Source organism: Lissotriton helveticus, chromosome 2_1 (assembly GCF_964261635.1).
Source record: "Lissotriton helveticus chromosome 2_1, aLisHel1.1, whole genome shotgun sequence".
NCBI classification, from domain to species: domain Eukaryota; kingdom Metazoa; phylum Chordata; class Amphibia; order Caudata; family Salamandridae; genus Lissotriton; species Lissotriton helveticus.
Window position 1 is genome coordinate 73,485,582 of NC_136059.1, and position 72,089 is coordinate 73,557,670.

Genomic DNA, 72,089 nt, shown 5'->3' on the forward strand with positions numbered 1-72,089 from the left:
CTTCAAATAGCCGCATACATGCTTGTAGTGTAAGTTAAAGATCAACTATTTAAGATCTTGAAATGGTTAATTAACAACTATCACCAGTGCTCTTGATGGTAAATTATGACCCTTGATCTGAGGTATATATCTCAGCCTTTATGGACTCTCGCTTTCAATAGATCCAAGAAACTTTGCCCTATTTGAACTTTACCTAGTTGAGTATGGAAATATGGAAATAAAAGCATGACTTTAGCCAATCAGAGGAGAGGAAAAAATCTATACATGGGAGAAGACCCTATTTTTCTGTTGGTTGGATCCTTCCTCAGGTACCTTTATACAGTTTGTCTGTATTATTTTTTACACCTATGCAATCAATGGATCAGGCTGAGGGTTGACCATATGGGCTTTTGAAATCTATTCCAATTGAATAAAACCCTTTACAGATTTAGAGTTGCATGCTGTCTCAAAAGTGGAGCTAGGGATCCTAGAAACGGGGAGTTGGTATATAGCGACCTGGCCCAGATTTGGAAGTTTGGGTGCAAGGTTGATTACAGTTTCTTTTTCCTGGTGTCAGGGGCTGCAATGATCAGAGGTCTTACACAAAATAGACCTTAAGAATTTAAACACACCTTGTAAAACATCGACCCTTTATTGACATGCCGTAATATCGCAGAGCAAAACTTTCTGCATTTTTGGCAAGTGCTGAGCTTAAATATTAAGAGGGCAGCTTTAATATAAAGACAATATGTTAGCCAGTTCAGCATTGCATTAAGAATGACATTTAGTGAAAGCTTTATGATCGCCTTTTGACAAAGGCTTTTAGGAAATTTCATTTTGCAGTGAAATTTATCGATGTGAGTGGTCGACCTCGAAGCTGGGGAACCGGGTCTCGGCAGGGACCCTCAACATCCTGTGATTCTAGACAAATTCCCTAATCGCCCCGTGCCTACCAAAACCAGCATTTGCAATGCACTAGGCCCCGCATTTGCGAGAGTTTAAGCTATTGGCATTGTAAATGACAATGCCTTTTATTTATCTGTTTTGATAATTAACACATAAATAAAAGGCATTGTCATTTACAATGCCAATAACTCAAACTCTTTCAAATGCGAGACCTATTTCATTTCAAAGAAGCGGACGCCATTGTCCTGGGCTGCTTGGAATGTGAAAGTGCGCCTGGCACGCTGAATGTTGCAGGAAAGCTGGTCATGCCTGCAGTAGGAGAAACTCGTTAAAGAAAATAGGGCCATATGCATGAACACATTTTCCCATAGGCACAGAAAGGGCAAACCCCTACGATGCATCTGGGGCATAGTGCTTACAGACAAATAAGACATACCGTGTAACAACAGAAGTAAAAGGGCCAGTCCTCATGAGAGGGTACAAATAACGACTAGGTGGTACTAAGGCGGGACTAACAAGTCTGTTAACAAATCAGAAGCCAGCATTTACAAAGGACAATGACACAGGCTAATGAAATATATGGGCGGAGAGTGGGCTGAGCTTCAAGTCCATACTCTAATACAGCATGCCTCACAGAGCAGAACATGCGCTGCCCAAGCTCGACCTAAAAATGAATGTGTCTGTCTTTAACGCAACTGGTGCTCATGTTAAGCGCTCTGATACCTTTGATTCAACCTGCAGCCGCAGCTTCTCCGCTACAGTAGAGGAGCGTCGCCACCCTAAAAACGTCAGGAAAGGAAAAATAAAATGATAGTAAACTTTCTTTTTAAATTTCCTGCTGAGTCTTTGAGAGGGAGGGAGCCAGGCGGATGAGAGGAGGAGTGATAGTGCACTGCCTTCAGTGCGCATGACAGTTTGGCCAGCCGTCTCAGGCCTGCCAAGCCATCATGCTCACTGAAGCTCTCTCCAACCCTAGCTGCCTTTCTGGGTTGAAGAGAGCAGGCACAGACTCCCAGTCTGTCTGGGAGCACAAATCAAGGGCGCTCAGGCCAATCCTGAAGCTGCAGTTGCATGCATGTGAGAGAGCGCAAACTGACCTAGATGTATGAGTGCATCACACTTATCTGTAGTAAGCACAAATCATGAGGAGAAATGCCATGAGTGCTAATAGTATCTGCAATTATATTCTAAACGTATAGCTAATATAGAGATTTAAGTAGAAGTGGAACTAATACAGAAATGTGTGACATTATATAATTTTAGTAGATGTGATTATTTCTGAATCCATGTCGTATAGCTGCTAAAATATAAGATGGTAGGTGGTTAAACGCAGAATGTGGTAGGCCTCAGGGCCAGAGCTGGAGGGAAAGGGAAGATGTTTCTTTTCACGACACAGATTGTATTAATGTTTTGGTCATTGCATTAAAATAGGCCATGATTTATAGAGATGTTTACTAAATAATAGAATAAGAATATTAACATGCTTTAATTAATGAAGAAGTTGAATGCTATAGTCATAATGAGAAATATTGTAGGCCTGAAATGTTTTAGCATTGATTTACACGTACATGTCTGGGCTGAGAAATGTTGCAAGCTTTTTCTTTTTAGAAGTCTATGAGAGTTGGGTTCTTGGCTGCAGATATCTGTCTGCAAGAGGAAAGGGGGATCCAATTATAAATGAATGAATAGAGGTCTGTTCAGTAGACGGCCCAGACATGGAGGAGGGTTCCGGAATGTTTAAGGGGTATCAGCGGGCCGGAGAAGAGTCTGAGAAGCAAGGTCAACTCTAACGTATGAGGCCCAATACAAAGCATCATGGAAAAAGCCAGAAGCTACACCACGTGAGGGGCGTCTCGAAAGGGGCGTCTCAAATGTTGTTGACTGTTTTGTATTAGGGACAGCACCCCTGGGTGGAGTTAGAGCAGATACTTGAGGACCCTTTAGAGAGCGGATGGGTAGGCAGAGAGGGGTCATGACTGGAGAACTATAGGTTTTCACCAAGAGACTTAGAGTGGGTGACTTCCCTTGGGGGTCATTCACTGCTGACACCTTTGTTAGGTTGGGATTTGGTTAAGTAGAGATACCATCTAGAGCAGGGTAGGGACAGCCTAACCTTTGCGTTTTCCTCCAACTTAAATGAAGGAGAGATATGCGTCGATGCTAATAGCTTTATTATTCTTAGAACTTGTGTTAGTGATTTCCGTTGCTCGTCTGAGGGCTTTCCGAGAGCACATGTATGTAATTGGACCTGTGTATCTCGTTAATCTCATTCTGAGATGCTTGTATTTGCAGCTTATCATATCTTTACAATAAACTTTTGAAAGCTAGAAGTTGTCTGTGATCTTTGGGAGCAGAGTCCTTTATTGGGTGAACTAACTTGGAAATAGGTGCACTTTCTTTCCTCACAGACAGGCAACAAAGGTTCAGTCGACCAGATCGAGGTTTGGATCAATAGATATAAGGTATCGATCAAAATCTCGCCCTTTCAGTTGGTAGCTATAGAGGATGGTTGCCTTCTTGAGGACGGTGACCTAGGCCAGGTTAGCTTACCCCAAGGCCCCTAGAGATCGATGATCGGAAGAACAGCCCGCTGAAGAAGATCCGGATGACGTGAGACAGAAAAAGCAGCAGTATCGGTCGAGAGTGAGTATAAAGGGTTATGCGTGTTAGATTGCGGTGTTTTGTATTGTATCTATGTTGTAATGTCTGGCGGAGTTGAATGTCTGTAGAGTGACTGTGGAACAGGTTGTGAGCGCGCGCAACCGGTGGAAATCTTAAGTTCAAGGAGAGCTTAAGTGGTTCGGGTGTATCGGACACCCAGAGTAATTGTCAACTAGTGTGAAGGGGGTCATGAGGTACCATTGATCACCCGAGAGACCGAGATAGGGGGAACGTAAGAGTGAGTGCGTGAGTAACGGACGCTGGTCGGAAGTTACTGTGTGTGTAAGCAACCTATCAGAGAGACGATAGACATCTCGTCAGTTGTGTTGACAATTACAGATAGACTGTGGACGTACAGTCGAGAGAAGTGACCGCTTGGTCGGAAGTAGTCATTTTTCGGTGTATGAATGGGACGCATGCATAACCGGGAGACGAGTTGAGAAAGGAGGGGTGCTGCTGCGAAGCGGAGAAAAGTGACGTCAGGTGGTGTCGCGACGTGATTGGCCGACCGGATAGGCCAAGCTAGCAAAGCCGCGACAGGATTGGTGGATTGTCATCAGGAAGTAAACAGAATAGCGAGGCTGGATTTTGTGCGCATAATTATGAAGTGTTTTAAATGGCTGAAAGCAGTGTTTAAAAAAGAGAAGCGGGGATCGTATGAAGGGGAAGAAGCCCCGCCGGAGGGTACGCCAGCTCGTTATATGGCAGTGAATGTTGGGCTGCATACGATCCTTTGGATATCAGAGTGGAGTAAGATTACTGAAGGAAATGAGGAACTGACGTTCCCGAAGTACGGGACGTTCAGATTAGAGGTGTTACATCGATTAAAATCAGTCATGACCTCAATGAGACCCTTGCCTAGACCAACCCAGTTTGAAGCTCTTGATGCATGGATTAGGGCAGCGCATGAAAAGAATATGAACAGACGACAGGAAAGGGTGAAACGATCGGTAAGGGCAGTACAGGATGCCAGGTGGGATGCGGATGCTAAAAGATGGAGAGTGCATAACATGGAAGTAAATAAACTGTACCCAGTGTTAGAGGCGCCAGTAAATAAAAGCCCCCTAGAAGAAGATGAGGAGAGCGAAACAGAGGATAGCCTGATAAACAGATTATTGACAGACAGGCCACCCCCGTATAATAGAGCAGGGGGGGAGGTCGAGAATACTGAAGGAGAAAAGGGGGGCAATGCAGGAGAGCACAGACCGCTTCCCAGTTCAGAGTGGGATCCTGAGCCAAAGAAAGAGCTGTCCCAGCCTAGTCAGGTGCAACAGGTAGTCGGGAGGTTTGTGGTACAAAGAGCGCCGGAAACGGAAAGCGCCACATCCTACCCATTACCAGATGCACTACAGGTACCTGTTACCATAGGTCCTATAATATCGATATATGACCAAGAGAGAGCAAGAGGGGAAGAACGGGTACGGAAAGACAGAGAAAGAGCAGAGATGGCAAGGAGGAACGATACGATTAATTCCCCAAGTCAGATGCCGATACCCAGAGAGTGGAGTACCCCGATGCATACAGAAGGGGACCCAGGAGGAGATCCTGGGGGTCCTAGATGGCCAATGGATCTGAGGGGATCTGGACGAAAATCCTTTCAAGAGCTAAATGAGTACATGAAGCAGTGGGATGAGGCAGTGAAGGCTCAAAAGTGCATCATAGCTGCGGAAGCTGAAAGAGAAAGTCAGGACAGCAGAGCACGGACTCACTGCGGGGCTGGGGAGAGTAGCCCGGAGTGGGACTGTAGAGGGAGTAGGGGAGTCACCCATTGGGCCCGGAGTGGAGGTAGAACAGACCTGGAAAACGGGGGCCCCGGGAGTGGAGGGGTGGCGCGCCCAATACTCAGTGAAGGGGAGAGGAGAGCGCAAGAGTACAGGAACAGCTTTAAGTGTCCACACTGTGTACCTGGCACCAGAGAACTGAATGGGAGTTGTGAGAGGTCGCACCATAGTCCCTGTGATGACGGAAATGAGCGCAGCCCAGGGAATATGGGGAACCAGGAAGGATCGTATCAGATACTGAGCGATACTAGGCAAAGAGAGAGTAGAGAGCAGAGGGAGAATAACAGAGAGGTGTGCGGGGAGAGGAGAGAAGAAGAAGAGAGTGGGCAGAGCAAGAGTGGGGGTAACAGGCCCGTGTTCCATCACCTTCCTAGATCGGATGGCCGAGCATGGGACCTGGAGAGATGGGAGCGAGGGAGACCACCCATTAACTCTCCCGAGCCCAAACGTAGAGCTCGAAGTTGGGATGGTAGGGAGACCAGTGAGCCCCCTTCGAAAGACATATTGCGAGTTGAGATAAAAGCCAAGAGACTCGATGTCTCCAGTTTAAGGTCAGACCTGGATGACATGGTAGATGGTACCCTGCCTTTAGAAAGAATGGAAATGTATGAACAGGATGAAATACTGTATATGGCAAAAGACATTACTCGAAAAGCGAGAGCAGTCCATGAGAAGTTAGTCGAACTAGCAGGCAAATATATGGTGGACTTGTCAAGAACCAAAGCATTACAGGGTAACCACAGGCTACATTATACAGATCGAGACCTAGATGAGAGGAGAACGATTGGGCTGAAAACGCACATAAGGGAACTGATTGCTGGAATAAGGACATGGAGGGCACTGGATAAGTGGGAAGAGAGGTGGTCCAAGAAAGGGACCGGCAGGAGAAGCATGATTGGTATGACACCAGGACAGCAGGGAATAGAAGCTTACCCTTTGCGGGAAGTGGCAAATGGGAACTATGTACATGTCCCTTGGAGTAGGGGAGATTTAGCTGCTTTTACCACCTCTTTCCCCAAATTACGTGAAAACCCAGTGGAGTGGTACAAGCAAGTGGAGAGATTTGTAAAAATCTCAAAGGTCCTTTGGATAGATCTGAACACGCTGTTTGACATTGTAGTACCAGGCGATCTGTGGACAGCATGCAAGGTTAGCGCTGAATGGCCCACAACGGAGCCAGAGAGAGATGCCAAGACTAATGGGCCGTCCGAGATTGTGATGGCAAAATTCGAGAGAGTGATGAATTGGCTGAAAGAGAAAGTGCCAATGCAAGACATAGATTGGGTCAGAATAGACCGAACAAGACAGGAACCCAAAGAGACAGTCCACGAGTATTACGAGAGATTGCTGAAGGCGTTTAAACAGTATAGCGGTTTGGATGTAATGGATCCAAAAGACATAGGGCAATTTGTGTCCAAGTTCGTCCTGGGACTGAGACCGGATATTAGTTTAATGATTCAGCAACACTCGATTTGTTGGCAAACTAAACCTCTAGACGAAATACTGAGATATGCCAGGTACTGCTGTGATGAGATAGACTCTAAGGCTAAGAAACTAAAAGAAAAGTTGATGGTGGTACAGATGCAGGCAGCAGGAAAGGGGGGACAACAGCAACAGCAGCAAGGGACAGGTACAGGAGGAAAGAAGCAGTACAGCCAGAACAAGGGCAATGAGGAGAGTTCCACCTTTAGACCCAGAATAGATATAGCTGCCTTGAAGAAAACGACAAGGTGCCACCAGTGTAACGAGGTGGGGCATTGGAAACGCGAGTGCCCCTACAATGTAGAGATAGGAGAACAAGAGATAGAGGAGGAAGAGGTCCAGAGCGCGCCTACAAGAGGGGTAACGCCATACCAAGGAAAGGTGCTCAAAGGGGGGGGGGCTCCTCCCCGAGCCCAGTTCCCGCAACCTCCTCGAGTAGGGAGTATGGGTAAGACCTATAGACAAATGCCCCTGTTTGTGGAAGGGGAAGAGTGCTATTATGTGGACCCATTAACCGGACAGAGAGTGGAAAGAGAAGACTGCACCCTCGGGGCAGCCTTGGAGGTAGACCAAAGGGGACCCTATGTGGAAGCAGAAGTAGCAGGGTGCCCTACGACATTTCTGGTGGACACAGGAGCCACTAGATCCACGATAAGATCAGCTGCAGTTCCAGACCTGCCCATGTCTGGAGAGACCATACAGGTGGTAGGGGTCGCAAACAGGAGAATAACCAGCCAATTGACAGAACCGGTACAGGTGAAAATAGGGAAGTACAGCGATGAGCACCAGTTTGTGGTTTGCGATTCAAGTCCTGTGTGTCTGCTAGGAAGAGACCTGTTGTGTAAATTGAATTGTACTATATATTGTACACCTCAGGGAGTGGAGGTATTGACCAATGATGATGATGCAGATTTCAAAGTTGCAAACTCAAGAATATGCGTGGAGCTGTACCCTACTTTGACAGTAGATGAGCTCCCCTGGGACTTGAGAGAGACAGTGGCACCAGAAGTATGGGATTTCACTGGGGAAGAGATTGGATTGGTCAAAGGGGTGGACCCAGTGAAAATTGTAGTGAAACCGCATGCTGAGTTCCCAAGAACACCCCAATATAAATTGACTCCAGAAACGATTGCAGGCATAAAACCCGTGATCGAGTCCATGATTAAACAGGGAATACTGAAAGAAATCGTGGGTAGTCCATGCAACTCCCCGATTATGGGTCTGCAGAAACCAAATGGGAAATTTCGGATAGTGCAGGACCTTCGAAAGATTAATAACATAGTCGTTTCGTGTTGTCCAGTGGTACCGAATCCATCCGTGATACTGTTTCAGATTCCATTCCAAGCTGAGTGGTTCACTGTGATCGATCTTTGTCAGGCCTTCTTTTCGATCCCTCTGGACGAAGAAAGCCATTTTCTTTTCGCATTTAAGCTGGAAAATCGCGTCCTAACATGGTGTCGTATCCCTCAGGGGTATACAGAGAGTCCATCGATCTTTAACCAGCTTTTGAAGAAAAATCTTGAAAGTCTAGTGCTGCCCCAGAAGTCAGTTCTGGTCCAGTACATAGACGACCTCCTTGTGGCGTCAGAAACAGAAGAAGCTTGCAGGGAAGACTCCATTGCTTTGTTAAATCACCTAGCTGCCAATGGGCACAAGGTGTCCCCGGGAAAATTGCAGTACTGCCTGACAGAAGTGCAGTATTTGGGACACAGAATAGAGAAAGGCAAACGAAAGGTGTCACCAGACAGGATAGAGGCGATCATGAAAATGAATGCGCCTAAGACACAGAGAGAGGTCAGGATGTTCCTAGGGATGGTGGGTTATTGCCGACAGTGGATCGTGAACTTTTCACTGAAAGCAAAGCCCTTGCAAAAACTGACGCACAAAGAGGTGAGTGATCCGGTACCATGGGACAAAGACTGTTTGATGGCGTTCCTACAGCTGCGAGAGGACCTGTGTCGTGCTCCGGCATTGGGAATGCCTGATTACAATAAACAATTTTTTCTTTACTGTTGTGAGAGAGAAGGTTGCGCGTTGTCTGTGTTGGTCCAAATCCATGGGAATGCCCGTAGACCAGTTGCTTATTTCTCGGCTACTTTAGACCCAGTAGCCGCAGCGTTGCCCGGATGTCTCAAATCCGTTGCTGCAACGGGTGTCAGCATTGAGAGATGTGAAAATATCGTCATGGGGCACCCGTTAGAGGTATGCGTGCCACATTCTGTTGAACTGTTGATGACCAGGACCAAAACACAGCATCTGACCAACAGCAGGCTCACGCGCTATGAGCAAGTTATTCTTGCTGCAGAGAATGTGACCCTCAAGAGATGCTCTGTTTTGAACCCTGCTACCTTGATGCCACTTCCTAATGATATCGAGGATGATGATGAATATACAGACCATGACTGTCTTGATGTGACTGAACTATGCACCAAACCCAGACCCGACATCGTAGATGAGCCACTGACTGACCCAGATGAAATTTTCTTTGTCGATGGCTCATGTGTAAGAGACGAAGTTGGGCAGTTGAGAGCAGCTTATGCTGTTTGTACAATTACTGGAGTTGTGGAAGCTGGGTGCCTGGAAGGAGTACACTCCGCTCAGGTAGCCGAGATTATTGCCCTGACACGTGCTTGCTTAGCAAGCAATCAAATTCGAGTCACCATATACACCGACAGCCAGTATGGGTATGGGGTAGTTCATGATTACGGGCAGTTATGGTCTCAAAGAGGTTTCATGACCTCTTCAGGCTCTCCCATTCGCAATGGAGAGTTTGTGCGCCTGTTGTTAGAGGCTTTGCAATGCCCAGCAAGTATCGCAGTTGTAAAGTGCACCGCACATACCAGAAATGAGGACTTTGTTTCGAAAGGCAATAGATATGCTGATGAAGTTGCGCGGTATTGCGCGGAACAAGGTCACTCTTTCACAGAGGTGGAAGTGGGTGGAATAAATGTAAGAACTGAATTAGCCATGATACTGGAAACTGTTGATACTTGGGATGAACTGTCAACCATGCAAGAAAATGCTCCTGATTCTGAAAAAGAAACATGGGAGAAGGCAGGATGTGTAATGGGTGAGACCCATTTTTGGGTCTCAGCAGACGGCAGAGCAGTGTTGCCCAATGAGATGGTGAGTCCAATGGCTAGACTCATACATGGTCCCGTACACTTAGGGAGAGATGCTATGCTGAGAGTGTTTAGACAAACTTGGTACAATCCTAAGTTTAGAATAGCAGCAGAAGCAGTGTGCCAGCGTTGTGTGACCTGCCAGCAGCTGAACGTAGGGAAAAGAACACCAGTTGCACTAAGTCACATAGGAAGGTCTGGAGGTCCATTCAATCGAATGCAGATAGATTTCATTGAAATGCCAAGGTGCAACCGCCTCCGCTATGTCCTGGTGATTGTTTGTGTGTTCTCCAGATGGGTTGAGGCATACCCTACACGTAGGTGCGACACCCTCACAGTGGCCAAGTTACTGCTCAGGGAAATCATTCCTCGCTTCGGGGTGCCGGCCTTTTTGGAATCAGATAGGGGAACACATTTTAACAGCGAGCTTGTGAAGATGGTCTGTGTAGCGTTAAATATCGACCAAAAGTTGCATTGCAGTTACCGACCAGAAGCCTCAGGAATTGTGGAGCAGATCAATGGCACGATCAAGTCCAGAATAGCCAAAGTTTGTTCCTCAACGACCCTGAGTTGGCCTGATGCCCTGCCATTGGTTCTCATGAGCCTTCGTAGTACCCCAGACAGAAGAACGGGGTTATCACCACATGAGGTGTTAATGGGGAGAGCAATGAGGCTGCCATCTGTCCCAGCTACTGCACTGTTAAATATCACAGATGATATGATCCTGGACTATTGTAAGGGGCTGTCTGACGCCATTCGTTCTGTGTCCCTTCAGGTGCAGGCTGCCGAGGTTCCAGCGTGCCAGGGCCCGTGCCATGACCTGTATCCTGGGGACTGGGTCCTGGTGAAAAAACATGTGAGAAGAAGCTGCTTGGATATTCGTTGGCGTGGGCCCTTCCAGATCATCCTGATCACGAACACAGCTGTGAAGGTGGAAGGCCTGCCCAATTGGATCCACGCGTCACATACGCGAAGGGTTCCAGCACCTCTGGAAGAAACAGCTCCTCTCTCGGATAGACGTCCAGCAGAGGACCGAGAAGCCATAGAGGGGGCTAGCCAAGCTGTAGAGGTGCCAGCGGAAGCAGGGAATGAGTCTGACCAAGCTGAGGACGGTCAGTACAACAGCGAAACAGAAGACGCTACAGAAGGAGAAAGCAGCTGGGAGTACGAGTCTGACCCTGACAGGTCTGAAAGAGAGCGAGAACAGACAAGAAGAAGAAGGAGTAGAAGGGCACGTGGAGAAGCTAATTGGCCGCAAAGAAGGAGCTCTAGCCTGAGGTCAACTCCAGAGTTAACCCTTCCTCCGATATCAGAAGACTCAGACCCAGAAGAAGGTGCTCAGGGCGCCGAAGCACCCGACCGAAGAAGGTCAAGAAGAGTGCGTGTGCCTAACAGAAGATACTCCACACCTGAGTGGACATATCTGGCGACAAATGTCTGTGAAACCGGAGACAGGGAGGATCCGAGCGGTGGTGGTGTCCAGTTCTGAGCCCATTATCACCGTGGAAATACGATTGTTGGTACCCGGTGTCGAACAAGAAGGGTCACTAACATTCATGCTCCCCAGACCTCCCCGCCTCAGCAAGTTAAAACACATGTTCCTTTCAGAATTGCAATTCCCCGACTTTGGTACAACGATAACAGCACATGAAGAGCACAATCTTCGTTTGGAAATACTGAACTATGCTATTGAAGCTGCAACCACAAATCTGATAGTAGACTGTTAAAGAACTTTGTAAATAGAGCAAGCAGAAAAAGAAGATTACCTAGCGCCCAGGAAGCAGAGAATTATAGGGAACTTCCCTTGAGTTGATGGAGAAGGGCTAGGGTTGTCTTTATTGAACTGTTAAAGGACTTTTGCGAAGAAGGTTGTCAGCCTCCAGTTGTGTGGATTCTAAAGACAAAAGGATTGAAAAGAGACTGTAAAGGAACGAGAGGAAAAGAACTTTTTTCTAAGATAAGAGAGAGCTATATTGTCTGACGAAATGGAGGCCGGCACACCGAACCGCAGAGCAAAATGTATAATAGGTACACTAATAGTAGGAGTGATAATATTAATAGCTTTAGTGGTAACAATTTCTTATGTAAAGGGACATGAGGAAGAGGCAAAGGTAACTGATGTGAATTCTGCAGAAACGCTTACACCCACTGTTGCTGGTGAAAAAGGGGAAAACACTCAAGAGAAAGCGTTATTGGCTGCAGAAGCCCGCAGGTTACACGTAGACGAGTCCCAAGGAGACTTTAGGTCTAATGCTTATGCTAAACTTTTATATGAATACGTGGATGCCATGGAGGTTAAGGATTGTTATGTCTGCATGCAGTTGCCTGCGTCTGTAGATGAAGGAATCCGATATCATCACCTCCCGCTGACATATGGCATTACATGTAGCTTATTGCTTAGTATATTTTATGAAAGAGATAGTTTTGAATACTATTTCTCCAATTATGATTCAGTGCTGCCAGAAGTCCCAAATTATAAGCAGATGAACAAATGGGATTACTGGAAGAGTGAAGACAGATTGGCCAAGTTCTTCATTCCTTGGATTACCTTAGATACTTCACATGCCCGTAGAAATAACCTGACATGCAAGGTGTCAGAAGTCGAGAAGAAGTTCATAGGGCAGGTGGATGATCGTTACAGGAGACAAAAGATTTTGAAAAAATCAGGACAATGGAAAACAGATTGGACCGAGGAAGAGAAGGCACACAAGAGAAAGGGTAGTAGTGGTCCAATAGCTTTAGATAAAACGCAGAGAGGAAAGCTATGTCTTCACCGAGCCAAAACGTATTATGAAAATGTATACGTGGGTGAAGTTGACTGTGAACATGCTTTTAATTTAGAGTACTACACTAAGGATTTCCTGAAGGGAATGCAAGTGATTCCAAATGTGTATTTTGTATGTGGAAGAAATGCTTACGTGAGACTACCTGACAACTGGTATGGATCATGTTACCTAGCAATTGTATTCCCCAAAATATATCATGCACAAGACTTAGTGATCATTGAGGGCAAGACATCTTCGAGGGGAAGGAGAGATATAGGCGATGCAGAAATGGTTGGAGATGTCTTTGGAGCTATGTTCCCTCTTTTGGGAGTAATCCTTAATGATGTTAAAATTAGACGACTGGCAACAGTTGTCGACAGGTTGTCTGCCAGCACTGCTCAGTCCTTAATGCTGGTAGAAGGAGAGATGCAATCGATAAGGGCTATGGTTCTTCAGAACCGTCTTGCATTAGATGTCCTACTAGCAAAAGAGGGCGGAGTCTGTAAGGCTTTGAAGGTCCAGGAATGCTGCACTTACATTCCAGACAATTCGAAACCCCTTGAGAAGGTTATTAGGAACATAACTAGTATTCACAAGGAGATCGAAGACTTGAGTAGAGAAAATGTCTGGGAAAAGGTGGGCCACGGAATGAGTGCAGTTGGTGGGTGGTTTTCCACCTTAGGCAAAAGCTTTGTTTGGTACATTCTAAAACCTATCATCATAATATTGATCTGTGGGATAATATTGTGGGGATTGGTGAGAGTATTCAAATGGTACAGAGCAAGAAGGTCAGAAAGGGCCCAAAGAGAACAGCTGCAGAGATTGGCTGCCATACAAGATAATCAGTACAGGAGCCTGAGGGCTCTGGAAGCGCAGAGAATGCCAGCAATAACTGCAGTCTAAATGTTAGTGATGACCCCGAGAGGTCATCAAAGGGGGGAACTGAGAGAGCGCAAACTGACCTAGATGTATGAGTGCATCACACTTATCTGTAGTAAGCACAAATCATGAGGAGAAATGCCATGAGTGCTAATAGTATCTGCAATTATATTCTAAACGTATAGCTAATATAGAGATTTAAGTAGAAGTGGAACTAATACAGAAATGTGTGACATTATATAATTTTAGTAGATGTGATTATTTCTGAATCCATGTCGTATAGCTGCTAAAATATAAGATGGTAGGTGGTTAAACGCAGAATGTGGTAGGCCTCAGGGCCAGAGCTGGAGGGAAAGGGAAGATGTTTCTTTTCACGACACAGATTGTATTAATGTTTTGGTCATTGCATTAAAATAGGCCATGATTTATAGAGATGTTTACTAAATAATAGAATAAGAATATTAACATGCTTTAATTAATGAAGAAGTTGAATGCTATAGTCATAATGAGAAATATTGTAGGCCTGAAATGTTTTAGCATTGATTTACACGTACATGTCTGGGCTGAGAAATGTTGCAAGCTTTTTCTTTTTAGAAGTCTATGAGAGTTGGGTTCTTGGCTGCAGATATCTGTCTGCAAGAGGAAAGGGGGATCCAATTATAAATGAATGAATAGAGGTCTGTTCAGTAGACGGCCCAGACATGGAGGAGGGTTCCGGAATGTTTAAGGGGTATCAGCGGGCCGGAGAAGAGTCTGAGAAGCAAGGTCAACTCTAACGTATGAGGCCCAATACAAAGCATCATGGAAAAAGCCAGAAGCTACACCACGTGAGGGGCGTCTCGAAAGGGGCGTCTCAAATGTTGTTGACTGTTTTGTATTAGGGACAGCACCCCTGGGTGGAGTTAGAGCAGATACTTGAGGACCCTTTAGAGAGCGGATGGGTAGGCAGAGAGGGGTCATGACTGGAGAACTATAGGTTTTCACCAAGAGACTTAGAGTGGGTGACTTCCCTTGGGGGTCATTCACTGCTGACACCTTTGTTAGGTTGGGATTTGGTTAAGTAGAGATACCATCTAGAGCAGGGTAGGGACAGCCTAACCTTTGCGTTTTCCTCCAACTTAAATGAAGGAGAGATATGCGTCGATGCTAATAGCTTTATTATTCTTAGAACTTGTGTTAGTGATTTCCGTTGCTCGTCTGAGGGCTTTCCGAGAGCACATGTATGTAATTGGACCTGTGTATCTCGTTAATCTCATTCTGAGATGCTTGTATTTGCAGCTTATCATATCTTTACAATAAACTTTTGAAAGCTAGAAGTTGTCTGTGATCTTTGGGAGCAGAGTCCTTTATTGGGTGAACTAACTTGGAAATAGGTGCACTTTCTTTCCTCACAGACAGGCAACAAAGGTTCAGTCGACCAGATCGAGGTTTGGATCAATAGATATAAGGTATCGATCAAAATCTCGCCCTTTCACATGAGAGCAGCTTCGGGATTGGCCGCAGGGCAGTATAGGAGCCTGTGCCTAAGACGAGAGGAGCAGAAGAGTGCGACGCAGCCGGCTGTAGGTAAGTTTTTTATTTTATTCTTCTTCTTTTTTTACTTTGCCTACGCCCGACCTCTATGCCCCCGCCCACTAAGCCACTCATCCACACTACTGGCCGCTACTGCCAATCTGAATCTGTTGGGGTTTATGGAGCCGATGCATGGAACAGGTTGTGAGGCGTGGCTGCTTTAGGGAAGCAACTCAGCAGACCACATTCATAAAACCAGGATTTGTGGAATATTTGTGCTTGAAATCCTACTTAGGACTCTAGAAAATGTATCTTTCTTGATATTTTCTATGGTTTTAAATACAGGAATAGGGATGTAAAAAATTGGTATCCTCAACATTGTCATTTTTTTGGGTGTTTATATCTGTTCCCAGCGGCTGCTCACAAAATGCACCAGATTTAGTGGTAAATAATGCTGCAATGACTATGTAAATTAGGTGTTCCACCAAGAGTAAGAGGTGCAGATTTTAAACCAGGGAGGGGTTGAGGGATATGCCACCAAGAGTAACAGGTGTAGATTTTATGCTGGGGGTATGCCACCAAGGGTGAGAGGTGCATATTTTATGCTGGGAGGGTGGGTGTGCCACCAAGGGTAAGAGATGCAGATTTTATGCTGGGTGTATGCCACCAAGAGTAAGAGGTGCAGATTTTATATCAGGGAGGTGTTGCGGGGTATGCCACCAAGAGTAACAGGTGCATATTTTCTGCTGGGGTATGCCACCAAGGATGAGAGGTGCATATTTTATGCTGGGGGTATGCCGTCAAGGGTGAGAAGTGCAGATTTTATGCTGGGTTATGCCACCAAGGATGAGAGGTGCATATTTTATGCTGGGGGTATGCCGTCAAGGGTGAGAAGTGCAGATTTGATGCTGGGTTATGCCACCAAGAGTAAGAGGTGCAGATGTTATGCTGGGGATATGCCGTCAAGGGTGAGAAGTGCAGATTTTATGCTGGGGGTATGCCGTCAAGGGTGAGAAGTGCAGATTTTATGCTGGGTTATGCCACCAAGGATGAGAGGTGCATATTTTATGCTGGGGGTATGCCGTCAAGGGTGAGAAGTGCAGATTTTATGCTGGGTTATGCCACCAAGAGTAAGAGGTGCAGATGTTATGCTGGGGGTATGCCGTCAAGGGTGAGAAGTGCAGATTTTATGCTGGGGGTATGCCGTCAAGGGTGTGAGGTGCAGATTTTATGCTGGGGGTATGCCGTCAAGGGTGAGAAGTGCAGATTTTATGCTGGGGTATGCCACCAAGAGTAAGAGGTGCAGATGCTATGCTGGGGGGTATGCCGTCAAGGGTGATAAGTGCAGATTTTATGCTGGGGGGTATGCCGTCAAGGGTGAGAGGTGCAGATTTTATGCTGGGGGGTATGCCGTCAAGGGTGAGAAGTGCAGATGTTATGCTGGGGTATGCCACCAAGGGTGAGAGGTGCAGATTTTATGCTGGGGGGTATGCCACCAATAGTTAGGGGCAGATTTTATGCTGGGGGCTATGCCACCAATGTCTCAAAAAAAAAAAGAGAGTTTCCCAAGGACCAGAAAGGACTGGGTCAATAGGTAATATCAAAGAAAAGATTCCTTTCTGGGTAATTATTTCACAAGGTGACCATGAGGCCTATCCGTAGCAGTTAGCTGTATTTGGCATTTGCAATTGACAAATTCAAGAAGTCAAAATTTAAGTCTCCACACTAGGTTATTTATACTTTTTACTCAAAGTTTATTTTATAAAAATTCATATTTAGGCATTCATTTTAAATACACATTGTAATTTAACACTGTGGTCCTCTGGTACAAGTATATGTCTAATGACTAACAATTCCGTGTTACGGTTATCTAACACAGAGTCACCACTTTATAGTATGCATTCAATATTTAAAATACAATAATACAACGAATTAATAAAAGAACATTTTTTCACAGTTTAAAATGGTCCAAAGAGTCTCTTTGGACCATTTTAAACTGTGAAAAAATGTTCTTTTATTAAAAAGTATAAATAACCTAGTGTGGAGACTTAAATTTTGACTTCTTGAATTTGTCAATTGCAAATGCCAAATACAGCTAACTGCTACGGATAGGCCTCATGGTCACCTTGTGAAATAACTATGCCACCAATGGTCACAGGTGCAGATTTCAGCACATTACTCAATCACAAAGAAATGCACTGTGCTACATCAGTCGTGGCCAACCGCAAGTCTCGTCTCGTAATGGATACAAGGGGACAAAACAGGGCAAAAACAGTTTGCGTTCCATTTTCACTTTGCACCCAACTCAGAATGGGGTAATAATTATGCACATTATCTATTAATACACAATATTCGTCATATATAATAAGAAACACGATATACGTATATACATTAGAAAAGACATAGAATGAGTGACAGACCTTTCCTCCAGTTCTGCACAGAGCTGCACCGGGGACCTTGGAAGGAGGAAGCTCAGAAGACAATGATACCCAATGGAGCCTCAGAGACTCCCTTTGAAAGGCAAAGACTTCTGCTTTAAATGACTGGCTATTAAAATGGCAAAATACAAAGACAGACGAGGCTCCATGGCTGCAATAATTGCGGTGTTTAAAAGGGATTAGAATTGATAGATTTTTCGAAGGAATCCCTGGAAATAAACAGCCCTCGGTTGAAAGGCACCTTCTGGGCTCAGGCGGTCACACCTTGCCTTGTAATTCCTGCCTGGAAACAGGTCTGCTTGAAAATGCTGTTTGGCGCAAATTAATCCCTTCCTCACACAAGATGAGCCAGGATTGAATGGCGGGAAAGGACCAGGCAATTTTCTGCTTTTTTCCCCAAGCCCCCACATCCCCCGCCTCTTAGCAAAAGATACAATTGACCTCATTATACAGGAAGTGCTGAGACTTCTGGAGCCGGTGACTGCCTCTGGCTTCCTTAGAGGGAGTGCCTTGGGCTGTCCATGGCATGTGCCTGAAGGCCCCTTGAGGCTTCGCGCCTGTCCGTTCTTGAGCGGGGTCAGCGTCAAGGTGGAGGCGTCCAGACCACCAGTTCAGCCTGGGCCTCTTGTCGGTGACCCCCTTCTGCCTCCATGAACAAGCTCTGATCTCAGGGTGGGAGTTGTTTGACAAAGCCCAAGGGTGGCAAGGATTATAGGATCAATGGCCTGATTAAACTCTGGTCGCTCATAGCAAACCATCTTATTCCCAGTTCATAAGGAATGTCCAAGCGGTCACCGAAGCCGCAGCTGGTGTGATGTTCTGACACACACAGCGGAAGATGTAACATCATTTCTCCTTCACCCACCTTTTTTGCACCATCCACTGTGAAAACCCCACTCTGTTCAGGGCGCTTTTTTTTTTTACAGAGTTTTATATAGCGCAAACTTAGCCCGAAAAAGGTATCGGCTATCAAAGCGCTTTACATAGCACCAGTTGCGTTACATGAGGACACATTCATTTTTGTTAGGCACGGGGAGATTAAGTGATTTGCCCAGAATCACAGGATGTTCAGCATCATTGCCGAGACTCGAACCCGGTTCCCCAGATTCAAGGCCGGCCGCCCATGGCCGTTTGGTTGTACGCCTGTTTGGCTCTGACCCACATGCATGCTTACATACCCACTTACATACCATACATATGTACACACATACGCATAAGGCTCCCGGTTTTCTGTTTTTACTGATTTTAACAGATAAACACAGACATAAAACAATGTTTTTCCTGTCTGTATTTATTTTTAAAAGCGTAAAAATATGTAAAATTATGCTTCTTGTGGGTGACTCTCCATGCAGCATTTCGTGATTTCCAGGACAACAACGGAGGAGATGGACAGCATGGGGAGCTAAAGGACAGGTTGAGATTTCCCTAAATATAGGCGTTTGTTAAAATATATTTGTATTATAATGCTTCTATTTACCTGTGGGTGTAGTGTTTCGCTATATTTGGATGCTTAATTCGCTAAAACGCAACAGGTATCAAAGTATCAGTTCACGTTTATCAGTTGAATAAATATGGAACTATACCATTTTACGACCCTATCAATTCTCAAAACACAAAATTATTATGGATGAATGCCAATAAAATGGCCCAAAAATAAGTATGGATAAATACACAGACGGAAATGTTAAAAATGTAAATACCATAAAACCGGGCGCCCTAATCATGAAAGGGGAAAAACCTGAATGGTAAGGTCCCCGAGCAAATTCTTCATTCTGTGGTGGCTCTCGGAGGAGAGTTGTAGACATTTGAGCAGAAAGAGGTTTAGAGCTACCTTAGTTAAGGGAAAAGAATTTGTTTTTGAAATATTATACCTTGTTGTTGTCTGACGGCTGGCATCTAGAAGGGTATCAATCAATCAAGCAGGATTTATAAAGCGCGGAAGAAGAAGAGGCGGGGCCACCATATCACAGTTCCAATATCGTTCTATAAAAATGTACCATTCACATCTTGCAGGTTACTGAAATGGGTGGCAGACTCTGGGCTTTAGTGCTACAGTGGTCCGGGCCCTATGTTGATAGTGACACGTGCCTCATAAATGGCTACACCCAGAAGCCGTGGGCTACTTTTCCTGGGACCGCAGAGACCGCCACACATGACTGCCACAGGACTGGATTATCAGCGACGATTACCTGCCTCGAGCAAGCCCACGGCCGTCAGGCCACACGGGCGAAACACGTGTCGGCTATTTCTTTGCTTCATGTGTGAAATTTCTGAATAAACACACCATGTTTGGACTTGATCATTGATTTCTGGAAATTATTCCACTTACGATAAACTCATTAAGAAGGCACAGTCCTCTATCAACTACTTAAACTTACATTCACATATTACCTACCACGATACCATCAGGGAAAGCAGATGCAGAGTTAAGAATGGAAAATATATGATGACAGATAGTTTCAAAAATATTACTATTTGTGGTTTTTATAATCATGAATGAAATATTGTCGATAAAATGTTTTTATAATGTAAGAATGAAAAGAAAAAAATACGGACACCTCAAGTACTTAGAGGTACTAATGTGTATGATAATACTTCCTTATAATGCTTACCTCAACGATGTAGTGGTAGCAAATGTTGTAGATTTAAAATGTTGAAAGGGGTTGATAACTCGTATGCGACATGGGGGCATATCATTAAGGGCAGTATCGCCGCTTGAGCGGCACTTTTTGCCGCTAAAGCGGCGATAATGTTAACGCCCTATCAGCATGGACACGTTAGCGCGTGTTACCATGCTTTTTCGTCATTTCCCGGAACGCCCAGCTGTGCATTTCTAATGAGATGCAAAGTGTGCGTTTATCCCCCAAATAACGTGAGAAATGTTACTAACTGACATGTTAACCTGCGTAGCGATAAGTAAAGTAACGCTAACCGCGGGTATCACTACTTTCCTTACGCCTGCTTTCAGTCTGACTTAGCCATTATATCCATTGTAAGGTGGATATGATGGCTAAGTATGCCCTGCCCTTTCATCAAGCTATCGCCAAACGTTGTGCGATTATCGCTGGATTCCCAGAGAAAATCGCACATTTGCGCATGGAATTTTATCGCTTTAGAGATAAGCGTTGCTGATAGCATGCTATCTCAGCGATAAAATCCTGCGATAGCCGGCGATAATTATTCTAGCGCTAATCGCGTTTAATGATCATTATCGCCGGCCCTTATTGATATGCCCCATTGTGACGGGAAACCAGATAAGAAGGTGAGGCTGGCACTGAGAGCAGCCAAATCAAGCAAGAATAAATGTGTTTTTACATAGATGCTTGTCCTTCGTTTCTGACTCTTCTCAGAAATAATGTAATTTACTCCACTTTTCCAATAGCAGCTTTGAAATACCTTTTTTGTCTCCCCCCAAACAATCAGCCCCCCCCCCCAACAATGAGCCCTGCTCAGTGCAGTTGACACATGGAGATGAGTTGCCAGGGCCCTGACCCCAGACGTGGCTCCAAGTATATTCCTTGTATAATAATATATATTCCTTGTATATTCTGCTGCAGCTTTGAATCTAAAGGGCTCTGAACTTGAAGGCGCTATATAAATGTAAATATTGTTACTGTTTACCAATTGGAAATGAGGAGACATCGGACGGGGGAGTGCTCCGGATTGCACGGCAGAGGTTAGGGGGGCAATGCAGGGATTATGGATATGAGGCGCGCAGGCGGCCCCGGGGGCGCTGAATAAAACATGTCCCTTCGGGTACATGTCATTCTCTGCGCATTAAAGTCCAGGGTCGAAGGCGGACTTGTTCTGCCCTTTCTGGATCTGCCACGGTTACCTGGCGCTGCTAACTCATAAGAGACGCAGGCTAGTCAGGTAAAAACTTTTATCATGGCTCGTCCACAGAAGACTTATAGTTTTTTTCAATTTTAAAATGTTACAATTTTTGTTTTCCCAGCAGACGTTTGAACTTGCTCTAAGGTTTGTAAAAAAAACACATGTAGAGCATATTTACTAAGGGCCTCATTCGATAAAACAGCGATGCGTCACTTTTCATTGCGCCCTCCTTGCGACATTAATGATGCGTCATATGCACAGTATGAAGCATCATGGTGCAATGAGTTACAGATACATCAGTATTTCTGACGTATCTGTAGGTGCAAAAATGATGCATTGCTGGAGTGGAGTGTGTCACAAAAGTGGCGCAACTCTAGCAATGGGTCAGTACACATGGGCAAGTCCCATGTGAAATGTGCCTGCGTCAGTCTTACGCCTGCTGTGAGGCAGGCGTAAGATATTGACGCATTTGCATCCTAGAAGTGGCGCCGTGAAATCTCATAGATTTCACTGCATCACTTCTACAAGGCTTACTTGCGTCAAAACACCCACGCTGCATACATCATACCTGGCGCAGGTATAATGTGGCGCAGGGGTTTACAAAGTGACGCATCTACCTAGATGCGTCGCTTTGTAAATATGACGCAACATGATGCATTTTTACACCGCTGGTGCGTCACAAAAAGTGACCCACCGCAGCGCAAAAGTGACTCAAGGGCTCATAAATGAGCCCCATAGTTTTTTTTTATTTTAAAATGTTACAATTTTTGATTTCCCAGCACACTTTTGAACTTGCTCTAAGGTTTGTAAAAACCACATGTAGGGCATATTTACTAAATGTTTACTCAATGCAGGGCATCAGGCAAAGTTGCTGCGCTGCGTTAATGGGAGAGAGCGGAACAGCACCATATCTACTAAGATGCGGCTCTCTTCAGCTCTCTCTCGCGCTGGGCACTTGAGGCTGGCTAGCCCCAGCACAGGCACCCTTGCACAATGCTACAAGGGTGCCTGTGTTACGGAGAGGGGCGCCTTCCTGCACAACAGCTATCCTAAGTGGCAAATTCCTCCTTCTAAGTATCATGCAAAACACATCATATATACAAAGAGGAAACAACGAGGAGAAATAAACATATTTTTGCTCGTTAGGTCCAGTGCTTAATTTGTGAAAAAATAAGTGCTGGGGCCCTAGTCAGGAGGCCACTGCAGCTTGCCCCATCAGCACAACTACTATTATGATGCTCCTTCAAGTGTGGCAATTCAAACTATTCCAGCCCCCCCCGCTCCCCCCTCCCTTACAGGTTATAAGAATGGCTTCGGGGCAGGTATTTTTGAGGTATACTGAATTGGCAAACAACTGTTATTGTGCTTGTTTCTAAATTGAATAAACAGCACCACCTTGTGGCAGACCATCAAAAGCGCTGGTGTTGACAATTAACTGCTGATGCCGAGCACCAGAAACCACCGGCTCAAATTAAGCACTGGTTACGCCTACCTGTGGTAACCCATCATTTTGGCGCAATCCCAGATTTGCTACTTTCAGGAAGCAAAATCAGAGTACTGATGTTAAGAATCAGAAATGGTGGGATTTTACTCCCAAAAATGTATAGAATTGACCTGTATTGACTTGAAAGCCCTGATAGTTCCTGCATTGTACACGATGACCTCTCAGAGAACTATCATCAGACCATATAAGAAGTACAACTCAATGCTCATGGAAGATGCACATGGGACCGGCTAAATATGACAGATAACATGGAGGAAACGTTGAGGGTGACTATTCCCTCCCTGTGGTCACACAATGACTATCTGCTAGTCTAACACGCGGATCAGGCCAGAATCCCAGGACATGTGTGACCCCCATAAAAAGCTGTTGAGTGTGACCACATATCTCCAGGAACATTATTGTCACACAAGCAATTCACTCTGCCAAAAATAAATAAACCCACCACTCTATTCAAGCTTTCAGGGGGGTCCACACACCATAGAATCACCTTGACTGGTTCAATCTAGCCTTTCAACAAGGTGAGGGATGTGTCTGCTGGTAGGCTGAGGTGCAGGTTAGCTGGGAGTACCAGCAGTGGCTGGAACCAAAGAGAACCTGAGACGGTCTTTGGCTGTCTCACCAGGAACCCTACAAGTGCCTGTTCTGTGAACAATTCTTTTCCGGGGTATGTATTCTGGGATCATCAGTAGGCCAGGGACATGCTGTCATTAAAATGGAAGAATGGATTTTTTGGGGTAGCAGGGCACTGAGCATGCTTATGATTTTCTTATAGCACAAACATAGGCCAAGTACATTACAGTGTTTTACATGATCACAAGGTCAGACGTTTATTTTTTTCAGGCACAGGGAGATTGTGTTTTGGCCAGAACTACAGGGTGTTAAGGTGACACTGGGACTCGAACCTGGTTCCCCAGTTCCAAAGTCGCAGTTCTTGGTGGTAGGCCGCATCTCCTCCGGCATTCATTAGTGAGGTGGAACCATAAGGAGGTCCATCGGTTTCAGTTTGCCTATGCCCAAAAAGGTCTAGTTTGTAGGGCTGGGTAGTGCTGGAAAGGATGCTGTACATGAAGCAAATGCAGAGCTGTCCAAGGAAACAACCTTTACAATGCGGCATTTACAACTCAATGCATTTACCACGCATCTTTTACCATGCAATACGTTTAACACGCATTTGCCTTTACCAAGCATTCCTTTACAAAGAGGTAAGTATTTATCAGGTAAGTGTATAATAAGTGTGTGTAAATATATATTGTTGGACTTGGCCCTTGTTGCAAGTGCACTCCTAAACTTTTTGCAATTCTCCCAGCCCTTTTCTCTGTGTAGTGTTAGTGGGATTAGGCCTCTGGGCACTTTAGTATGGTGGTTCAGTGTAAAGTGCATACATTTAGTTACATTTAGTGAGAGAGGCTGCCCTCCCCTAGGAATGCATGGGGGATTCCCTGCTCAGTGTGTGTCAGTGGTAATTCCTGTTATGAGAGGAGCAGTGTGGTCAAGTCTGCTATGCATGAAATTGTGAGGATAAATGCTACACAATGGTGTGCGCAGATTTATTATGACTATGTGAGAAATGCCACTTTTAGAAGTTGGCATTTCTGTGTGCTATGTGTCTGCCTGCCTGGTGTGTATTGGCTGTCTGGTTTTGGAGGAACAGGCCAGGCTGAGCCTGAAATGTATTGAATAGAGAGATCTACAGTTGGAGTATCGGGAGGGGTGACCCTTTGATCTGAGCAGGGCTGTGCCTGGCAAAGTGAATGATGGCTCCACCTCCTACTGTGTGTCTGATGGCAGACCCTCTCTTCCTGAAAGGCAGGATGCAGCCTTGTAAACAAAGTGCTCCAGGACCACACCAAACTGGTTCTGGCTGAGTTCAGTGACTTGTGACTTTTGAGAACATAGACTTTGGTTGATATAAATATAGGGGCTGTGACCCCATGAGGTTGTTCAGTTCTTGTGGCAGAATCATGCCGGGCGTGCTGCTGCTGAGGCCCAGGGGAAGGCTAGAATGAGGGCAAGCCTCCCTGGGCCCTGCATTGCCCCTTCCTCTCTAAAGACTTTTTGGGACCTTTTACTTTGCGTGTGTTACTTCTGGATGGAAGACAAACCTCTGTCCGTGTAACTAGAGGGAAAGGACTCTGAAACTTTCATCTTTCTTGCTTAAGCAACTACCCAAGGGCCTGATTTGAGCTCGCCTCCTGCTGAAGTATCAGGGACATTAGACTTCACCCATCAACTGTCCTGATTCCTATTTGAGGGGGATTCTACTCGCAGGTGAGGCCTCTGTTGAGAATTCCAGAGCCTCTGGTTCTACTGCAGGGAACGCGGGCTGAAAGGCATCGTTATCGCTATTCTGGGCCACCACAGCTGAGGAGCCGTGGCCGCTGAGTGCCCGCATTTGCCAGTGCTACCAAAGTCATCGTTATCGCTATTGCGGGCCGCTGTGGAGCTGTGGCCGCTGAGTGCCCGCATTTGCCTGTGCTACCAAAGTCATCGTTATCGCTAGTGTGGGCCGCTGTGGAGCTATGGCCGCTGAGTGCCCGCATTTGCCTGTGCTACCAAATTCATCGTTGTCGCTATTGTGGGCCGCCGCAGCTAAGGAGCTGTGGCCACTGAGTGCCTGCATTTGCCTGTGCTACCAAAGTCATTGTTATCACTAGTGTGGGCCGCTGCAGCTGAGGAGCTGTGGCCCCTGAGTGCCCGCATTTGCCTGTGCTACCAAAGTCATCGCTATCGCCATTGTGGGCCGCTGCAGCTGAGGAGCCGTGCCGCAGAGTGCCAGCATTTGCCGTCCTACGAGGACCATCGCTGTCGCTATTGTGGGCCGCTGCAGCTGAGAAGCTGTGCGGGTGAGTGCCCGCATGTGCTGTCCTATGAGAATCAACGCAATCGCTATTGTGGGCCGCTGCAGCTGAGGAGCTGCGCCGCTGAGTACCCGCATTTGTCACCACTTCGCGGATATTGTTACAACCTGCGTGTGCCACTGGGTGCCCACCTTTAAGCCCCATCCCAGGATTATCATGAGTTCACGCCATGGACCGCTACAGCTGAGAGCTGTGGCCGCTGCGAGTCCACCTGTCATCACTGCGACTTCCTTGTGAGGCTGCGTGCCGTGCCCTTTAAATTTCAGGTACATTGTGCACCACCGGGCCGCGTGGACCCCGGCCTCAAACTAAGTTCGTTCCACACGCTTTTTGAGTGCCTTTATTGCTTTTGAAGTGAATCTGTAATTATGTGCATTGTGGTTCCTTGAGTGCTTTTAGCCTCGTGTTCAGTCTATATAAATATAAGGCATTTGAGCCCTTGTGAGAAGGCCAAGTGGCCAGGGGGACTACTATTAGGTTTATAGGGCGCCAGGCCCTAATGTGATTTATGTGGTGCTAGGAAATGTGATGCATGTATTATGATTTACGTACCCTGATTATACCTCTAATATGATTTTATGGTTACTAGGTTGTGCATACTGTGTTTATGTTTGAGTTATGTCCTACTGTGAATTATACCCCTAATGTGAGTTATGCTGGTGAGGTTAGCGCAGAATATATTTCACGCCTAAATGTGAAACTGTGCATAATACGGTGCATAATAAGTGTTTGCCCATAATTACTGGTTGTGTTCTACGTCTATGATATGTTCTACATTTACTATCTTTACTAAGTGATGGTTCAGACAGTGGCCCTGTTATGTGTTTATAATCCACAGTAAATATTGCCCAGTGCCAGGTGGCACAGTGTATATTGTGTGATTACTATTCTAATGTGTTTTATGATAATGCATTTTGATATAACCTTGTGTGGAGTTGCTTTTGTGGTTTGCCTAGTGTGTTGCTGCTGTGTGGGTGTTGCGTGAATGCTTTACACATTGCCTTCGGGATAAGCCTGACTGCTTGTGCCAAGCTACCAAGGCGGTGAGCAGGGGTTACCTTTGGTGTGTAACTCCCTTGCCCTGACTAGGTAGTGGTTTCTGCCTGGCTTTGGGCAACCCTTAGCCAACCAGAAATCCCATTTCTAACATATATATTCACACACACACACACATATATATCAATATATATATTATCTACTGGCAGTTGCCAGTAGGTAGTTATAGTTAGGACCATGTTTCCACAGGAAAAGCATTTTTCTACTTGTCTATATGGTGCTGTTGATGAATCTTCACAACATTTTCCAAAGAAGTGCCCCAGTGATTCTTGATGTGCATGGAAAGGTTTGAGGTGATACGTCAAGCGGGGCTGCGAAAAGGTGGGAGGCCAAAACAGTGTGTTTCCCATGTTAATTCCCATAGGAGCTTTGAACATGACTACAGCTTCAACCGCTGAATGGAATTACACCAAATTTGGTAGAAGGATGGCTTTTTGTCCCCAGATGGTGGTTATTGTTAATTGGTGTAAATCCATTTAGTAGTTAATAAATTTAAGGAAATTCAAATGCGTGTATCTGCGATCGTGGCTAATTCACGACTAATAATGAGCTTGTGGAGATCTGCAGAGCTCTGATTGGCTGCTAGCACTTCAACCAGGAAGTGTTGTCAGCCATCTTGGGACTCGGCTTCAGCTGAGTCCAGCAAAAAAAGTTACAAAACAGAAAATGGGGGAAAGGGTAGGAATAGCCTGCCACCCAGGCCTTGGTCTTCGGCTTCTAGAGGGACCCCGGCAGGGCAAAAAAATGTTTTTCTTATTAGAACAATTTGCCACAAATCTGCAAAATTTGCGGCAAAACCCCCCCCAGGGGACCACCACTTCCCCGGGGCTTATGTTTAATTTAATGAGGGGGTCTGCACGGACCCTGGGTGCCGGTGTACACCACCTCCATGGGGCTTTAAATAAAATGAAGAGGGGGCGTGTGGACCTCCGATCCCCGGGTTTCACCACCTCCCCTGGGTTTTAAAAAAAATTAAACATGGGGGCCACAAGGACCTCCCCCCTCAACCCCAGGGGCCACCACTTCCCTGGGGCTACAATTACCATTAAAGAAGGGGGTCCGTGTGGACCCCTAGCCCAGGGAACCACCACATCCCTGGGGCCGAATACAAGAAAGGTGGGCAATACGGCCCCCTTCATGGAGCCAACCCCCAGGGCCAGCTCCAGCTATATCCCGGGGTGCCCACCCACGGGACATGGCTGTTTGCTTTTGCTTGGCAGGAGCTGACAGCTCCCACAAAGGAAAAGCATACACTTTAGTTCCAGTCGGCGGGAGCTCTCAAAGTGCTACCCCCTGATGAAAGCGGAGGTTTCATCTCTTTCCCGGCCCGCAGACATGCAGGCAGGGACAGAGATGAAAGTATTACTCCTGCATGCAATGAGCAGAATTTCCAGCAGCTCCCTGCGTGCAGCAGCAAAACTGGCTCCGACAGGAGGCAGGCAACTGGCTGGGATCCTGGGAGCATTGAGGCGGCCCCGAGGAAATGGACAGAAGGGAGCAGAAATTGGGTGGTACTGGTGTTTTTAGGGTTTAGGCATGGGTAAGGGTATTTGGTGGAAATGGTGTTTTTAGGGTTTAGCAGTGGGTAAGGGTATTGGGTAGTGTAAGGATCCAAGTTCTGTTTCCGCAGGAGTGCCAGGATCCGAAGACAAGCCCAACCCCTCCCCCCTACACCTCTTGTGTCTATCAAACTCTAGAACACAATGGTGATATGGAGGGAAAGGAGGGAACAAAACAAGGAAAGGAAGGGGAAAAAAGATTCCTTGGACAGGACAATCAAGCAGGTCTGAAACAGGTGCTAAAAGAAAGGATTATGGTCAACATGCAACAAGAGAAAACACACAACAATATAATATGGTTCTATATGTGTTTACCTAATGAATGTCTTGAAGTTTCATACAATTCTGGTGACTAAACTTGCTTCCCGGAGTATCATAGGACTGGACCACCACAATAACGACTCTTAGACAGCCTATATAAGTGAAGACAGATATGTAAACAGGGTATGCCTACTCAATGCTACTTTAAACTGGTGCTGCTGTGTTGGTCTTACCCTATCTTGAACTGCTTGGTCAGAGGAGGTAATAAAGTCCTATAATGGGTTCGTAAGTCTGTAGGTTCTGAAACATAGCAATCAAAATCAGCATACAGATGTTTCCATATAGAGGTAATAGTCAAATTGCGCAAAGCGCTTTTACAAGTTCTTCAAGCTTCAAGACTGTGACGAGTGCCAGGATCCGATACCATATGGAAGTCCAAAAAAACATGGGAGTAAAAATAAATAGGGAGAAAAAGGACTCTAGGCGGACCACAACTACCACAATGCCCCTGGTGCAACCGAGGGCCTGTCCAACCCTAGTCCGGCCGACCGACGGAACGTGAAGTCCGGTCGGCAGGCGGAACCGGGAGTAACAGTCTGGCGAACCCCAGGGTGCAGTGGAGAGGAGAGCCGGCACCGACAAATGGAGAGGGGATCCTCGAGTCCACCCAGAACATATAGGACGGAGGCGAAGTGTGGGTTTGAAAAGGCACTGCAAAAAAGCAGCGAAACCCCAGAGGGACAAGGTGCTCAGAAGGGGGCTCACAACGGAAGGAATACCTGTCCTGCAACAACGAAGGAATTCCAAAACGTAAGAAGCTCTGAAAACGAGGACAGTGAGAGAAAACGGCTCGGCGGAAGTGAGGCGACGCAAGGGTCAAAACACTAGAGCGCGAAGCACCACTCTAAGGGGAAGTCAGGCTTTTGACTATTGCCTGACCCCCTCACACATGCGTGCTGCGTGGCGGCCATCTTTGATAGTAAACGCGATCTGGCAGGCGTGAAGGTAGTAAGGGCATTTTTAGGGTTTAGGGGTGGGTAAGGGTATTGGGTGGTAATGGCATGTTTTGGGTTTAGGGGTGGGTAAGGGTATTTGGTGGTAATCGCGTTTTTAGGGTTTAGTGGTGGGTAAGGGTATTGGGTAGTAAGGGAATTATTAGGGTTTTGGGGTGGGTAAGGATATTTGGTGGTAATGGTGTTCATAGGGTTTAAGGATGGGTAAGGGTATTTGGTGGTAAGGGTGGTTTTAGGGTTTGTGGGTGGGTGAGGTTAATAGGTGGTATATGTGTTTTTAAGGTTTAGGGATGGGTAAGGTTATTGGGGGCAAGGGCATTTTTAGGGTTGAGGGTGGTAACGGTAATGGGTGGTACCAGTGTTTTTAGGGTTTAGGCATGGGTAAGGGTATTGGGTGGTACCAGTGTTTTTAGGGTTTAGGCGTGGGTAAGGGTATTGGGGTTTGCTTTACAAACTAATGCTGGAGCTAGGTGCAAACAAGGGGGAATGTCTTGATTTTGCCTAGAGACTGAGGCATTGTCTGTGTGCTACAGTCTGCGGCACAAACCCAAGGTGTCAGAACCTTCTGCATTCATCACGGCATAAGATGTGTACTGGAGTGGTATGCTTCCTATGCCAGATTACCGACACTCCTCTCTGCACTATGGTGCCAGGCCAGCATCCCTCATGGTAGCCTGCTTGGGCACACATGCTGGGGTTGACGCCAGCACCAAGCCAGTATTCGTAGAAATGGGGCTGCGCTGTGTTTTCTGTGTCCTGCAACGCACCCCAGCAAATCTTGACACAGAGCTGGGCCTTAGTGTCACAATCCTGTGTTCACATTTTGGGTCAGATATTTGACAATACTATTATTATGATTATAATTATTACCTGTCTTTTGTGATTGAACAGTTGAAATAAAGACTATATTGAATTGAATTGAATAATTATTATATTTTTTTAATGATGTGTAGAGCGCCTGGTGACCCGGAGGCATCCCCGCGCTGTGAGAACTTGAGTTGGCCAAAGGAGGAAGTGGGCTTATTTGGGAAAGAGAAGGGTTTTAAGTTGTTTGCGGAAGCGTAAGTAGCAGGGTTCCAACCGCAGACAGCGGGGGAGCGAGTTCCAGCGGGAGGAAGCTTTTACTGAGAAACGCCGACCTCCAGTGCGTACCCTCCTGAATTTAGGGACATTAGCCAGGTGCTCAATGTCCGAGCGCAGAGGTCTCGAGGCTTTGTACGGTGTGGTAAATAAATAAATAATACCTCTATTTTTGACTGGATATAACAATAACAGATAGCTCAATAAATAAGAGTCAAGATTCGAGGTAGTAGGAGTTTGCAGGTTTAATACAGCATAAAGGACAGGAACAGGACAACCTGCACTGGAATAGGATGGCAGCGCTGCACCATGGGCAGGATCGGGATGGCTAGCAACTTTTAATAACAGTACACAAGTATATATACTAGAACAATTGCATTACAGTACATACAGTAGGCGTAGCAGTGGGCAGGGTTCGTAGACATGTGATGTAAACGTAACAGAATATGTCATAAACGGGGCGGAAACATGGAGGGGGCTACCTAAGGAGCCGGGACCTCTAACCTAGTGGTGCGCGCAAACTGACAATGACGTGTTACTAGGAGAAGCTGGGGGCTATGACTTCTGCGCTAGGAGCAGAGACGAAAGTCTGGAGAGTCAGAGCGACATGTACCTAAACACTATCTAGTATCTGATGTTTAGAGAACATGTGGATAGAATCCAAAAGTTATCAGGGTAAAGGCTAACAGACTCTAAGACTGGTGCATGCATTATTCTACATGTAGTGCGTGTTGAGGAATATTAAATGACCATTAATACAGTATTTCTCTTACATGGAGACGTAAAGGCTAGACTATGACGGAAACTATTGATGCGATTCAGTAGCTTAGGAATGCAGAGAAGGAGGGCTGGACTGATAACTAGAATCATAACATACTCTTGGCAGACTGGAGGCAGAGCCAGGACGAGCCGGGCACTGTGAGGCAGGAAGTAAGTGAAGGGTCAGGAGTACGGGTGGGGGCTGTATCGCTCCTCGGAGAGGGTTCAGGAGACAGGAGCTGAATCTGATGTCCGGGCCCTTTTGAGGCCTAGAAACGGGGACTTTTCAATGAAATAACGTGCGCACTGTGAAACGTGGCAACGTAGCTTTACATAGGCCTGATATTCGTTGTATTCATGAGAACTGGAATTTGGCATACTAGAGTTGGACACAACTGTAATTGCGTCTTTAATCGATCATGGGGAATACATATGCATATTAATCATGCACACATAACATAAGATGGGGAACACGTAGGGACACAGAACATGGCAAAATTTACTTTTCCACATTCCCTCCTTGTCACTACGTTTCCATCAGGAAACATCAATATTCATGATACCATCTATCATTTCATACAGTATCATTTGCTCATCTCGAATTTTCTTGGAACGGGATTTAGGACGGGACTTGGGACTAGGAATACAAGAGGTAGCACAAATGCCGCAAATCGCAGGGCCACATTGTATACAAAGGCAGCAACTGAATATGATCGCTACTGCAATACCTAGAAATGACAATACTTTCCATCCCCAGGCAGAAATTATACTCCAGAACCAACCGGACCATGTCCAGGTGCCTGGATTCTGGTGTAACTGATGGGCAATTTTATGAAGTCTGGTTATAGCTGAATAAACAGACGGCGCGTTATTAGGAATGAAAATGCAGCAACTAGATCCGATGACTCTACATGCTCCTCCTCTATCGGCCAGTATGACGTCAAGAACGAGACGATTTTGGAGCACGACAAATCTCATAGCAGATTGCTCTTCGGTTAAGTTACCTAGAGCAGAGGCAGTCTCATTCACTACTGCTTCAAGGGTTCTGGTCAATCTACGTATTAACTTACTATTCTGGATAGGTCCTATAAAGAAGAAGAATCCTTTATTGAAATCTGTATACTGTTCTAGAGCAGTTTCAGTTTGATCGACAATCGGGGACTCGATCTCCCTTCTATGTCTAATGTGTACTAGATGTGTGTTTCTATGATAATCAGATGGGGCTAGGAAAACTGGTGGCAGTAGGAAGGCAATGTAACAGGTTCCCTCCCAATCGAGGGGCAGACGAACATATGCGGTCTGACCACAAATAAAATAAGAATGACGTGAAGCTTTGAAAATAAATTTCCCACTGTCTCTATACTTGACAATAGTAGTACAATCACTGTGTCCTACATGTACGGAACCATTATTTCTGACACATAATTCGCCTTTGACTGGTAGTACTGAAATAGCAGGTAAGTCTGGAGTAGGATCAGACTGAACATTCAGGACCATGAAATTCGAAGAATAATTACCCAAATTATAAACTTCATTTTCTAGATCTAACCCTGTTCTGTGGGGAAGACCTTGCTTGTCTGGAAAACATGTACTGTTCAGAAAGGACATATCTGATGAGGATGACGTTAACATGGACCAGGCCCCACACGAACCATTATGTGAAAACGGATAAGTGGCAGAACTCCCTTCGGTGTCTGGAAAGGGGGGAGTCGACCACGCACCCAACAATTAGTGGCATTGCTGGTCTGGTGTGAATAATGTAGCATGCGGATAAATGAATTGTTGCGCATAGCAAGACGATAAGATAGTTCATGAGGAGGCAGATCACTAAACGTGTGCTCTACTGTAGCATTAGAAAACTTATTTACATGAGAAATTGGAAAACATAAATGAAATGCATAACTCGTGCAGGTAACCATCAAGCTGAAAAATAATATGAAACTTAGAAAAACGATACATCGGATTGAGTTTTGACTAACTCTCTCACTATGGGGGTCTATTTCATACATGTCAGATACCTGTCTAACCGTTTCACCTAGGGGAGGACTTAGACAATTAAACTGGCTGACTTATTTTACTAGACCGTAGCTTCTTTTTATACTCCTGCTGCGGAGTTTCCTCTAACAGGGAGGGCTTGGTATCAATGTCATTTGCGGGACAGTCCTTGATAAAAGTGTCTGTAGAAGTGTTATTTAAAGTTTTAGGTCTTAGTCCGTGAAATTTCTTAACGTGAGACAGATGGACCCAGCCCTTCCTGCCTTCCAACTTGACGGCAGTACGGGTGGTCAGAAGAACTTGCTTCGGTTCCTTCCAACGAGGCTCCAGCGGACTTGAACGATCAAAATTGCGGACGAGGACCAGGGTGCCGGGAAGGATCTCGTGTGGCTTGACTTCAGTATTGTCGGGAAATGCAGCGGCAACCTGTGAACGACAAGAGTGGAGGGCAGACATCAAGGAAGCTAGGCAATCTGTCAGCATATTACTGGAAACATCTGTAATACTTCGGGGTCTAGGTGTACCCCACACATTCGGGGGGCGGACGAATACGACCTCATACGGGGACAGACCTGATCTGGAATGTGCGACCATGCGCATAAAAAATAAGGCGACTGGCAGAGCTACTAGCCAGTCTACACCTTTTTCTTGACAGACTTTAGCAATACGTATTTTCAAGGTTTGATTATGTCTCTCTACGAGACCTGCTGCTTCAGGATGGCGTACACAATGGAACTTCCACTGGTACCCTAACAAAAGGGAAACGTGCTTCATGAGTTCAGATGAGAATGGCTGGCCGTTATCAGAATACACGACCCTAGGGAGTCCATAGCGGGGGAAGAATTCACGAACCAACTGCTTGGCAGTGGTCGCGGCTGTGTAATCTGGGACTGGATATGCTTCTGTCCACCTGGACAAAGCGCATACAACTACAAGGACATACTTGAAACCTCGACATCGCTCCATCTGAATGTAATCCATCTGGAGGACTTCAAAAGGGTGGTCAGGGGGCTGGAATCCACCTTGTTCCACCGGGACACTTTTACCTGGATTGAACTGGCAACATATCATACAAGTACGGACTTTCTGCTTGGCTGCAGCTCGTAAATGCTTGTTAAACCAAAGGTTCTGGATACTGTCTAACATGGCTTTTTCTCCTAAGTGTGCAGGACTATGTGCGGTATTAATAATGACTTGAACCATTGAGTCGGGGAGAAACCATGTGGCTTTTCCCTTCGTCAACCATCCTTGATCTGTCTGGACCCCTCCTTGTTCGGACCATTTCTTGATTTCATCAGGAGTAGCATGTAACTGGATATCTATGACATCTTGAGTGGGGTCCTTAACTGTCATACAAGTAGTCTGTTCTAGAGTGGATGTCGGTGTCTTGTTAACTGGTGTGTCTGGTGTCTGTGCTGTAAGCTTGGCTGTTCGATCTGCTAGATCATTACCTTGGGAAATAATGTCGGTAACTTTAGTATGTGCTTTGCACTTCATGATAGCGATAGATGTCGGTAAATGTATTGCATCTAACAGAGCTTGAATAAGGAGACCATGCTGAATCTTGGTTCCATGAGAAGTCATGAAACCTCTCTCCTGCCAGAGCACTCCGAAGTCGTGTACGACTCCAAATGCGTAACGTGAATCTGTGTAAATATTAACTTTCAGGTTCTTGGCGTGTATGCAGGCTTGAGTCAGAGCAACTAGCTCTGCTGCTTGAGCAGACAGGGTGTCAATACGGTGTGTCTTTATAACTTCAGTGTCAGTAGTCACTGCATACGCGGCTACTAGATCTCCTGTACTTGTTCTCATACATGAACCATCCACATAAAGTGTCAGGTCCGGATCTGGTAATGGAATATCTGTCAGATCTTGTCTTGGCTTTGTCATGGTGTTAACTACTTCCACACAGTCATGTGTGGCAGGATTTGAAGTAACTAACGGTAACAGTGTAGCAGGATTTAGAACATTGCAGCGTCTGATTTCTATGTGTGGCTGGAATAGTGTCAGTTCATAACCTGTCAAACGTGCAATTGTCAAGTGCTGAGTCTGTGTTCGGTTTAAAAGAACTTCCACGGAGTGTGGAACTTGTACTGTCAAGGAATGTCCTAATACTATGGAATCACTTTGTCTGATAGCTAGTGCTGTGGCTGCAACTGACTTGAGGCACGCAGGCAGAGCCTGGGCTACAGGATCTAGTGTGCTCGAAAAATAGGCACAGGGCTTGTATTGTCCTGCTTGATCTTGTGTAAGAACAGATAATGCTGTACCATCACGTTCTGTGACAAAAAGTGTAAAAGGCTTATTGTAGTTCGGTGTAGCTAGAACAGGAGCTTGGCATAAAGCTTTCTTTAGCTCATTAAAACTAAGTGTATGTTCAGATGTCCAAGGGAGGACAGTCGATACGGCTGCCTCCTGTGTCGTTAACTGTATCAGTGGCTTGGCCAGAAATGCATACTGAGGAATCCATTGTCTGCAATAAGAAGTAAGGCCGATAAAAGCACGTACCTCCTTCTGGGTCTTGGGCTGAGGAAGACTCGCTATTAACTGGATACGGTCAGGTGTCAACTGCCTACCCCACTTGGACAGTAAGTGGCCTAAGTAGATCACTTGCTGGACACAGAATTGAAGCTTCGAAGGGGACACCTTGTGCCCCATCTCGGCTAGGAAGTACAGAACTGTAAGTGACGCTCGCTCGCAGTCACGTTCAGAACGGGCTGTGATCAGTAGATCATCGACATACTGGAGCAGGGCAGTGTCAGCTGGCATGTGAATATTGTCTAGTTGTCTCTTAAGTGCTTGACTGTAAATGCTAGGACTTTCTGTGAAACCTTGAGGAGCTCGTGTAAATTTATAGCTCCTTCCATTTAAGCAAAAACCGAAAAGGTACTGGCTGTCTGGATGAATGGGGACACTGAAAAATGCATTTTTAAGGTCTATGACGGTGAAAAATATTGCCTCAGAATCAATGGCTGTCAATAGGGATGAGATATCTGGAACAACTGGATACTGGGGAATAATACATTTATTGAGTTCTCGAAGGTCAATCACTAATCGATATACTGGAGGTGCATTTGGATCAGTACGTTTCATGACTGGAATGATAGGAGAATTACATACATTGGAGTCAGTTTCTACAACTACTCCTTGAACCATGAGCTCGTCAATAATTTTGGATAAGGCTGCTACAGCCTCAGGTGGCAATCTGTACTGTCTGATTCGTGGTAACACTACACCTGGCTTGATAGTCACACGATGGGGTGTGATTTGCATAAAACCAACATCAGTTGGACCTTGTGCCCATAGATGCTGGGGGACATTCAATAATCTTGGATCAAAATCACGTAATACATAGTGACCCTTGAAGTCACGTAAAAACAAACGTATTCCTTCTGGGGAGCAGCAAATAACTGCACCTAATTCTTTCAGTGTCTTAATGCCTAACAAATTTTCTGGACATGATTTCGTAAGTAACAGATCAGTAGTTCGGGACAATGGACCTACTTCTAGAGTAACTGGTTTTGATATCTCGTTTACAATAGGCTTTCCTGAAAATCCAAGGGAAACATTTCTTGAGCCTGAGAGCGGAGCCCCTGGAACTTCGGCGTGACTTATAGTCGTCCTACTTGCCCCTGTATCAATCAGAAACTTTCTGTCTTTCCCTAATACTTGACTGTGAACATAGGGACCCTCTTGATCTACAGGAATCTCGATGAGAGGCAAGCCTACCTCCCTCTCTAGGCTGTTTCATGAATACGCTTGATACTCTGGATACTCAGACTGTGCATACTGGTACATCTGCTGTGTAACATGCTGTGTTGCAGCGATAGGCTGTGGTGCTGTAACTGTCTGTTGTGCATTCTGTGGCTGAGAAGTCTGTGAAACTTGTTCTTGTCTAGGCGGACGTGGTCTTTCTTTAGTCTTACCAGTAGCTATATTGTGTTTCAGAACTGCACACTCGTTTATAAAATGACCTGGCTGTTTACAATAATTGCATGTCCCTTTAACGGGAGCTGCAGGATGACTGGCTTGATTCGTACCCCTCTTCTGACTATCTTGAGGGACAGATTGTGCAACTAATACTTTCATTTTCGTGTCTTTCATACGTTTCCTTTCATGATCTTGCTCTTCTCTGATTCTATTCTGGTGATACTGGAGCATCTGAAGCATTTGGGATGGAGTATTAGCTTGCCATGTACTTTCGACTTTCAAAACTCGATTCTTAACTTGTGGACTTGAATTCTCGACTAGTTTAGTAACAAAAAGATGAGGGTATGACTCACTACTCGTCTTCAAACCACTATTAATGCCAAAGCATTTCTCAAATCTAGAATAAAAATCACTAGTATCTTCGTCTTGTTTCTGTTTACAGGCTGAGATTGCATCCCAGTCTTCCTTTTTAGTGGCTAATAACCTAGGCAAAACTTGTATTAATAATTCTGGTAATTCTTTACATTTCTCTCCAAGACCGGTACCTGGTACTCGTATCTTATCTTCAGCTTCTAGAGCTGCCCAATCTATCTTTTTCTCTCCCACCTCCCAATCCTTTTCCTTGAGTTTTTCGTATACCCCTGCGGGCAACAGGACTTTTAACATTTTAATAATATCTGGATACGTATATTCTCCCATACGGAGCATGTCCTTTAATTCTCGGTGGAACCCTGCTGGATCTTTGTCGTGACAGGGGATTAATTTCTTCATTTCTAAGAGTTCCATCTTGGTAACTGGGGTGTAAACAAATACTCGTTGCATTTCACCATCTGCTGTCCTAACTGGGTGTACTTCTCGTAACGGATTCTGTCTGTCTATATAAAACGGTTTACTTTCTGGAGGTGAGACATGAACAAAATGTGGGTTCAGAAACGTTCTATATTTGTGGCGCTGTTCTAAAATGACACTAATTAAATCGGTACCTAAACCTTTCCATCTATACTGGAGTAACTCGTTCAGGATATCATGTAACGGACCTGGATCAGAATGTTGACCCTCATACAGAGTGATGAGGTGCTGGATCATATACATACCCACCAGTCGCTGCTCGGCTGGGGGCAGTTTCAGAAACATTTGTGCCACTATTTCGTCTGGAAAAGTGGTAGAATCAGTAATCCATCGGACTGCTGATCGGGCTAGTTCTTGTTCATGCATAGTACTTAACTCACTATAACCGATTCGTGATTTCAGAATGTGATCGGTAGCTTGAAATACTTGCTCGAGAGAACCTTGTTCCGGTGCTGGAAGATGAAAGACTTTCTTGTGTTCTAGGCGTAAATGTCGGTCTGGAAATCTAGATTTACCTACATACGCTATTCTGGCGGTATTCTCGTCCTCTACCTCTTCAGTAGAAGAGTCATTTTCTTTCTCGCTTCCTAGAGCTTCTTTGCGTTGTTCGTGTAACCTTATTATTTCTTTACGTATTTTCTTGTACATACTCTCTATACTATTGAGTGTCTTGTGCTTACCCTCGGCTATATTATCACTCCATTTTGTCAGAATTCTCATTTCGGTCGGGTCTTTAGTCGGGGAATCTTGTTCCCGTATTAAACAATTAATCAGAAACTTTAATAGCATGAACTGGATCTCAGATTTTCTGTGAGACATGACTTCACCGATACTTTCTGGATCTTGTCCTGTACGAATGAAACGATACATTCTGTCTAGATCTTCTTTCATATTCGGTAGGGTGACCAAATATTCGGACACCTGCCTTATACGTACGGAATATATAACCATACTATCCTCGCCTGGGACTGGATCATAACAGCATTCAGTAAGAACTCGCCTGATTTCTGCAATGGACTGATATTTGGGCGTACGCTGTAACGCACGTTCATGTAACTCGACTGCTCCTAGACGTCTACTTGGCGGCGGGGTACCAGGAGGACCTCCTCCTGCGGCCCCTATACTGGAATCGTCGACTGATACTCTTCGTGCTGGCAAGGTGACTGATGTGGCGGGGATTTGTACTACGGGCTGGACCGGGGGTACCGTAACAGGTACTGCAACAGGTGCCCCGGTGACTGGAGGAGCAGGAATTACATTATTTACAGGAGCAGGTGGAACAGGATTTGCATATTCTGGGACTGTGTCGTCCAAATAGGACGAAAGAAAAATATCGGCTGCGGTCGGTTTGTGACGTAGCTTGGTCGGAACTAAAGGTGGTGGAAAATTACTGGATGCTTCCGGGGTTGCTTTTGGCAAGCCCTCGGCAAGAAGAGGATACATACCCTTAATAAGGGCATTTCTCTGTCTGTCTGACTGTTCGGTTTTAACTCGTTCACCTATCTCGATTAATTCCCTTTCTTGGGCTCTTTCTGTGGATTCTCTACTTAATTCTGACTTTCTGATTTCTTTTTCGGTTCTTTTATGAGATTCTTTGCGCCATAACTCGATGGCATCTTTCTGTGACTGTCTGGCTTTCTTTTTCCATAATACTTCTTCTACTCGCATGATGCACTCGGCATCCCACGTACCTGATACGGGCCACCTATACTTCTCCTCTAATTCCTTGGTGTACTCCACCCATAAATCTAGATATAATATGGCGCTTATGCCATGCTTTTGATACATAAAATGACCTGGACTGTCCCTGGGCGGGACAGGAACTGCTTCTTCTAACAGACCTTTCCTAGTTTTTAACTGACGTAGTTTGGGAAACAAAGGCATGACTGGGCTGGAGCCTAGACACAATACAATACACAATGAACACGATAATTACTCCACTTTCATACCACGACATTGAAATACATGAATGACATTTAAAATAACAGTTCTGACAAAATACTACCTGGAATACTGAAAACAGAATACATGAATTTCTCGAGAACAGAACGGACTAGAACAGAAACTAGATGCACTGCTAAAACAGTACGAAACTTACCGGTCTCATAAAGAGACACGTCAGGACCCGCATCCACCTAAGTGGACACTTCGTGTTGGATCTGTGTACCCCAAACCCACGGACCAGAGACAATGTAATTGACCCTGTCTAGATACTACCCCAGCAACGGTACTCACCGGGCAGCAAGAACGGAAGGCCTCGGACTGGACTGGACTGCTACGACGCCGGACGGACGGACCTCGGACTTCTGTTACGGGTGGGCCTCCGGATACCTCGGACCTTGGACTCTCAGCTTGGGCTCTGGTCGGGACTCGCCGCGTTCCTCCACCGCCTCGTCTGGATGCTGGACTGCAACCTCCGTCTCCTCCGTGGGCCTGAGGGATACTTGAAGCAGAAATATCTGCACGTGCACGGTATGGTTCCGTCACGGCTGCAGAGGATCAGGGGGCTTGCGTGGCTTCACCGGCGCGTGGGGAAAGGGCAAGTCCCTATTCGGGCGCCATTATGTGGTAAATAAATAAATAATACCTCTATTTTTGACTGGATATAACAATAACAGATAGCTCAATAAATAAGAGTCAAGATTCGAGGTAGTAGGAGTTTGCAGGTTTAATACAGCATAAAGGACAGGAACAGGACAACCTGCACTGGAATAGGATGGCAGCGCTGCACCATGGGCAGGATCGGGATGGCTAGCAACTTTTAATAACAGTACACAAGTATATATACTAGAACAATTGCATTACAGTACATACAGTAGGCGTAGCAGTGGGCAGGGTTCGTAGACATGTGATGTAACGTAACAGAATATGTCATAAACGGGGCGGAAACATGGAGGGGGCTACCTAAGGAGCCGGGACCTCTAACCTAGTGGTGCGCGCAAACTGACAATGACGTGTTACTAGGAGAAGCTGGGGGCTATGACTTCTGCGCTAGGAGCAGAGACGAAAGTCTGGAGAGTCAGAGCGACATGTACCTAAACACTATCTAGTATCTGATGTTTAGAGAACATGTTGATAGAATCCAAAAGTTATCAGGGTAAAGGCTAACAGACTCTAAGACTGGTGCATGCATTATTCTACATGTAGTGCGTGTTGAGGAATATTAAATGACCATTAATACAGTATTTCTCTTACATGGAGACGTAAAGGCTAGACTATGACGGAAACTATTGATGCGATTCAGTAGCTTAGGAATGCAGAGAAGGAGGGCTGGACTGATAACTAGAATCATAACATACTCTTGGCAGACTGGAGGCAGAGCCAGGACGAGCCGGGCACTGTGAGGCAGGAAGTAAGTGAAGGGTCAGGAGTACGGGTGGGGGCTGTATCGCTCCTCGGAGAGGGTTCAGGAGACAGGAGCTGAATCTGATGTCCGGGCCCTTTTGAGGCCTAGAAACGGGGACTTTTCAATGAAATAACGTGCACACTGTGAAACGTGGCAACGTAGCTTTACATAGGCCTGATATTCGTTGTATTCATGAGAACTGGAAATTGGCATACTAGAGTTGGACACAACTGTAATTGCGTCTTTAATCGATCATGGGGAATACATATGCATATTAATCATGCACACATAACATAAGATGGGGAACACGTAGGGACACAGAACATGGCAAAATGTACTTTTCCACAACGGGGTGACCATGTCTCTAAGAATGGAAGGGCCTTGACCATTGAGGAGTTTGTGGGCGATGCACATTGCCTTAAACTCGATCCTCTCTCGCACTGGCAGCCAGTGGAGAGCCTTAAGCGCTGGTCTGGCAGAGGCTCTAGAGGGAAGACTCATCAGCAGACGGGCAGACGCATTTTGGGTACGTTGTAGCTTGGCCAGAGTAGTTTCAGGGGCTCCTAAATAGACGGCATTGCTGTAGTCCAATCGTGCAAGGATCAGTCCTTGAACCAGGAGTTTCCTAGATGGGGGAGGAAGCAGCGGAAGGATCTTACGGACTGATCGCATGAGTCCGAAGCAGGTTCCCGCTGTTTTGGTTGCCTGGGTTTTCATAGACAGGTCTGGTTCGAGCCAGACCCCCAGACTCTTGATTTCCTTCTTCGGGGCGGGCACCTCACCCACAGCATCGGGCCAAACAGATGATGGAATTGCTGACCATTTCTTGCCCATCAGCATGACTTCAGTTTTAGACCCGTTGAGTTTGAGTGAGGACTCGCACATCCAGAGGTGGATTTCCTGGAGGCAATGCGAGAGATTGTCTGGGCAGTGGTCAAGGTGTGAGAGCGAGACGACCAGTTGCGTGTCATCCGCATAGCTCACAATCTTGATGCCGAAGGGGGCAACTATGTCCTCTAAAGGGGCCATATAGGCGTTAAACAGGGTGGGACTGAGTGAGGACCCCTGGGGCACCCCACTAGTCAGAGGCAGGGAATCAGAGCGGGAGTTGCCATCCCAGACCTGGAACGAACGGCCCAACAGAAATGACTCTATCCAGGCCAACGCGGTGCCCCCGAGTCCCGCCCTGGCCAGCCGGTGGAGCAAGACACGGTGGTTCACCATGTCAAAGGCTGCACTCAGGTCCAGGAGGATCACTGCCACTGACCCCCTGAGTCTAGAATGCACCTTGCCTCCTCGATGACTGCGAGGAGGGCGGTGTCCGTGCCTTGGCCAGGACGGAACCCAGTTTGGGACCGACGCAACAGGTTATTGAGTTCCAGGAACTGGGACAGCTGGGCGTTGACCAGTTTCTCGGCCATTTTGCTGATGCCCGGGAGGAGCGAGATCGGTCTGTAGTTGGCCAGATCGGTGGGGTCCAATTGTTTTTTTTTAGAAGGGCTTTAACTACCGCCCCCTTCCAGCTAGGAGGGACCGAGCCTTGGGACAGCGAGGTGTTGATCAGCTCCATGATAGGGGACACGATCGCAGGGGCAACTGCTTGCAGGAATCTCATGGGAGCAGGGTCACACGGGGAGCCGCTTTTCACCTTGGCCAGAGTCTTTCCAACCTCGTCCAGTGAAACCGCCCTAAAAGCGGTCAGCTGTGGGTGAGAGGTGTCTCCTGGACGGGTGGCAGGCGCAGCGTTGTCCCTGTAGGTTAGCTGGGTAGGCTGCGGGAGTGAGGCTAGGATGTGGGAGATTTTGGAGGTAAAGTAGTTTGCAAGTTCATTGCTCCTGTCCGGAAGGGTCCTGTTAGATGAGGGGGTTGTGGTATTTTTAGGAGCTCTTTGGCAATGAGATAGGATTCCATCGCCGAGTTGGTGGCATTTTTTATCCTCTCATCGTAGTAAGAGGCTTTAGTAAGTTTCAGAGCAGATTTATATGCTCTCACCGACCCTCGGTAGGCTTCCTTACTAGAATGGAGCCAGTCCTTCCTCCACAGTCGCTCCGCTTTTTTACATTCCTTGCGGAGGGTTCTGAGTTCCGGGCTGAACCAGGGGGCTGACCCTGTCTCCGCTTTTGTCTTCGCTGGTTTTTATAGGGAGGATGGAATCGAGAGAGTTGGAGATCCACTTCCTGAAGTTGCTGTCTGCTATGACAGGATCCTCTGAGGGAGCGGGGGTCGTTGATTCCAGGGCTCTGGCCCAGTCCTCTGTTGAGAGTCTGGACCATGCCCTGTCTCGGGTATACGTGACCGGCTTGTGGGGCTTCCTAAATTCTAAATTATAAATAGTATTATTAGTAGTATTAATAGTACTGTCATTGTATTATTATTATTGTTGTTGTTATTATTGTTATTATTATAATCATTATAATTATCTGTACTATTAGTATTAGTATTATTGTTATTATTATTATTTGGATTATGATTATTATTATTACGATTGTTATTATTATTGTTGTTATTGTTATTATTAATATTACGAATTGTATTGTTATTATTATTATTATTATTATTATTATTATTATTATTATTATTATTATTATTATATTGGTATTATCAAATTGCTGACCCAAAATATGATAATAATAATAATAATAACAATAATAATAACAATAACAATAACAATAATAATAATCCTCATAATCATAATCATAATAATCCTAATTATGGTAAAAATAACAATACAGATGATAACGATATTATTATTTCTATTAATATTAAGAATAATACTGATAATAATAAGGATCATAATGACAATAATAATAATGTAATAACATCGCCGTGGTGATAAGTGGTGTTGCGAGCGCTTTCTTTTGCGCCACATGAACCCATCCTTGGTTGGCTGTCTATAACCTCGCTGGTTTCCTTCTTGCGTATCCAGCGTGGTGGCTGGAGGAGGTGGAGTGATACCTGGATGGGTCTCCTATTGTAAACTGTGCTCTAATACTTGTCTTAGATTCACAGGGCCAAAAGATGAACTGTAAACAACATATGCATTTGAGGATACAAAGTTAGGTTTTATATGGAGCTGAAGGGGGCAAGTCACAGAAATGACATCTATAAGACCATCTTCCAAAAGAATATAAAATATGTTTACAAACATTATGGTGGGACAGGCAGTCATCTTGAGAACACTATGCACAGTAGAATTATTTAAACACCCAGGGGAATATTTACATGGTCGGGCGCATCTCTGCAAATCAGCAAGGATGCACAAGAATAGATGCGACACGCAATTCCCCCCTTGCGTCACCCGGATGCATCCCATTTACAATGCGGCGCACCGTGGCGCAAGGATAGGCAGATGTGTGTTGCATCTTGTGGGGTAGGGGTGGCGCATTGCTGGAGTTGTGTCGCAAGCGCGACGCAACTCCAGCAATGCTCAGGGGCCGCCCATACTTAATGTGGTGCGTCACTCCTTATGCCTGCTTCAAGCAGGTGAAAGGGTTTAACGCAGCGGCGTCATAAAACTGACTCTGTGAAATCTTGTCGATTTCACTGCGTCACTTTTACGAGTCTTTCCAGTGATGGAACGCCCACATGAAGCCTGAGGCAGGTTTCATGTGGTGCAAAGAATTGGCCTGAGACATTCAGATTTAGGTTTGAGAAACAGTTCTCAGGCCGTATTTGTTACCACAAGTTAGCATTCAAAACATTTGGTTCTGTAAAGAAATGTATAGAATTTCTCCAAACTCTTTTCCCATTTATCTATATAAGGAAAAGAGTTTGGAGAACTTCTATACATAGAATTCACCTAATCACATTTTAAGTCATTTTCGGCCACCCCGCTGGTCATTAGAGCACCGGCTAATGGACTTGAGAGCCCGGGTGCTATCCCCTGGGTCTCACAGATATACTCTGTCCGAGGCGATCTCCCCTGCTCCCTCACAAGGAGAGAACCCAAAAAGGCCAGTAGGTTAACCAAGCCCCTTAAACACCCATGGCAGAGCAACCCAAAAGAGGGATCCCCCCTGGCATCCTTTGAGAGATGGGGCTGGGCAAACCAGCACTTAATTTGTAAAAGAAATAGTGCTGGTGCCCGGAAAGCTCATAAGCAGCCCTGTGCCTATGCAATTAAACGTTGGCACCTGATACCGAAGCTGGTGGTCTTAAATCCAGCTCGGGCCTGGTAATCCACTGACTGATGCTCCCCTTCCTCTTATCCCACTCCTGCAAGTCCCTGCATTCCCCTTTTGTGACGGTTTTGCCATCTTTCTCATCATCCGCCTTCCCAATCTGTGTGTTTTCCGCTTGATTTTGAAAAATAAGTGCCAGTTCTCAAAAAAAAGTTCCAGTGCCCCCTACCGGCAACCACCCTCTTAAATTAAGCCCTGTGGCCACCGAGACAGATTTTTTTTTTATATTATTATATTATATTTTTATTATTTTTTTTTATATAGACAGCAAGGCAGAGAAATATATTACATACAGTACCGATTCCAAGACGGGGAAGGAAAAGCAATACAAAGAAATCAACAATCAGTGTAGGAAAGGTAGGAGGGGGGAGGGCTGGGCAAAGTTAAAGCATATATAAAACAACAAGTGGAATGCGGGTTAGGGGGAAAGTGGGACATCAGGGACAACCGAGACAGATCTTGGTCCTCTGGTGCAAGTTCCGAATTCCCACAAACCCTGGGCATTGCTGTAGAGTACCCGAAGAGCCAAGGCGATTGCTGTAGTGCACGTCCCCGGCCCGGCCTTACAGACTGTTGTAGTTCTGCCCCTACTTGATCAAAGGTTTAAGCCAAATGTATCCAGATGTGCCTGCCATCTTGTTCCAGCTGCTAAGGTGTCTACAAGCTTTGTGGCCAACCAGACTCCGTCACCGCCACAGACCTGGTTGGTTAAAGAAGCTCAAATCCGGTGCATCGACGGTCGGCAGGGGCAGAGATCCACAGGAAGCTCTATGGGTCCTCCCCACAACCTACGGCTTAAATGCCCATCCCTTTGCCCCTATCCTCCGTCCAGGCGACTGGTGCATGGCTATTAATTGTGCGTCGATGCTGGCTGAAAGGACAGGAGTGCACTGTATCTCGTAAATACAGCGGATTCCTGCCCTTTTGAATTGGTGTAGGGCAGCACAGCAAGAAGCCTTGTGGCGCTGCCCTATGCCAATTTCTTGTAAATAAGCCTCCTGGAGTAAAGATACGCAGCGCAAATCTCTGCCTTACCTTACTCTGTGCAAAGGAGGAATTCCATGGGTGTTGCGCGGGGATTCCCACACAATTCCATTGTTTCCCCAGATTTACCAGAATTGGAAAAACCGGGGAAAGCGCCAAAAAGATGCCAGGAAGACGTAGCAAGGAGAAATTGCTTTATTTCTCCCTCTGACTTCCTCTTTCTATGTGTGTTGCATTCTGCAGCACACATAGAAAGAGGAATATGTCTCATAGGATTGTTTCTGTGAAGGACGGTGTTCCTTCCTGCACAAAAACAATCCTGCATGCGACACATGCACCCTTGCACTATGTTGCAAGGGTGCCTGCGATGGCGCTAGGCTGCAAAAGCACTGAGAAAAAGTCAGGAAAGTGCCGAATTGCCTTAAATACGGTGCATTCCTGTCCTTTCCTTGTCACGCAGCACAGCAAGGTGACTCTCCATCGTGCTGCAGGACCTTCTCGTAAATAGGTCGCCAAGGGCCTCATTTACGTGGTTTTGGCGCAGGGCAGCGCCGCAAGGATTCCTACTGCGCTGCCTTGTGTCAAAAGGAAAGAGCAAGAATGTGCAGTAACTATGAGATGCGGTGCATTCCTGTATTTTACTCCTGTGCTGGCGCACCACGGGTTGCCATGTGTCAATGCAGGCACCCTTGTGCCACAGTGAATGATGTCTGCTTTCTAGGGTTAATTGTTTTTGTGCAGGAAGGTAAACCTTCCTGCACAAAAACAAACACAAGAGATGTGTTCCTCTTTCTGTGTGTGTTTCAGAATGCAGAACACATAGAAAGAGGAAAAAACAAAGAGAAATAAGGATATGTCTCCTTGTTGCGTCTCACTAATGCCGCCCCTCCAGTGGCGTTAGAATCTGACGCATTACCAGGTTTACGATTCCTCGTAAATCTGGGAATTCTATAGATTTCATGGGTGTCGCGTGGCAACACCCACAGCAACACCCATGGATCTTCCCTTTCACGAGCCTTCTGCAAGAAAGGGGCTCATATTTACAAGGCCATGAAAAAGCTTGAGTGCTTTGCGTGGCCCTATAAATATGCTGCGGCACGTTGCAACTCTGGCGCGTCTAAAAAGTGATGCTCCGGTGGTGCAAAAGTGCCGCTAAGGGCCTCGTAACTGCGGGGTCATCTTGCAGAACTCCACACTAGTGCTTTACATACATTTAAAGCGCTTCGACTCCCTGCCATGGACAGTAAGCACTATGGGCCTCATTTACTATATATTGCCACACCGCAGCGCAGCAAGCTTTCCTACTGTGCTGCCGTGCGTCAAAATAAAAGGGCAGGAATGTGCCGCGTCTACAAGACACGGCTCATTCCTGTCCTTCTCCGCTGCACCTAAGAAGCAGCCGCAGACACCCTTGGGCCATGGTGCAAGGCTGCCTGCATTGCAGGGATGATTGTTGTTGTGCAGGGAGGGACATCTCCCTGCACAAAAACAATCATTAATGGTGGTGTGTTCTTTTTGTGTGCACACACAAGAGCAAAAAAAGTGGAGAAACAAAAGTCTTTGTCTTCGTTTCGCCAATCCTACGCGATTTTGACGCAGTCCCGGGTTTACAACAGTTTGTAAATCTAGTAATGTGTCAGGTTCCATGAATGCTGTGTGGGAACACCCACAAGAAGCCCCTATATTCACGCAATTTCAATTCGATTTAATAGGTTTAGCAGCGGTTCCCCAAGCCATAAACCCATCCTTGATACAAAAGCAGCAAAACAGTGTAATCCGGATAGAAACCAACGGTTTTATCTGAAGAGACTGCGACGTAAAGTTTAAATAATCGGAGTTACTGAAGTTAGTCGGCTGTTTTTCTTTTCTGGCAGTATTAAAAGTGCCTGTGATTGTCACGAGCTAAAAAAGTGTATGTGGTTGTCGTGGGAAGTGCGGACTCCGGGACGTGCTCGAGAGTCCCGTGGATGGGGCCATGGACCCCTGCAGCGCCTCTAGTGCCTCGAGTGCGGACAGAAGCGCTCCTCAAACACCCCCAGCTGTGAGGTGACAGTGTACCGACAGCCCGGCCCCCCCTCAGGCAGCCCCTCCCACCCATTACGCCCCCATTTGCATCTCATTTGTAAACGTCTTGTTAACTCAGCTGAGGCCTCGAACGCCACTCAGCAAAGACCCCCCCCCCGGGAATCAGAGGGGCTGAGAAGAGGGGGAGGGGGGGTCGAACACACCCAATGGGCTCGCCGTGCCTCAGAAGTGAGGGTCAGTGACTGAGGGTCAGTGACTGAGGGTCAGGAGGGCGGGCCTCAGGGCGCTTGAAATGTGAGGGTGAGAGGGCTGAGCCTCTGAGGGGTCTGTGAGGGAAGGAGCCCCTCCAGCCTGGGGCTGCCGTACCCTCAGCAGTGAGGGTCAGGGACTGAGGGTCTGTGACTGAGGATCAGGAGGGCGGGCCTCAGGGCGCTTGAAATGTGAGGGTGAGAGGGCTGAGCCTCTGAGGGGTCTGTGAGGGAAGGAGCCCCTCCAGCCTGGGGCTGCCGTGCCCTCAGCAGTGAGGGTCAGTGACTGAGGGTCAGTGACTGAGGGTCAGGAGGGCGGGCCTCGGAGCGCTTGAAATGTGAGGGTGAGAGGGCTGAGCCTCTGAGGGGTCTGTGAGGGGAGGAGCCCCTCCAGCCTGGGGCTGCCGTGCCCTCAGCAGTGAGGGTCAGTGACTGAGGGTCTGTGACTGAGGATCAGGAGGGCGGGCCTCAGGGCGCTTGAAATGTGAGGGTGAGAGGGCTGAGCCTCTGAGAGGGGTCTGTGAGGGGAGGAGCCCCTCCAGCCTGGTGCTGCCGTGCCCTCAGCAGTGAGGGTCAGTGACTGAGGGTCTGTGACTGAGGATCAGGAGGGCGGGCCTCAGGGCGCTTGAAATGTGAGGGCTGAGCCTCTGAGGGGTCTGTGAGGGGAGGAGCCCCTCCAGCCTGGGGCTGCCGTGCCCTCAGCAGTGAGGGTCAGTGACTGAGGGTCTGTGACTGAGGATCAGGAGGGCGGGCCTCAGGGCGCTTGAAATGTGAGGGTGAGAGGGCTGAGCCTCTGAGGGGTCTGTGAGGGAAGGAGCCCCTCCAGCCTGGGGCTGCCGTACCCTCAGCAGTGAGGGTCAGGGACTGAGGGTCTGTGACTGAGGATCAGGAGGGCGGGCCTCAGGGCGCTTGAAATGTGAGGGTGAGAGGGCTGAGCCTCTGAGGGGTCTGTGAGGGAAGGAGCCCCTCCAGCCTGGGGCTGCCGTGCCCTCAGCAGTGAGGGTCAGTGACTGAGGGTCAGTGACTGAGGGTCAGGAGGGCGGGCCTCGGAGCGCTTGAAATGTGAGGGTGAGAGGGCTGAGCCTCTGAGGGGTCTGTGAGGGGAGGAGCCCCTCCAGCCTGGGGCTGCCGTGCCCTCAGCAGTGAGGGTCAGTGACTGAGGGTCTGTGACTGAGGATCAGGAGGGCGGGCCTCAGGGCGCTTGAAATGTGAGGGTGAGAGGGCTGAGCCTCTGAGAGGGGTCTGTGAGGGGAGGAGCCCCTCCAGCCTGGTGCTGCCGTGCCCTCAGCAGTGAGGGTCAGTGACTGAGGGTCTGTGACTGAGGATCAGGAGGGCGGGCCTCAGGGCGCTTGAAATGTGAGGGCTGAGCCTCTGAGGGGTCTGTGAGGGGAGGAGCCCCTCCAGCCTGGGGCTGCCGTGCCCTCAGCAGTGAGGGTCAGTGACTGAGGGTCTGTGACTGAGGATCAGGAGGGCGGGCCTCAGGGCGCTTGAAATGTGAGGGTGAGAGGGCTGAGCCTCTGAGGGGTCTGTGAGGGAAGGAGCCCCTCCAGCCTGGGGCTGCCGTGCCCTCAGCAGTGAGGGTCAGTGACTGAGGGTCAGTGACTGAGGGTCAGGAGGGCGGGCCTCGGAGCGCTTGAAATGTGAGGGTGAGAGGGCTGAGCCTCTGAGGGGTCTGTGAGGGAAGGAGCCCCTCCAGCCTGGGGCTGCCGTACCCTCAGCAGTGAGGGTCAGGGACTGAGGGTCTGTGACTGAGGATCAGGAGGGCGGGCCTCAGGGCGCTTGAAATGTGAGGGTGAGAGGGCTGAGCCTCTGAGGGGTCTGTGAGGGAAGGAGCCCCTCCAGCCTGGGGCTGCCGTGCCCTCAGCAGTGAGGGTCAGTGACTGAGGGTCAGTGACTGAGGGTCAGGAGGGCGGGCCTCGGAGCGCTTGAAATGTGAGGGTGAGAGGGCTGAGCCTCTGAGGGGTCTGTGAGGGGAGGAGCCCCTCCAGCCTGGGGCTGCCGTGCCCTCAGCAGTGAGGGTCAGTGACTGAGGGTCTGTGACTGAGGATCAGGAGGGCGGGCCTCAGGGCGCTTGAAATGTGAGGATGAGAGGGCTGAGCCTCTGAGGGGTCTGTGAGGGAAGGAGCCCCTCCAGCCTGGGGCTGCCGTACCCTCAGCAGTGAGGGTCAGGGACTGAGGGTCTGTGACTGAGGATCAGGAGGGCGGGCCTCAGGGCGCTTGAAATGTGAGGGTGAGAGGGCTGAGCCTCTGAGGGGTCTGTGAGGGAAGGAGCCCCTCCAGCCTGGGGCTGCCGTGCCCTCAGCAGTGAGGGTCAGTGACTGAGGGTCTGTGACTGAGGATCAGGAGGGCGGGCCTCAGGGCGCTTGAAATGTGAGGGTGAGAGGGCTGAGCCTCTGAGGGGTCTGTGAGGGAAGGAGCCCCTCCAGCCTGGGGCTGCCGTGCCCTCAGCAGTGAGGGTCAGTGACTGAGGGTCTGTGACTGAGGATCAGGAGGGCGGGCCTCAGAGCGCTTGAAATGTGAGGGTGAGAGGGCTGAGCCTCTGAGAGGGGTCTGTGAGGGGAGGAGCCCCTCCAGCCTGGGGCTGCCGTACCCTCAGCAGTGAGGGTCAGGGACTGAGGGTCTGTGACTGAGGATCAGGAGGGCGGGCCTCAGGGCGCTTGAAATGTGAGGGTGAGAGGGCTGAGCCTCTGAGGGGTCTGTGAGGGAAGGAGCCCCTCCAGCCTGGGGCTGCCGTGCCCTCAGCAGTGAGGGTCAGTGACTGAGGGTCTGTGACTGAGGATCAGGAGGGCGGGCCTCAGGGCGCTTGAAATGTGAGGGTGAGAGGGCTGAGCCTCTGAGGGGTCTGTGAGGGAAGGAGCCCCTCCAGCCTGGGGCTGCCGTACCCTCAGAAGTGAGGGTCAGTGACTGAGGGTCAGTGACTGAGGGTCAGGAGGGCGGGCCTCGGAGCGCTTGAAATGTGAGGGTGAGAGGGCTGAGCCTCTGAGAGGGGTCTGTGAGGGGAGGAGCCCCTCCAGCCTGGTGCTGCCGTGCCCTCAGCAGTGAGGGTCAGTGACTGAAGGTCAGGAGGGCGGGCCTCGGAGCGCTTGAAATGTGAGGGCTGATAGGGATCAGCCTCTGAGAGGGGTCTGACAGGAAAGGAGCCACCTCCCCCAGCCTGGTGTACTGCAGTGCCCTCAGAAGTGAGGGTCAGTGAGTGAGGGTCGGTCACAGCCATCCTCATGGGCTTGCAGTGTGAGGGCAGACAGAGGCGAGTGTGTGCGAGAGGTCTGAAAGAGAAGATACGAACCACCCCCAGGCGGGGGCTGCAGCGCCCTCAGAAGTGAGGGTTCCGGGGGCTTACGAAAGAGAAACAGGTTGAATGTGAGGGCAGACACCGGGCACCTTCTGACAGAAGCCGGTGAAAGGAAAAGTGCAAACCCCCCAGCAGCATGCGGTGGGCACTGCCCGCAGGAGGGAGGGCCCCGGGAAGCAGAGGACAGTGGAATGCAGGGGCAGAAAGGGGGACAGCCTCTGGGAGGGGTCTGTGGAAGGACAGTGCCCACACCTCACGCGCAGACAACGGCAGCCTCCGAGGAGGGTCACACATTCACCACCACTCAGAAGTGAGGGTTGTGTTCAGCGGGAGGGTGCTATGTCATTACCAGCCTGGATACTTGCAATCCGTGCCCTCAGAAGTGAGGGTTGCGGGCAGCAGGAAAGTGCCAGACATCGCCATCCCATACTTAATTTGTAAAAAAAAAAAAAAAAAGTGCCAGGGCCGTCGTCAAGAAGCCACTGCAGCTTGAACCACACATTGGCCCGGGCAGCGCTGCCAATCCCAGTACCAACACAACTTCTTTTTTTTAAGTTTGATTTATTGAGAGATAACAAAGGAAGTAAACAGCACTAAAATGGATCAAATCAAACATATTTAACAACAAAGTGATTCATTAAAATAAGAAGAAAAAATAGGAATACAACTTTGTACCTGTATATATGAAAAGGAAAAACATATGTAATTAGCAAATAAAGGAGAAAAATGGGGAAGGATCAGGGGGAGGGGACACGAAAGTAATTATTATAAGCAGTTAAACCATCCTACAGTTCGTACAGATAATATGCATTGTAAGCATATCAACAAATGAAAAGTTAGAAAAGTGCTGTGGTAAACATTCGATTTAAATGAATCATTTAAACAGCCATGCAGAAAAAAAGGCAAAGGGAGAAATTTAAGGTGGTTTCTGTACTTCATCAGATAATCAACACAACTTTTACCCTCACATTCCTACAAGTGTGACAATTCCCACTATTCCAACCTTCAAAGCTATAAGGGTGTTAGTCATTTTTAATGTATATTGAATTAATTCACAGCTGTTGTTGTGCTCTTCTCTAAATTAGACAAACAGCGCCTCCATGTGAAAGACTGTCATAAATGCTGACAATTAAGTGCTGGTGCCGAGCACCGGAAGCCACCTGCTCAAATTAAGCACTGTGACGGGCTTGAGGGTTGGCGCTGACCCTCAGGAGTGTAAGTCCAGGGCTGTGCCCTCCGTGGGGCTCAGACGCAGACTGTGAGGGTAGATAAGACTGTCCCCAGCCCAGCCAGCTCGTGGTACTGGCCACCCATGTCCTCAAGTTTTACCCTAGTTTTACTCAGTAGCATTTTTTTTTACAATTTATATTATTTATATGCTCATTTTCTATTAATCATTGATATTGACACAGAGACAAGGAGATCATGGTGCAGGGAGACACTGCCGCTGGGAGAGGGAGACCTGGGACAGCGAAACCCTGGTGCCGGGAAAGGAAGACATTGGAACAGGGAGACATAAGGAAATGTGATCTCTGGAACAAAGAGGCACAGATATTGGGAGTGGGAGACCCTGGGAGGATCACTGAAATAATATCGACTACCAAAATATCGACTACCCAAAATATCGAGGAAAAAATATCTACAACCAAAATATCGAGTTTGTATGTACAAACAGGTAAGTACAAAAATATCGAGTACAAAATATCGTTTACAAAAATATAGTTGTAAAAAATATCGACTTTAATAAAAACAATGTTTAATTACATTAATAAACAAACTTAATTACTAAAATATAATTAACAATACTTAAATTAACTTTTAATAATTAAATAATTAATGAAAGTAAAAAAATAATAATTTTTTAATCATATTTCTTAAAACATATATATATATAGTAACAAAATTTAATTAAATAATAGCCAATATTATTAACGTACAAATACAAAAGAGTAAAATTTACTATTCCCACTGCAAAGAGTGCAACAGTGGATATATGACGTTACAACGCAACTTTTACAACGCACTACCATTACAACGTAAGTATTGGTAAGTATATAATAATTTTTTTAAATTTAAATTATTTAAAATTATTTAAATATAATTTAATTTAATTTAATTTCATTAAATTAAAATAATGTAAATTTAATTTTACTTTATTTTTACACTGTACCCCTGTACCCCTGTACCCCAAAACTGACCCTGAACCCTAAAAAACCCTTTACCCAAAAACCCAAAACTGACCATGAACCCTAAAAATACCCCTTTACCCAAAAACTAAAAACTGACCCTGAACCCTAAAAATACCCCTTTACCCAAAAATTAAAAACTGACCCTGAACCCTAAAAATACCCCTTTACCCAAAAACCCAAAACTGACCCTGAACCCTAAAAATACCCCTTTACCCAAAAACTAAAAACTGACCCTGAACCCTAAAAATACCCCTTTACCCAAAAACTAAAAACTGACCCTGAACCCTAAAAATACCCCTTTACCCCAAAACTAAAAACTGACCCTGAACCCTAAAAATACCCCTTTACCCAAAAACTAAAAACTGACCCTGAACCCTAAAAATACCCCTTTAATTTAACATAATTAGCAATTAATCAATTAAATTAAAATAATTACCAATTACATTTTAATAAGTAACAAATATTATTTAATTACCAATTAATTAAATATTACTACCAATTAATACATTTACATATTTAATAAATAATAATTAAATTACTTCCCACCCTATTCCCCTATAAACCCACAACCCGCTACAGGAAATACATTATTTTAATTTACATAATTAGCAATTAATAAATTAAATTAAATTAATTACCAATTAAATTTTAAATAATTAACATATATTATTTAACTACCAATTAACATATATTATTTAATTACCAATACCATATATTATTTAATTACCAATTAATTAATTTATTATTTAATTACCAATTAATTAATTATTACTACCAATTAATAATTTTACATATTTAATTAATTATAATTAAATTACTTCCCACCCTATTCCCCTATAAACCCACAACCCGCTACAGAATAAAATTACACAATAATTTAAAAAAAATCATTAATTAAAAATAATTATAACATAAAATGACACTTTTCACACATATTATAACATAAAAACACTATAAATAATTACATATTATATAAAAAACGATATTTTTTACTTTCGATATTATTTACAGTCGATATTACTTCACTTACCGTAAAAACGATATTTTGGCTGTCGATATTCTGTCCTGTCGATATTTTCTCCAAACGATAGTTAAAACTCGATATTCTGTCCAAATGATATTTTGGAGTCGATATTATGTCTGTGTACCACCCTGGGACAGTGAGACATTGATAATGAGAGAGGGAGACACTGGGGCAGTGAGACATTGATACTGAGAGAGGGAGACCCTGGGACAGTGAGACATTGATACTGAGAGTGGGAGAGGGAGACCCATGGACAGAGAGACATTAAAATTGGGTGAGGGAGACCCTGGGACAGTGAGACATTGATAATGAGATAGGGAGACACTGGGACAGTGAGACATTAACACTGGGAGAGCGGGACCCTGGGACAGTGAGACATTGATACTGAGAGAGGGAGACCCTGGGACAGTGAGACATTAACACTGGGAGAGGGAGACCCATGGACAGTGAGACATTGACACCGAGAGAGGGAGACCCTGGGACAGTGAGACATTGACACTGGGAGAGGGAGACCCATGGACAGGGAGACATTGATACTGAGAGAGGGAGACCCTGGGACAGTGAGACATTGATACTGAGAGAGGGAGACCCTCGGACAGTGAGACATTGACACTGGGAGAGGGAGACCCTGGGACAGGGAGACATTGACACTGGGAGAGGGGGACCCTGGGGCAGTGAGACATTGATACTGAGAGAGGGAGACCCTGGGACAGTGAGACATTGATACTGAGAGAGGGAGACCCTGGGACAGTGAGACATTGATACTGAGAGAGGAAGACCCTGGGACAGTGAGACATTGATACTGGGAGAGGGAGACCCTGGGACAGTGAGACATTGATACTGAGAGAGGGAGACCCTGGGACAGTGAGACATTGATAATGAGATAGGAAGACCCCGGGACAGTGAAACATTGACACTGGGGGAGGGAGACCCATGGACAGGGAGACATTGATACTGAGAGAGGGAGACCCTGGGGCAGTGAGACGCTGAGAGTGGGAGAGGGAGACCCATGGACAGTGAGACATTGATACTGAGAGAGACCCTAGGACAGTGAGATATTGATACTGGGAGAGACCCTAGGACAGTGAGACATTGATATTGGGAGAGACCCTAGGACAGTGAGACATTGATACTGGGAGAGACCCCGGGACAGTGAGACACTGATACTGAGAGAGACCCTAGGACAGTGAGACATTGATACTGAGAGAGGGAGACCCTGGGACAGGGAGACATTGATACTGAGAGAGACCCTGGGACAGTGAGACATTGATACTGGGAGAGACCCTAGGACAGTGAGACATTGATACTGGGAGAGACCCCGGGACAGTGAGACACTGATACTGAGAGAGACCGTAGGACAGTGAGACATTAACATTGGGAGAGGGAGACCCATGGACAGTGAGACATTGATACTGAGAGAGGGAGACCCTGGGGCAGTGAGACGCTGAGAGTGGGAGAGGGGGACCCATGGACAGTGAGACATTGATACTGAGAGAGACCCTAGGACAGTGAGACACTGATACTGAGAGAGACCCTGGGACAGTGAGACATTGATACTGAGAGAGACCCCGGGACAGTGAGACACTGATACTGAGAGAGACCCTAGGACAGTGAGACATTGATACTGGGAGAGGGGAATCATGGGGCAGTGAGACATTGATACTGAGAGAGGGGGACCCTGGGACAGTGAGACATTGACACTGGGAGAGGGAGACCCTGGGACAGGGAGACATTGACACTGGGAGAGGGAGACCCTGGGACAGTGAGACATTGACACTGGGAGAGGGAGACCCTGGGACAGTGAGACATTGACACTGGGAGAGACCCTAGGACAGTGAGACATTGATACTGAGAGAAAGAGACCCTGGGACAGTGAGACACTGAGAGTGGGAGAGGGAGACGCTGGGACAGTGAGACATTGATAATGAGATAGGGAGACACTGGGACAGTGAGACATTGACACTGGGAGAGGGGGACCCTGGGGCAGTGAGACATTGATACTGAGAGAGGGAGACCCATGGACAGTGAGACATTGACACTGGGAGAGGGAGACCCTGGGACAGTGAGACATTGATACTAAGAGAGGGAGACCCTGGGACAGTGAGACATTGATACTGAGAGAGGGAGACCCTGGGACAGTGAGACATTGATACTGAGAGAGACCCCGGGACAGTGAGACACTGATACTGAGAGAGACCCTAGGACAGTGAGACATTGATACTGGGAGAGGGGAATCATGGGGCAGTGAGACATTGATACTGAGAGAGGGGGACCCTGGGACAGTGAGACATTGACACTGGGAGAGGGAGACCCTGGGACAGGGAGACATTGACACTGGGAGAGGGAGACCCTGGGACAGTGAGACATTGACACTGGGAGAGGGAGACCCTGGGACAGTGAGACATTGACACTGGGAGAGGGAGACCCTGGGACAGTGAGACATTGATACTGAGAGAGAGAGACCCTGGGACAGTGAGACATTGATACTGAGAGAAAGAGACCCTGGGACAGTGAGACATTGATACTGAGAGAAAGAGACCCTGGGACAGTGAGACACTGAGAGTGGGAGAGGGAGACCCTGGGACAGTGAGACATTGATAATGAGATAGGGAGACACTGGGACAGTGAGACATTGACACTGGGACAGGGGGACCCTGGGGCAGTGAGACATTAACACTGGGAGAGGGAGACCCATGGACAGTGAGACATTGACACTGGGAGAGGGAGACCCTGGGACAGTGAGACATTGACACTGGGAGAGGGAGACCCTGGGACAGTGAGACATTGACACTGGGAGAGGGGGACCCATGGACAGTAAGACATTGATACTGAGAGAGAGAGACCCTGGGACAGTGAGACATTGACACTGGGAGAGACCCTAGGACAGTGAGACATTGATACTGAGAGAAAGAGACCCTGGGACAGTGAGACACTGAGAGTGGGAGAGGGAGACCCTGGGACAGTGAGACATTGATAATGAGATAGGCAGACACTGGGACAGTGAGACATTGACACTGGGAGAGGGGGACCCTGGGGCAGTGAGACATTGATACTGAGAGAGAGAGACCCATGGACAGTGAGACATTGACACTGGGAGAGGGGGACCCTGGGGCAGTGAGACATTGATACTGAGAGAGAGAGACCCTGGGACAGGGAGACATTGACACTGGGAGAGGGAGACCCAGGGACAGGGAGACATTGATACTGAGAGAGGGAGACCCTGGGACAGGGAGACATTGACACTGGGAGAGGGAGACCCAGGGACAGGGAGACATTGATACTGAGAGAGGGAGACCCTGGGACAGGGAGACATTGACACTGGGAGAGGGAGACCCAGGGACAGTGAGACATTGATACTGAGAGAGGGAGACCCTGGGACAGTGAGACACTGAGAGTGGGAGAGGGAGGCCCTGGGCCAGTGAGACATTGATACTGAGAGAGGGAGACCCTGGGACAGTGAGACATTGATACTGAGAGAGGGAGACCCTGGGACAGTGAGACATTGATACTGAGAGAGGGAGACCCTGGGACAGGGAGACATTGACACTGGGAGAGGGAGACCCAGGGACAGTGAGACATTGATACTGAGAGAGGGAGAGCCTGGGACAGTGAGACACTGAGAGTGGGAGAGGGAGGCCCTGGGCCAGTGAGACATTGATACTGAGAGAGGGAGACCCTGGGACAGTGAGACATTGAGACTAAGAGAGGGAGACCCTGGGACAGTGAGACATTGATACTGAGAGAGGGAGACCCTGGGACAGTGAGACACTGAGAGTGGGAGAGGGAGACCCATGTACAGTGAGACATTGATACTGAGAGCGGGAGACCCTGGGACAGTGAGACATTGATACTGAAGAGGGAGACCCTGGGACAGTGAGACATTAACACTGGGAGAGGGGGACCCATGGCCAGTGAGACATTGATACTGAGAGACCCTAGGACAGTGAGACATTGATACTGAGAGAGGGAGGCTCATGCACAGGGAGACATTAAAATTGGGAGAAGGGGACCCTGGGACAGTGAGACACTGAGCGAGGGATAGGGAGACCCATGGACAGGGAGACATTAATACTGAGAGCGGGAGACCCTGGGACAGGGGGACCCGTGGACAGTGAGACATTGATACTGAGAAGGGAGATCCTGGGACAGTGAGACATTGATACTGAGAGAGGGAGACCCTGGGACAGTGAGACACTGAGCTTGGTATAGGGAGACCCATGGACAGTGAGACATTAATACTGAGAGCGGGAGACCCATGGACAGGTGGACCCATGGACAGTGAGACATTGACACTGGGAGAGAGAGACCCTGGGACAGTGAGACATTGATACTGAGAGAGCGAGACCATGGGACAGTGAGACATTGATACTGAGAGAGGGAGACCCTGGGACAGTGAGACATTGATACTGAAAGAAGGAGACCCTGGGACAGTGAGACATTGATACCGAGAGAGGGAGACCCTGGGACAGTGAGACATTGATACTGAGAGAGGGAGACCCTGGGACAGTGAGACATTGATACTGAGAGAGGGAGACCCTGGGGCAGTGAGACACTGAGAGAGGGAGAGGGAGGCCCTGGGACAGTGAGACATTGATACTGAGAGAGGGAGACCCTGGGACAGTGAGACATTGATACTGAGAGAGGGAGACCCTGGGACAGGGAGACATTAACACTGAGAGCGAGAGACCCATGGACAGTGAGACATTAACACTGAGAGAGAGAGACCCATGGACAGTGAGACATTGATACTGAGAGAGGGAGACCCTGGGACAGTGACACATTGATAAAGAGATAGGGAGACCCTGGGACAGTGAGACATTGACACTGGGAGAGGGGGACCCTTGGACAGTGAGACATTGATACTGAGAGAGGAAGACCCTAGGACAGTGAGACTTTAACACTGAGAGAGGGAGACCCTAGGACAGTGAGACTTTAACACTGAGAGAGGGAGACCCTGGGACCGTGAGACATTGATACTGGGAGAGGGGGACCCTTGGACAGTGAGACATTGACACTGGGAGAGGGGGACCCTTGGACAGTGGGACATTGATAGTGAGAGAGGGAGACCCTGGGACAGTGAGGCATTGCCACTGGGAGAGGGGTACCCTGGGACAGTGAGACATTAATACTGAGAGAGGGAGACCCTGGGACAGTGAGACATTAACACTGAGAGAGGGGAACCCTGGGACAGTGAGACATTAACACTGAGAGAGGGGGACTCTGGGACAGTGAGACATTGATACTGAGAGAGGGAGACCCTGGGACAGTGAGACACCGAGAGTGGGAGAGGGATGCTCATGCACAGGGAGACATTAAAATTGGGAGAGGGAGACCTGGGACAGTGAGACATTAACACTGGGAGAGGGAGATCCTGGGGCAGTGAGACACTGAGAGTGGGAGAGGGAGACCCTTGCACAGGAAGACATTAAAATTGGGAGAAGGGGACCCTGGGACAGTGAGACATTAATACTGAGAGCGGGAGACCCTGGGACAGTGAGACTTTAACACTGGGAGAAGGAGACCCATGGACAGTGAGACATTGATCATGAGAGAGGGAGACCCTGGGACAGTGAGACACTGAGAGTGGGAGAGGGAGACATTAAAATTGGGACAGTGAGACATTGATAATGAGATAGGGAGACCCTGGGACAGTGAGACACTGAGCGTGGGATAGGGAGACCCATGGACAGGGAGATATTAAAACAGGGAGAGGGAGACCCTGGGACAGTGAGACTTTAACACTGGGAGAGGGAGGCCCATGGACAGTGAGACATTGATACTGAGAGAGGGAGACCCTGGGACAGTGAGACTTTAACACTGAGAGAGGGAAACCCTGGGACAGTGAGACATTGATACTGAGAGAGGGAGACCCTGGGGCAGTGAGACACTGAGAGTGGGATAGGGAGACCCATGCACAGGGAGACATTAAAATTGGGACAGTGAGACATTGATAATGAGATAGGGAGACCCTGGTACAGTGAGACTTTAACACTGGGAGAGGGAGGCCCATGGACAGTGAGACATTGATACTGAGAGAGGGAGACCCTGGGACAGTGAGACTTTAACACTGAGAGAGGGAAACCCTGGGACAGTGAGACATTGATACTGAGAGAGGGAGACCCTGGGGCAGTGAGACACTGAGAGTGGGAGAGGGAGACCCATGCACAGGGAGACATTAACATTGGGACAGTGAGACATTGATACTGAGAGAGGGAGACCCATGCACAGGGAGACATTAAAATTGGGAGAGGGAGACCCATGGACAGTGAGACATTAATACTGAGAGAGGGGTACCCTGGGACAGTGAGACATTGATACTGAGAGAGGGAGACCCTGGGACAGTGAGACATTGATACTGAGAGAGGGAGACCCTGGGACAGTGAGATACTGAGAGTGGGAGAGGGGGACCCTGGGACAGTGAGACATTAATACTGAGAGAGGGGTACCCTGGGACAGTGAGACATTGATACTGAGAGAGGGGGACCCTTGGACAGTGAGACATTGATACTGAGAGAGGAAGACCCTAGGACAGTGAGACTTTAACACTGAGAGAGGGAGACCCTAGGACAGTGAGACTTTAACACTGAGAGAGGGAGACCCTGGGACAGTGAGGCATTGCCACTGGTAGAGGGGTACCCTGGGACAGTGAGACATTAATACTGAGAGAGGGAGACCCTGGGACAGTGAGACATTAACACTGAGAGAGGGGAACCCTGGGACAGTGAGACATTAACACTGAGAGAGGGGGACTCTGGGACAGTGGGACATTGATACTGAGAGAGGGAGACCCTGGGACAGTGAGACACCGAGAGCGGGAGAGGGATGCTCATGCACAGGGAGACATTAAAATTGGGAGAGGGAGACCCTTGGACAGTGAGACATTGACACTGGGAGAGGGGGACCCTTGGACAGTGGGACATTGATAGTGAGAGAGGGAGACCCTGGGACAGTGAGGCATTGCCACTGGGAGAGGGGTACCCTGGGACAGTGGGACATTGATAGTGAGAGAGGGAGACCCTGAGACAGTGAGGCATTGCCACTGGGAGAGGGGTACCCTGGGACAGTGAGACATTAATACTGAGAGAGGGAGACCCTGGGACAGTGAGACATTAACACTGAGAGAGGGGAACCCTGGGACAGTGAGACATTAACACTGAGAGAGGGGGACTCTGGGACAGTGAGACATTGATACTGAGAGAGGGAGACCCTGGGACAGTGAGACACCGAGAGTGGGAGAGGGATGCTCATGCACAGGGAGACATTAAAATTGGGAGAGGGAGACCTGGGACAGTGAGACATTAACACTGGGAGAGGGAGACCCTGGGGCAGTGAGACACTGAGAGTGGGAGAGGGAGACCCTTGCACAGGAAGACATTAAAATTGGGAGAAGGGGACCCTGGGACAGTGAGACATTAATACTGAGAGCGGGAGACCCTGGGACAGTGAGACTTTAACACTGGGAGAAGGAGACCCATGGACAGTGAGACATTGATCCTGAGAGAGGGAGACCCTGGGACAGTGAGACACTGAGAGTGGGAGAGGGAGACATTAAAATTGGGACAGTGAGACATTGATAATGAGATAGGGAGACCCTGGGACAGTGAGACATTGACACTGGGAGAGGGAGACCCATGGACAGTGAGACATTGATACTGAGAGAGGGAGACCCTGGGACAGTGAGACATTGATACTGAGAGAGGGAGACCCAGGGACAGTGAGACATTGATACTGAGAGAGGGGGACAGTGAGACATTGACACTGGGAGAGGGAGACCCAGGGACAGGGAGACATTGATACTGAGAGAGGGAGACCCTGGGACAGTGAGACATTGATACTGAGAGAGGGAGACCCATGGACAGTGAGACATTGATACTGAGAGAGGGAGACCCTGGGACAATGAGACATTGATACTGAAAGAGGGAGACCCTGGGACAGTGAGACACTGAGCGTGGGATAGGGAGACCCATGGACAGGGAGATATTAAAACAAGGAGAGGGAGACCCTGGGACAGTGAGACTTTAACACTGAGAGAGGGAGACCCTGGGACAGTGAGACATTGATACTGGGAGAGGGGGACCCTTGGACAGTGAGACATTGACACTGGGAGAGGGGCACCCTTGGACAGTGGGACATTGATAGTGAGAGAGGGAGACCCTGGGACAGTGAGGCATTGCCACTGGGAGAGGGGTACCCTGGGACAGTGAGACATTAACACTGAGAGAAGGGGACTCTGGGACAGTGAGACATTGATACTGAGAGAGGGAGACCCTGGGACAGTGAGACACCGAGAGTGGGAGAGGGATGCTCATGCACAGGGAGACATTAACATTGGGAGAGGGAGACCTGGGACAGTGAGACATTAACACTGGGAGAGGGAGACCCTGGGGCAGTGAGACACTGAGAGTGGGAGAGGGAGACCCTTGCACAGGAAGACATTAAAATTGGGGGAAGGGGACCCTGGGACAGTGAGACATTAATACTGAGAGCGGGAGACCCTGGGACAGTGAGACTTTAACACTGGGAGAAGGAGACCCATGGACAGTGAGACATTGATCCTGAGATAGGGAGACCCTGGGACAGTGAGACACTGAGAGTGGGAGAGGGAGACATTAAAAGTGGGACAGTGAGACATTGATAATGAGATAGGGAGACCCTGGGACAGTGAGACATTGACACTGGGAGAGGGAGACCCATGGACAGTGAGACATTGATACTGAGAGAGGGAGACCCTGGGACAGTGAGACACTGAGCGTGGGATAGGGAGACCCATGGACAGGGAGATATTAAAACAGGGAGAGGGAGGCCCATGGACAGTGAGACATTGATACTGAGAGAGGGAGACCCTGGGACAGTGAGACTTTAACACTGAGAGAGGGAAACCCTGGGACAGTGAGACATTGATACTGAGAGAGGGAGACCCTGGGGCAGTGAGACACTGGGAGAGGGAGACCCATGCACAGGGAGACATTAAAATTGGGACAGTGAGACATTGATAATGAGAGAGGGAGACCCTGGTACAGTGAGACTTTAACACTGGGAGAGGGAGGCCCATGGACAGTGAGACATTGATACTGAGAGAGGGAGACCCTGGGACAGTGAGACTTTAACACTGAGAGAGGGAAACCCTGGGACAGTGAGACATTGATACTGAGAGAGGGAGACCCTGGGGCAGTGAGACACTGAGAGTGGGAGAGGGAGACCCATGCACAGGGAGACATTAAAATTGGGACAGTGAGACATTGATACTGAGAGAGGGAGACCCATGCACAGGGAGACATTAAAATTGGGAGAGGGAGACCCATGAACAGTGAGACATTAATACTGAGAGAGGGGTACCCTGGGACAGTGAGACATTGATACTGAGAGAGGGAGACCCTGGGACAGTGAGATACTGAGAGTGGGAGAGGGGGACTCTGGGACAGTGAGACATTAATACTGAGAGAGGGGTACCCTGGGACAGTGAGACATTGATACTGAGAGAGGGAGACCCTGGGACAGTGAGATACTGAGAGTGGGAGAGGTGGACCCTGGGGCAGTGAGACATAAACACTGGAAGAGGGAGACCCTGGGGCAGTGAGACACTGAGAGTGGGAGAGGGAGACCCTGGGGCAGTGAGACATTGATACTGAGAGAGGGAGACCCTGGGGCAGTGAGACATTGATAATGAGAGAGGGAGACCCTGGGACAGTGAGACATTAACACTGGGAGAGGGGGACCCTGGGACAGTGAGACATTGATACTGAGAGAGGGAGACCCTGGGGCAGTGAGACATTGATACTGAGAGAGGGAGACCCTGGGGCAGTGAGACATTGATAATGAGAGAGGGAGACCCTGGGACAGTGAGACACTGAGCGTGGGATAGGGAGACCCATGGACAGGGAGATATTAAAACAGGGAGAGGGAGACCCTGGGACAGTGAGACTTTAACACTGAGAGAGGGAGACCCTGGGACAGTGAGACATTGATACTGGGAGAGGGGGACCCTTGGACAGTGAGACATTGACACTGGGAGAGGGGCACCCTTGGACAGTGGGACATTGATAGTGAGAGAGGGAGACCCTGGGACAGTGAGGCATTGCCACTGGGAGAGGGGTACCCTGGGACAGTGAGACATTAATACTGAGAGAGGGAGACCCTGGGACAGTGAGACATTAACACTGAGAGAGGGGAACCCTGGGACAGTGAGACATTAACACTGAGAGAAGGGGACTCTGGGACAGTGAGACATTGATACTGAGAGAGGGAGACCCTGGGACAGTGAGACACCGAGAGTGGGAGAGGGATGCTCATGCACAGGGAGACATTAAAATTGGGAGAGGGAGACCTGGGACAGTGAGACATTAACACTGGGAGAGGGAGACCCTGGGGCAGTGAGACACTGAGAGTGGGAGAGGGAGACCCTTGCACAGTAAGACATTAAAATTGGGAGAAGGGGACCCTGGGACAGTGAGACATTAATACTGAGAGCGGGAGACCCTGGGACAGTGAGACTTTAACACTGGGAGAAGGAGACCCATGGACAGTGAGACATTGATCCTGAGAGAGGGAGACCCTGGGACAGTGAGACACTGAGAGTGGGAGAGGGAGACATTAAAATTGGGACAGTGAGAAATTGATAATGAGATAGGGAGACCCTGGGACAGTGAGACATTGATACTGAGAGAGGGAGACCCATGGACAGTGAGACATTGATACTGAGAGAGGGAGACCCTGGGACAGTGAGACATTGATACTGAGAGAGGGAGACCCTGGGGCAGTGAGACATTGATAATGAGATAGGGAGACCTCGGGACAGTGAGACATTGATACTGAGAGAGGGAGACCCTGGGACAGTGAGACACTGAGCGTGGGATAGGGAGACCCATGGACAGGGAGATATTAAAACAGGGAGAGGGAGGCCCATGGACAGTGAGACATTGATACTGAGAGAGGGAGACCCTGGGACAGTGAGACTTTAACACTGAGAGAGGGAAACCCTGGGACAGTGAGACATTGATACTGAGAGAGGGAGACCCTGGGGCAGTGAGACACTGAGAGTGGGAGAGGGAGACCCATGCACAGGGAGACATTAAAATTGGGACAGTGAGACATTGATAATGAGAGAGGGAGACCCTGGTACAGTGAGACTTTAACACTGGGAGAGGGAGGCCCATGGACAGTGAGACATTGATACTGAGAGAGGGAGACCCTGGGACAGTGAGACTTTAACACTGAGAGAGGGAAACCCTGGGACAGTGAGACATTGATACTGAGAGAGGGAGACCCTGGGGCAGTGAGACACTGAGAGTGGGAGAGGGAGACCCATGCACAGGGAGACATTAAAATTGGGACAGTGAGACATTGATACTGAGAGAGGGAGACCCATGCACAGGGAGACATTAAAATTGGGAGAGGGAGACCCATGGACAGTGAGACATTAATACTGAGAGAGGGGTACCCTGGGACAGTGAGACATTGATACTGAGAGAGGGAGACCCTGGGACAGTGAGACATTGATACTGAGAGAGGGAGACCCTGGGACAGTGAGATACTGAGAGTGGGAGAGGGGGACCCTGGGGCAGTGAGACATTAATACTGAGAGAGGGGTACCCTGGGACAGTGAGACATTGATACTGAGAGAGGGAGACCCTGGGACAGTGAGATACTGAGAGTGGGAGAGGGGGACCCTGGGGCAGTGAGACATTAACACTGGAAGAGGGAGACCCTGGGGCAGTGAGACACTGAGAGTGGGAGAGGGAGACTCATGCACAGGAAGACATTAAAATTGGGAGAAGGGGGCCCTGGGACAGTGAGACATTGATACTGAGAGAGGGAGACCATGGGGCAGTGAGACACTGAGAGTGGGAGAGGAGACCCATGCACAGGAAGACATTAAAATTGGGAGAGGGAGACCCTGGGACAGTGGGACACTGATACTGAGAGAGGGAGACCATGGGGCAGTGAGACACTGAGAGTGGGAGAGGAGACCCATGCACAGGAAGACATTAAAATTGGGAGAGGGAGACCCTGGGACAGTGGGACACTGATACTGGGAGAGGGAGACCCTGGGGCAGTGAGACATTGATACTGAGAGAGGGAGACCCTGGGGCAGTGAGACATTGATAATGAGAGAGGGAGACCCTGGGGCAGTGAGACATTGATACTGAGAGAGGGAGACCCTGGGGCAGTGAGACATTGATAATGAGAGAGGGAGACCCTGGGACAGTGAGACATTAACACTGGGAGAGGGGGACCCTGGGACAGTGAGACATTGATACTGAGAGAGGGAGACCCTGGGGCAGTGAGACATTGATACTGAGAGAGGGAGACCCTGGGGCAGTGAGACATTGATAATGAGAGAGGGAGACCCTGGGACAGTGAGACATTGATACTGAGAGAGGGAGACCCTGGGACAGGGAGACATTGACACTGGGAGAGGGAGACCCTGGGACAGTGAGACATTGATACTGAGAGAGGGAGACCCTGGGACAGGGAGACATTGATACTGAGAGAGGGAGACCCTCGGACAGTGAGACATTGACACTGGGAGAGGGAGACCCTGGGACAGTGAGACATTGATACTGAGAGAGGGAGACCCTGGGACAGGGAGACATTGACACTGGGAGAGGGAGACCCTGGGACAGTGAGACATTGATACTGAGAGAGGAAGACCCTGGGACAGGGAGACATTGACACTGGGAGAGGGAGACCCAGGGACAGTGAGACATTGATACTGAGAGAGGGAGACCCTGGGACAGTGAGACACTGAGAGTGGGAGAGGGAGGCCCTGGGCCAGTGAGACATTGATACTGAGAGAGGGAGACCCTGGGACAGTGAGACATTGATACTGAGAGAGGGAGACCCTGGGACAGTGAGACATTGATACTGAGAGAGGGAGACCCTGGGACAGGGAGACATTGACACTGGGAGAGGGAGACCCAGGGACAGGGAGACATTGATACTGAGAGAGGGAGACCCTGGGACAGTGAGACATTGATACTGAGAGAGGGAGACCCTGGGACAGTGAGACATTGATACTGAGAGAGGGAGACCCATGGACAGTGAGACATTGATACTGAGAGAGGGAGACCCTGGGGCAGTGAGACATTGATACTGAGAGAGGGAGACCCTGGGGCAGTGAGACATTGATAATGAGAGAGGGAGAACCTGGGACAGTGAGACATTGATACTGAGAGAGGGAGACCCTGGGACAGGGCGACATTGACACTGGGAGAGGGAGACCCAGGGACAGGGAGACATTGATACTGAGAGAGGGAGACCCTGGGACAGTGAGACATTGATACTGAGAGAGGGAGACCCTGGGACAGTGAGACATTGATACTGAGAGAGGGAGACCCTGGGACAGTGAGACATTGATACTGAGAGCGGGAGACCCTGGGGCAGTGAGACACTGAGAGTGGGAGAGGGAGGCTCATACACAGGGAGACATTAAAATTGGGAGAGGGAGACCCTGGGACAGTGAGACACTGAGAGTGGGAGACCCATGCACAGGGAGACATTAACATTGGGAGAAGGGGGCCCTGAGACAGTGAGACATTGATACTGAGAGAGGGAGACCCTCGGACAGTGAGACATTGATACTGAGAGAGGGAGACCCTGGGACAGTGAGACATTGACACTGGGAGAGGGAGACCCATGGACATTGAGACATTGATACTGAGAGAGGGAGACCCTGGGACAGTGAGACATTAACACTGGGAGAGGGAGACCCATGGACAGTGAGACATTGATACTGAGAGAGGGGGACCCTGGGACAGTGAGACACTGAGAGCGGAAGAGGGAGGCTCATGCACAGGGAGACATTAACATTAGGAGAGTGAGACCCTGGGACAGTGAGACATTAAAACTGGGAGAAGGGGACCCATGGACAGTGAGACCCCAGGTCAGGGAAACACAGACACTGGGAGAGGGAGACACTGGAACAGGATACGTAGGCACTAGGAGAGCATGAGACAGGGAGATAGAGACCCCGGCCCTGATGAAAGCCATCGACCCGTAGTGGTACAAGTAGGCTGAAACATGTTGACCTGGTATGTATGTAGATGTGAGGGACACCTTATCTTTCGCTAGACACATCTTTTCTCTTTTTGTAATCCTGTAATTTTGCCTTGGTACGGGGGTAATTTTACATCACTACCCATTTGTAACGGATTCCACACCATCTCTTTGTCTTGTGATATCTCCTCCTGGTTGGGGGCAGACCAGAGGATGATGCTACCAGTTCCTAGTACGCCAGTGGGGATAACATGCCACTGACCGAAAGTAACTGTTGAGGGTCTCAATTTTTCTTTTAAAGAGGCCCCTGTGCAATACAGTTTGGTCCCACACCTTTTGATATTTTATACTTTTTTTGGGAAGCTGAGTGGGAGACGGGTAATTCTTCCTCCCCCTCCCCCCCATTGATATTTTTTTAACAGAGAGAGGTCCTTCCTTCCTTGGCGTCCCAATTTATCACCAGAATTTGATAATTAACTTTTATCTTTGTCCGTGGTGATGAGCGTATCAATTAACCGACGTACCGTACCAGCAATGACGCTCACTGAGTTAGTAACTTTATCCCTCAGTAGGACAAAATCCTTAATCCTGGCAACAAAATCTTTATCTTCTCCAGCTCTTCTCCAGCTCCTAGCTTCCATCTGGCTTTCGACACCGTTGCCTCCACTACATCCGATCTTATCAATTTCTCCTTATCCACCATGTGGGTTCCTACAACTTGAAACCAAGACCACATCTCATTTCCTTCTCTGTATTTGTTTCCAAAGTAGCTTAAAAGGAAATGAATCAGCAACTGACCAGCTTCAAGCAGGAAAATGGTCTATTAGACATGCTCCACTCTGGCTCTCATGATCCTACTAGATTTATCGGCAGCCTTCAATGCCTACCGTATCTCATGAGTTCTACTCAATAGGGTGGTGACCACGACAGGACATTTGGCTTGTCTCCATTCTAGGGTACAGACACCAATGGGCTTCTCTTCCACTATACACGTCTGACTCTAAAGAGGCCACATAGACATCCCACTGACGCCTACTTATTTCGGTCTTTACCGTCAGCCAGTTACCGCAGTTGCCAGCTCGGTTTATCGACCAAGATTTTGCCTTTGATCCACGAATATCTAAAGTCACGTCCACTTGTTTTTTTTGGGGGGAGTTCTCAAAAACATTCTATCCCTCCTATCACTGAAGAAGAGATTTGTGGTATCCGTGCCATCATTGGCTCCCGCTTAGATTATGTAAATGCTCTTTATTGTGGGCTTTTCCACTAACAAATTTTGTGTCTTCCAAAGGTTCAAATCACTGCTGCCCGTCCACTCTTAGGCCTCTCGCTGCATACTTCTATCTCTAGTTATCTTGTCCAACTTCACTAGTTTCCCAGAGCCAAATGCTCTCTTTTTGTATACCTCTACATTTGCCACGAGGCTGTGTAGATCTTTTTTCCTGATATTAACCCAACCACCCTCTTCGATCCTCTTCTGCTTGTCTGCGTGTAATTCCCCAAATTCCACGCTCGCGAGAGGTGGGGCTCTTCCTCCTTCGTAGAAGCTAAAGCTTGGAACTCTTTACACTCTTAGCCTTGTCCAACCACCAATCATTCTCCATTCACAAAATCCCCTAAATCTTGGCTGCTGGTACACCTGCCACCCGATTATGTTCAGCTACAGGACACCGTAACCGGTACCTGCCCTGAAATCTCTTAAGTCCACATAACTACACTCATGCGGTGGTGGTGACTTGCTAAACCACTGCTTTGATCATTTTGTTTTGCTTTTAGAAGGCCAAGCAGCTGCAATTTACTAGCGGGCTACTCCTTTCACTCTGGTAATCCTTTGTGCCTTTTTATTCTGTTTCATTTCCCGTTCAAAGATCGACTTTTGTTTTGTCCATGCTGTGGCACATCCACAAACAAGCATTTTGTTAATTTTTTTCTCTTTTTGCCAATGTGGAACAGCATTGAGAAAAAACTGGGGGAAAGTCAAAAGGTTGGGCAGCCCATTGGAAAGTGAGCAATATTATTTTGCCAGTGCTTGTTAAATGCATAGGGATGTCCAGCGTTGCGCGTGAACCAGCCGTAGGGGTACACAGTGTTTCTACCTTTGTATTATGGCGTCATTCTGAAGCTTTACTTGGAATCTAGACTGAAAAATAGATGTTTCTGATAGAAATGGTGCACTGCCAGGGCTTCTGTTGAGCACTGCCTCTGGCCCAAAGCGTCTTTAAAGGTCCGCAAGGGGTACGGTGTGCCCATTATGGCCTTGATTATGGGTGGGTCAGAGTTCTTCGACTACTGAACAATACCCTTTTTATGCTGAGGTCAGTATTCTGAAGTATGTGGACTTCAATGTCAGTTTCGGCAAGTTAACTGGTTCCGTGCTCAGGACATGAGTCACGGTAGTCATGTGCTCATGACGGCCGAGAGACGTCTGAATGTTGCCGCTCCGTCCACGTGCGATTAATTCCCTGCCTTTGCGGGCGAATTAATCAGTGGGCGGAGTTCTGACGACTCCCGGCCGTTATGAGCACATGACTACTGTGACTCATGACGGCCGGGAGCCGTCCTGAGCACCGAGGCACTGCGCC